Source organism: Cucumis melo, chromosome 12 (assembly GCF_025177605.1).
Source record: "Cucumis melo cultivar AY chromosome 12, USDA_Cmelo_AY_1.0, whole genome shotgun sequence".
NCBI lineage: Eukaryota > Viridiplantae > Streptophyta > Magnoliopsida > Cucurbitales > Cucurbitaceae > Cucumis > Cucumis melo.
Genome location: NC_066868.1, coordinates 15,632,111 through 15,693,058, shown reverse-complemented (window position 1 = coordinate 15,693,058; position 60,948 = coordinate 15,632,111). Strand labels below are relative to the sequence as shown.

The 60,948-nt window shown below is 32.3% G+C and overlaps 3 protein-coding genes and 2 long non-coding RNA genes across 9 annotated transcripts in view; 4 read left to right on the top strand and 1 right to left on the bottom strand.

Annotated features, from left to right (window-relative positions):
• The first annotated feature begins 9,126 nt into the window (after nt 1-9,126).
• On the top strand, nt 9,127-10,723 carry LOC103502204 (uncharacterized). 3 transcript variants are annotated; one of them, XR_540486.3, is made up of 4 exons: nt 9,158-9,378; nt 9,526-9,744; nt 9,854-10,132; nt 10,535-10,723. It is a non-coding gene; the product is annotated as an uncharacterized LOC103502204 (long non-coding RNA). The 3 variants fall into 3 exon arrangements; XR_540487.3 differs by lacking the exon at nt 10,535-10,723 and having other exon boundaries at nt 9,127-9,378; nt 9,896-10,303; XR_540485.3 differs by lacking the exon at nt 10,535-10,723 and having other exon boundaries at nt 9,854-10,303.
• Nucleotides 10,724-15,814: 5,091 nt separating this feature from the next.
• LOC127144230 (uncharacterized) lies at nt 15,815-16,676 on the top strand. Its single transcript, XM_051079914.1, has one exon. The coding sequence runs from the start codon at nt 15,878-15,880 to the stop codon at nt 16,589-16,591; it is 714 nt and encodes a 237-aa protein (XP_050935871.1). The 5' UTR covers nt 15,815-15,877; the 3' UTR covers nt 16,592-16,676.
• A 5,339-nt stretch (nt 16,677-22,015) lies between these two features.
• Nucleotides 22,016-39,821, top strand: LOC103502205 (two-pore potassium channel 1-like). 3 transcript variants are annotated; one of them, XR_007816036.1, is made up of 5 exons: nt 22,016-22,708; nt 22,794-24,374; nt 24,517-24,720; nt 25,595-25,687; nt 39,130-39,821. XR_007816036.1 is itself a non-coding variant. In XM_017047679.2 (3 exons), the coding sequence occupies exons 2-3, from the start codon at nt 23,497-23,499 to the stop codon at nt 24,656-24,658; spliced, it is 1,020 nt and encodes a 339-aa protein (XP_016903168.2). In that variant the 5' UTR covers nt 22,016-22,708; nt 23,049-23,496; the 3' UTR covers nt 24,659-24,818. The 3 variants fall into 3 exon arrangements, 2 of the variants coding, with proteins under 2 accessions (XP_016903168.2, XP_050936242.1); XM_017047679.2 differs by lacking the exons at nt 25,595-25,687; nt 39,130-39,821 and having other exon boundaries at nt 23,049-24,374; nt 24,517-24,818; XM_051080285.1 differs by lacking the exons at nt 25,595-25,687; nt 39,130-39,821 and having other exon boundaries at nt 24,517-24,818.
• Nucleotides 39,822-48,260: 8,439 nt separating this feature from the next.
• Nucleotides 48,261-50,692, bottom strand: LOC103502208 (pentatricopeptide repeat-containing protein At4g16390, chloroplastic). The gene has a single exon (XM_008466059.3). It carries the CDS (start codon nt 50,563-50,565, stop codon nt 48,451-48,453), a length of 2,115 nt encoding a protein of 704 aa, XP_008464281.1. The 5' UTR covers nt 50,566-50,692; the 3' UTR covers nt 48,261-48,450.
• A 6,461-nt stretch (nt 50,693-57,153) lies between these two features.
• The window catches only part of LOC103502207 (uncharacterized), a 6,625-nt gene continuing 2,830 nt past the window's right edge, over nt 57,154-60,948 (top strand). The window contains exon 1 of the long non-coding RNA XR_540488.2: nt 57,154-57,445. This is a non-coding gene — a long non-coding RNA (uncharacterized LOC103502207). The remainder of the gene's footprint in view (nt 57,446-60,948) is intronic.

The window sequence follows — 60,948 nt, the reverse complement described above, 5'->3', positions numbered from 1 at the left end:
CCACCCAGATAAAACAAACACGAAACACCATTTGTATCGCAAACACCAAGTACATTTGTGACAACTTCACCCTTCCGTATCTTATACCTTCAATGATCAGTTGCACTAACATTCACCTTAATGTATGTGTTATCTAACGTGCCAAGAAAATTCTAAGGTATAATAAAATTATCGTAGAATTGATATTTACCTCAAACCATTTCCATCTTGGGTCCGTGCACGAGTTTGTTACTGGCTGAGGTTTTTTCAACAACTCGTCGTGTAACCGCAAAATAGCTAACAAGACAAGGTTGAAATGTCTAGAAACAATCTCACCATACCGAACAAATTCCCTTTGTATTATTTGATTCTTCACGTCATGAGCTACTATATGCAGAAACATGGCAACCATCTCCTCTACATCTATAAATTTTGTTCCGACTAATCTAGCAGTCGTCCTTAGTAAATGGCATAAAATGGCAAAACACCTTCTATCCATTCACGTACTTTGATGCAACAAAGATCTGACTCATGGATTAGTCGAAAATACGCTAATTGTCTAATACAATGTCTACTATCAAATGATGTATGTTCTATCCTCTTACGATCATTCAGTAATAATTCTAGTATCAGAAGTAACTGACGTTGGGAAGTTGTAAATACTGTAAGTATCGTAACTAGTTCTTGTGGATCCATTATGTGATGACAATTGATGACCTGAACAATTCCCAACGTTTGTTTAGAGTTAAACACTGTAGGTTTTACTTAGAATTTAGTGAAAAATTTTATTACTAACCAGATAAATAAATAAAACATGAAGAAATAGAAAACGAAAATAAAGTTTAATTTAAAATGGGGTAAATTTTCCAACTAATTTATAACGTGATTGAATTATTAAATAAAAAATGTTTAAAAAAAGTGGTTTTTTTATGGTTTAATTTTAGGGATGGTTTTAATTCAACACAAATAATTTAAACCATTCTAAAATCAATACAAAATACAAACCAACAAAGTTTGTGTTTTAATTTTAAATTTTAAATTATTTGAAGTTTAACTTTGGGCTAAATCAATTGATATATAGTGACGTAATTAAAGAGAATTAACATCCATTCCCTTTTCTTACTCTCTTTGCAACATTTGAAAATTTTATGTCAAATGCACAACTCACCTAAATGTGTAATCATAGTTCTCAAACCAAACAGTTTTTAATCATGGATCACAATAAAATTTTATCCCATCTAAAACAGTCAATAAGCTTATACGGCTAACCTAATGAAATTATTGAAAAAGATGAACATTGAATTAGGAATAATAATGGGGCTGAAAAATAGATGACACACCAACGCCAAATCTAATTTTCAACCTTATTATTGGATAAAATTAAACCATAGAAAAACCATAAAAATCATATTCCTATCACCCTCCCTTTTTAGAACCTTCCACTTTTTTGGATTACCACAATACTTTTCCATATAGTTGAATTTGCAAAACATATTTAAGACATGGTAAAGTTGCATACAATTTATTAATATGTTTGCAAAACATGGACAATAATTAATATATTCGTGCATACACAATTTTATTTAATTAATACAATGCATAATGAATAAGTTTAATAATTAAAGTCAATAAATATCAAGATAAAATGAATATAAAGTTGAAAAGTAGCAGTCATAATGAATATGTTATGCTGTAATTACATGTCTTCCAACAAGATTGAGCCATCTCAAAAATTACTATTATAAGATGCTATTTACAAACCAATAATGGTGAAAAACTATTCCAACCATCTAAAATATTGGTGTACGAACCTTGACTAATGGACTCTTGCTCTTCACTAACCTGAAATAACATCACACAGACAAATGTTAGCCGTGAAATTCATTAAACAAATTGCAATACACATTAATGATATTACAAAAGTAAAAGGAAGGATGACATACCACTATTGGTTAACCCGACGTACAGTCGTATAAGATTAAAAAAGAAATAAAAGGGTAAGAAAAGTTTGAATAAATGTAGGACAACGGATATAAGGTAAAAAAAAAAATTAATTGGACAAGCCTGAGAGGTATGAAATTCATTATATATAGTTGAACTTGAATTTCTTGTATAATTGACATCATTTTGGATACGAATCACACGGAGAGCAAAGATAAGTGGAAAACAGAGAGGAATATATTTTGCATACAAAAAGAACAAATATAAAATATAGAACACAACTACAAAAGAATTTGTCTAGCCTTATTCAGTGCCAAGCAATAAAGAAATAAAGCCCAAATGCATAATAGAGAATGACAAAAAAATTCCTATGTAATTATGTTCATACTAAACAATCGGAGAGCAAACATAAGTGGAAAACAAAGAAGCCTACCAAGGAATGATCAGGAAACATATATGGGATGAGGTTGAAGAATGTTTCAGTTAAATTGACACCATTAATAGTGGTTGGGTGAAGAAGTCCATGATGTTGACCAAAAACTACGAAATAAAAAGTATAGAACAATATAAAATGTTGACACATGAAGTACATGGGTAGATGTTGAAATATTTTTTTAGTGCAATAGTGACTACGAAATATACCTTATATAACGAAGTAATGAAGTAGGAAGTACATAGGGAGGGTTGTCTTTATTTCATTTTTCAGAGAGTCAAAACAATATAAAAAAAAATTCATGAAAATAGGGGATATGTCTTAACCCAACCCTAACAATAGTGAAGATATGAATCCCAAAAAGCAAGGGATATGGCAATGATGTAAAAGCAACAGAAATCACATTAGTCACAAAAATACAGTGAGCAAAATTGATCGCAAAATACAGAGAGCAATACAAAAATCACATTTGAAAGATATTAATCACATTGGTCACAAAATACAGAGAGCAAAAGAAATCAACCTCAGCCTTAGATAGTCACATATTAGAAAAAAAAAACATAAATCAATCGGCTTCAACACATGAAGTACATGGAGTAAAAAATTTATAGTGGAAGGGCAAGAATCATAATGATAAAAAAAAAAAAAAACACACAAAGCAACATAAATCAGATCAAAATTCATATGGTAACAAATTACAAAAATTGAATCACACACCAACCAGGCAAGCAAACTCAAGAAATACAAAGAACAATATAAATATGTAAAACAAAGAAAGGGACCCATCATCAGCTTAAAAAAAATCACAAAATTTCATGAACAGATTAGGAAAAACAAAGTGACCTCATCATCGGCTTTTATAAAATAACAAAGAAGGGATACAAACCGTGAAGGGATGGAAAATCTTCATCCCTACCATGCGCATTTCGAATTCTAACCTTGCTTATATCCTTGCAAAACCCCTACCAAGCTCGAAAAAAAAATCCACAAACCTTAACAACCAAGTTCTGTTGGAACCGTGAATGACGGGCGACAAGGAAAAGAATGTGCGGCAAGGAGAAGAATGAGCGGCAAGGGGAATAATGACAGAACAATATCCCAGAAACGATTCGGAAGAAGGGAGACAAAGTTGATCGTGGAGAAGGGAGACGAAGTGGATCGTGAAAGAAGGCAGACGAAGTGAGGAGTTAAGAGGGAGTGAAGAACAGTATGTGTGAGGGAGAGGAGAATAGTGAAGGATTAGGGTTATTTTGAAATAACTGTAATCCATGGTTATTTTTCATATATTGTGAGTGAAACGTGGAGTGGGCTATTACTTCACCTCACTCAACGGGCCAAACAGACCCTTAATGTGTATTATATACGCATTAAATTTTAACCTATAGTTTTAATATGAATCTAATTCACATTAAGTTAATATTTGAACTCATTCAAATATTTCATTCTCTCATATATTAATTTTGAATCATATACAAAATTAAATTTATATAATAAAGTTTAATTAAAATATAAACTTTATATTATAATGTATCACCATACATTATATTAATTCCATAAGTAAATTTGAACATTTTAAATTACAATAAATATATATTAATCTCATTACTCTTTGTGAGCTAGGAAGGGGACCAATGGACCACATACCAGGAGCTACAACAATATGAGATTAATTAGCTAAACTCATTAACCACATTAATCAATATTCGTTAGCTTTGTGTACACTCAGCTAAAGGCTTATAACTGAACTCTTCTCACAGTATATATACTTTTGTGCCCATGAATATAGACTAATAACAGTAAGTTAGTCTTTCGTAAGTGTCTACAACATCTGTAGATCAAATTACTATTTTACCCTTGGGTTACTTCAAGTTCTTAAAGACCCATGCTTCTCTAATGAACAACCCTTTTAGGGTTTAGAAATTTTTTGTCATTTTAAAATTTTTTAGCTAGCTCTTCATGTGTGGACAAACTCTTGAGCATCTGAGCTCGGGTTTTGTGAAATATTTGAATCTTATAGTGAATACTTGTGATTTTTCGATTTTCTATTATTGAATGAATGTATGAAAGCATGATTGTATTGAATGGTTAATTGCATTCAAAAGAAAGAAAATGCATGGATGTTCTTTCTTGCTTGTTTGGTGCCCTTCTTTGATAGTGTATGATACACTCATCCTATCTTAAGCTTTTACTTGATTTTGAATAGGTAAAAGAGCATTCAAATAATTTTGAGGTCCTTTAAGAAAATTTTTCTCGTTATCTCATGCATTAATGAATTCTTCACTAAGTCACAATGAACATGATCCTTTAGAAAAGAGTATTTGTGCTTAAATTTGCTTGTTGTCACTCAGAAAGGTCGATCAATCCATCGAGTCTACCTAGATGAATCCTAGAATAGGAAAAGGCTCAGCCGTAGCAAAGCAAAACATGCTACAAGGAAGGGGAAAAAAAAGAAGTATCTAAAGAAAGAAAAGAGTGGAAAAGCTACGCAAATTTGATCGAGGATCGTGTCTATAAGGAGAAATCCTTTCCATATAAGAGTAGAGGGAAAGCAAGCTTAGGGTACGTTTAACTCTTTCAAAGCATACCTAGTGTGTCAAAGTAATAAGGCCTTGCATCCATTAAAATATGATTTAATTTGAATAAAAATCCTTTAAAAAGATCCCTAATTAATTATCTTGCTCTTTGGAATATTTGATTGATTTTAAGCCTAAGCATGGACAAATTGTTAAGACTTGAGTTTCAATCCTAGCATATCTTTTGAACATCACTAAATTATGCATGAATGATTGAACTTTAATTTTTGCAATAATGTGTGATTTTCTTGCATGTTGTATGACTGAACATTGGCATATTTTATTTTGCTTACTTGATATGATCAAAATTAAAGTTGAAGGTATTTTATTAGGTTTATATTTGACATGATCTTAGTATCTAACTCTCCCCCATCACTCTATATTCACTAAATTCTCCTTTTTGTAGAAGATAATAAACTAGACATCACAACGAGCCCAACGCAATGAAAATCTCTTAAAACTTTAGAGGCATTTTGGTAATTTTGTGGAAGAGGCACCACCCCAGCGCTGCAGAACTGCACTTGAAGGCAGATGTATTGAAATGCTTGAGCATCATGACGCTCAAGTCAAGCACTGTAGTGCTCGTGTAGAAAAAGGTCAAGCGCCATGATGCTCTGAGATTCTCTAAAGCGAATTAGGATCGTGGTTGTTAATTGCCATTAGTCCCTTTAAAACCTCCTTTTCTTTTCACTTCTTTAATCATATCATTGAATCACTTTTTTTGTTAGTAAGCAAGAATTCTCGCAAGTTAGTGTAAAGCTCTCTCAAATTTGCTTCAAGAATGTCTATCTTTCTCCATCAAATCTCTTTTGCATCTTCAACCTACATGATGAGCTAAGGTAATTCTTAGAAAAATTGAGTGATTTTACTTTAATTCTATGAGATCCTTTGTATAACTTTGCATTCATAATTGATCTTGGTGCTTTTTCCTTTCTTGCTTTTTAATAAAAGATTCTTTAAAAGTAGGCTTGATCACCCTATAATTTTAGAATTTAACTCTAATTCTTAGATGTGTTAAACTCATTGTTAAAGCATGAATGTTGATAATCTTGGATTGAATTTGTTAGCATCACTTAGCATCTTATTGAATTTACATTTGATTGTTAATTTGAAAATGTCCCAATGAATATATTTAATGATAGAGATGTCACGTCCCGCTCTGTCCATTTTTATGACATAGAATGGAGACAAGATCGCCTAAGAATTTTACCCGATGTTCTCCACAAAGTAACATGTTGAACACCTAGTGAGCGAGATTAAATTAGTGAAGAATCTTAAGATGGAAAATGAGACTTTATTGATAAATTCAACGATGAGTACTTTAAGTACCAATTACATCACTCACTACAACCCCTTAAACCTGACTCAAAACAATACAAAGACTTCTTCGCCTAACTATTACATGTTATGTGAACAGATAGTGACCACTACTGAAATGATACGATCAAGGAGCAAGTAGGCGATCAAGACCGCAAGTTCAACGCTGGATGTCCTTCCCTACCTAGGGGGAAGGAGGATAAAACAAAATGTTTGAAAGGTTAGACTAAAATTTCTAGTGAGTGGGGTCTTTACTAATACATTTTGAGAATTCAAATTCACACTAACATGACATATATATTTTGTCCAGCATGCAATACTTTCAACAAATTGTACATCGTGAGGAAAATCGTCTCTTTTATTCTTTCATTGTGGGTCTTATCGCGTTGTATGCCTCTAGCATACCACATCATCAACTTGCAGAATCATTTTGTACCCCTTCCTCAGCTCAAGCATTTACCACATTCTTTTGTCAAGTTATAGCCATGTGGAGTGGTCTGACCGCATTTAGTAAGCTCCATCAATTCTACTATGCATAACGCGCCTTCGAATGCCAGATCACACATAGCAAGCAAAAAGCATCCCACACCAGATCACACAACAAGCATTGGGCATCCTATTCAAGATCACACAACATGAGTAGGGCATTCTATCCAAGATCATACAGCAAGAATAGAGTATTCTATTCTAGATTACATAGTAGGAATAGAGCATCTCATTCCAGATCACACAGCAAAAATGAGGCATTATATCGCATAAGGTTCAAGGGTTATTTTATTCAATCATTATTAAGTTTTCACACCTTCCTTAAACACATCATTTCATCACCTCATTCTAATATACAGTAAATCCTATTCATTTGTAAATCATATGCATTTTAAGACTTGAAAAGTACAAGGAAAATCATAAAAGTTACAGTCTCAATAGATGTACAATTTAGAAGCTTTCGAAATTTGAAAAGTTTTTGTAAGAGAAACCACTCACATTCAAAGTCAACTAGCTCCCCAACCTAGCTTCCTTTGCGCTTCATCGAGCTTGGGCTCATTTGGGTCTCAAAAATCTCCAAAAATCTTTCTAATTGTCTTTTATAGTCCTCTCTGATGAGTTTTCCCATATTGGAATGATTACCTTTTCCTGCGACGAGAGGTGACCCAATCTGGAAACGCCACGTCTCTTTATCTGATATTATCCTGAATTTGGATTGGATGACAAGCTCTAATCTATCATTAACCTACTGACATCTGGATCACATCGTTATTTCTAGGTGCACCCCAAACTTACCTTATTGTCCGTCGTGCACTTTTCTGGCGTAGTTCTTTCGTGAAGCTCATTCTACTTATTAGTAATCTCTTCGCATAGTATTCTTTTCGCAAGACTCTTATCATCTTGGTGGTATGTGTTCGGGGCCTCACAACTACTACCTCCTCATGGAAATTTCATCCTTGAAATTCAACAAATCGCTACGAAGAATTGTGGATACTTAGCTTTCATCATTTCTTCATTCTCCCAAGTGGCCTTCTCAACGCCATGATTGTTTCACAGAACCTTGACCATGGGAATCACTTTTCTTCTCAGTACTTATTATTTCCTTTATAGGATGCATAGAGGTCCCCCTCCTCATAAGCCAAGTTCTTTAGTATCTCCAGGGGTTGGTCTTGGAGGATATGGGAGGAATCTACCAGATATTTTCTTAGCATCAAGACATGAAAAACATTGTGGATCCTAGACAGTTCCATACGCAACTTCAACTTATGGCCACAAGCCTTACACGTACTAGAATCTTATAAGGTCCTATGTATCCTGGGCTCAGTTTTTCTTTCCTTCCAAATCTTATTACCCCCTGCCATGGTGATAATTTTAGGAAAAATTTGATTGTTTTTATGTTTTTTGTCGTCGTTGGATTAGCGCCCTGCGACGATTGTTGACGTAACTTTTCTGCATAACGTGGGCAATCTTTAAATTTTCTTTGATTATTTTTATGTGTTTTGTCGTCGCTGGACTAGCTTTGGTGCATAGACTTTCCTTTCCCCCACTTCTTCCCAGCAAACTGGCTTCCTGCAATGCCTCCCGTATAGAGCCTCGAAGGGAGTCATCCCAATGTTGGAATGATAATTGTTGTTGTAAGCGAATTCAATCAGAGATAGGTGCTCTTCCCAACTTCCCTTGAATAAAGGAAAAGGAAGTGAGGAAGGATTTAGCAAGAAGGCTACATCTGGTTTTAACCAAGGATCACAGTGGAACAATGATCGGAGTCCTTATAAAAATGAAGGATTTCATAATTTAGACTTATAATATGGATCAACTGATGCAAGACATATATTATTCATCAAAACACTTAAGGTTTGAATCTTCTATTATGTATACCCCGAACTCAAAAAAAAAAAAAATGAAAACCCACTAACTAGTATTGTGATGTATGATTTATACATTCAAATGATTGAAAAATATTTAGGTACATCATATGTCACACTAACTTTTATGCATCTCACTCAATTATTCAATTACAATTTGCCATCCAATAAATTTACAACAACAACAATTTTAAAAGCAGTTGCAATAGAGTGATTGCAACAATTACTTCTAGTGTTTAAGAGTGTCACAAAAAAGTAATACAAATACCTTTATTTAGTAGTATAACGTTTTAAAAAATGTTTTATCACATATACCACTCATTAGTTGCAAATAATTTCTTTTATGTGTTAAACATATTTTAATTTATACTTTGTAATTTTATTTTTCTAATAAAAAGAAATTGATATTATATTGATTAAAGTAAAATCTGATTTTACCATTTTTTATATATAAAAAAATATTTACCATTTGAATTTTAAAAGAGCTATTATATTCAAATTTTGAATTTTCCATATACATATATTTTAACAAAATAGATAAATGGTAAATGCTCCCTCTCTCGCTCTTTATTTTTAGACTATTCCGCTATCCTGTTCGTGGTCAAATTTACTTTCTTGTTTGATCTCCGCAAATTCCATCTCTCTCCACCGAATTCCTCTCTGTTTTTGCATCCCTCACCCTCTCCTTCAACCCTCTGCCGCCCAATTTCCAGCTTCTCGCTGCCGATCTCCTTCCTTAGTCTACCAAATGCTTCCCGAATCGCACGACACCATCTTTGCTCCGGTATGCTTCAATCTCTTCTCTTCTTTTCTTTTCTTCTTCTTTTTTTTTTTTTTTTTTTTTTGTTTAATTTCCTTCGATTATTGAGTCAACCAAATTAGCTCTAATTTCCTGAAATCGAAACCAATTCAATTTTACTCTCGCTTTCAGGAAAAATCATCGGACGGTCCTGAATCAGCCGATGACACCATTGGCCAAGCCGCTAGTTCTTCAAGTAATCAAGGTTTTCTTCAGTTTCCCAATAAAGATATCATTAGACGAATTGCAATCATTTCTACTGTTTCGGAACTGGCACTTTTCTCCTCAAGTTGATTGGATTTTGGTGTTTCTTTGAATGACTTAGTTGCTGCGGCTTTGCCTTATGAAGAGGTTTGGAAATTTGGAATCTAATAGTTCTAGCAATCTCTTTGTTTTACCTGATTATGATTTCAAATTCAAGTAATTATAGCTGATGATGAAAATTCATATGATGATTCAGGCTCTTTCAAATTGAAAGCTCACTATGTGGAGTTCTATGCAGATTGGTGTGAAGTTTGTATGGAATTGGCTCCAGATGCATACAAAGTTGAGCAACAGTTTGTGGAAATGTTTGTTCACAAGAATCTTTTATTGTTTGAACTCGAGGAAGGTAAATAAATCTTTGTTCTTCCAGGGACCATGTGAATTTTGTAATGCTTAATGTTGATAATACAAAGTGGGAGCAGGAGCTTGATGAGTTTGGTGTTGAGGGTATTCCACATTTTGCTTTTTTATTTAGGTAATAAAAAATCACGGCCCTACAACTTTTTATTTTATATTTGAATAGTTGGATCCTTGAATTTTTTTTGAGTTTTTAGTTTTTTAGGGACTTGGACTACTTCTTTCCTCACAAAGGATTGTAGAACATTTAATTGAATTCTAGTATTGAGCTACGTTTCCTTTATCCTTATTTTTCCTTTTTTTTTTTTTTATAACTTTATATAGAGTATAATATATTGTTATCATACAAAACACTGTAATATCTTCCTTTTCTCCTTTGGTTTGAGTTGTAAGTGTATTTGAGGTAAATTGAGACTTATAATCGTTCCTCAATTGGTTATCAAATTTAGTTAAAGTGATATTGTTAGTTTTTATATTTATAATGTAATAATAATGTTTTGTTTTATTCATTTGTTAATAGGGCAAAGAAACAATCATCAAGATATAAGATGTTAAAGTTCGGATGAGTTACTTGAACCTATTTTAAACTTTAAGACTTGTTGATGTTTAAGTAATTTTGATTACAAATTTCTTTTCATTCTCTTAATGATAGTTGGACAAATTTTGTATAAGTTATTGATATATTTTTATTTTATTAAATGATATATTATTTGTGATTGTTGATATTTTGTAATTTTAAGTTTGATTGTAGGTTGCATATATGGGAGGGTCATAATGACCCATATTTTTTTTACTTTTCAAAATTGTTACCGTTGATGGTTAAAAATGTAACGACTAAACTCTTTATACTAAACTGAGGTCATTACTAAAAAGAAACAATAACGATAGACACTTTCTTGAAACGAGGGAACACTAAATTTTTATTAAAAATGGAATATTAAAACACTAAAATATAGACGCGGAACCAAAATTTAGTCCCCATATGGCATGTCACGGATCCTTCTCTGTTGCTCGCCAGCTTTCCTCTACCTTTACCTTCGCCTGAAATATTAAACATAGAAAGAGTGAGTACTCAGTAAGGGACCCACTACTAGTCCCGCTAGGTGTCTGTTAACTTCTTATTAGAATCCTGTAAAGAAGTATCCCTGAACGGGCATGTTCCTGAACACGTGCAATCTGTGATCCCGTAGGAACAAATCTGGTCTTCGGTGAACCCAAAGGAACACCTAGGACAATCTGGTCTTTAGTGTACCCGAAGGAAACACTAAAACAATCGGGTTGCGAGTGATCTCATCGAATCACTTGAATCATGTCTATGTCAATGTCAGACTGGTGGTCCGTCAGACTACGCAGTCCTAAAAAGATGGTAATCTCGAAGGACACCCATGTGGGTATGACTCTAATAGACAAAGTTAACAGAACACCCTATCCATAGCATGTATCATATCATAGACATCATAACATGACATGAATATTAATCATAACGTCTTTAATCATGTGATTAATATATCATGCATCACCATAAACATCAACAATCGTCAACAACATACTGTCAGTCATTAACATAACCTCAGTCATCATCATCAATCAATATAATGACAGTCATTATCAATAGCATCAAGTTACGCATTTTAGCTACCATCAATGCATAATCATAATTACATGCTGTCTCTTAAATTTAGTTTGAAGGTGTAGTAGGAGAATCTCTTAGCCGGAGATTTTAGCCAAACAAGGTACTCCCTATCTAACAGTAAGAATTCTCCAATTAACTTGATCCTAATCATAAAAGAAAAACTTAGTATCTTAATTAATAATTAATGAAATTAGCAATTGGCTAACATCCAAAATTCTCCCAAATTAATTAACTTTCGAAAAAATTGGGGTTGAAACCAATTCAACCTGAAAAATCCAAAATTTAAATCTTAAAAAAATTAGCCAATTGAACCTTTAAAGAAACCTCAAATAGATCTAAAATTAAATTAATAAAATATTAATTTAATTTCATTACCAAGGTTACTCAGATGTAGGTTGAAAAATTCTCTTGTCCTTGATGGGAAAAAGTTCATCACTTTAAATCCTCAAGCTTCCAAAGAGACCAATCTTAATTATAACTGGTGAGGCGGCGACAGCAGATGGTAATCTTAATTATAACCGGTGGAATTGGATTTAATTAAGTATATATCCATATATATATACTCAATTAAATCCAATTCCACCAAAATTAACTTTTTCCTCCAAAATCTCAAATTAACTTAATTCCTCAATTAATTTAATCAATCAAATCTTTTCCAATAAATCATTTATAACTTCTAACATAAATTATGTTAACCCAACCATAACAACTCCACCCCATAATCAAAATTTATCTGTGTGCAGAATAATTAATTATCTTTCATAATAATTAATTATTATTTATCTTTATCTAAAATAATTGATTATCTTCCACAATAATTAATTATTATTTATCTTTCTCCAAAATAATTAATTATCTTGGAAGATAATATTTATCTTTCTCCAAAATAATTAATTATCTTCCACAATAATTAATTATTATTTATCTTTCTCCAAAATAATTATCCTTTTACAAATAATTATATTTTCCCAAAATATAATTATTTTACTTTTTCTTTCTTAATAAATATCCTTTCTCCAAAATACAATTATCGTTTCCTTAAATAATTATATTTCAACAAATATAATTATCTTTTCCTTTAACATAATAATTATATATATATTTCCACATATACATATAATTATTAAATCTCCAACAAACTTTCTACTCTACAATTTAATTAAATAACATCCATAATTATTTAATTAAATTCAACTCCAACAACACTAAAAAATCCACAACTTTACTTAATTCTCTTAATCTACCATTTAATCAAAAACTCAATAAACATCACATGTCAAAACCATTAATTAATTAAATATTCATCCAACAAATATTTAATTAATTTCAATTCCCACATAAATCAAATACTCATTAAATAAATTCAAAATAATGCCCAATAAATTAAATCTAATTAAACAAAATTAAGATAATTAACTCCAAAATTATCTTAATTTTAATTATATCTTAATTTTTGGGGCGTTACAAAAAACCATCAACAAAAGAGTTTGGTTGACAGTAAAAAAAAATGGTTAATGTAAGAATAATACTTGATAGGCAAAACAGGTCAATGAAAAAAATGGTTTTTCCATATTCTCGATAGGCAAAAGACAATAAAGTCTCCTTGACCATCAAGAAAGGGTTTGTGATGACTTGGTCTGGCAAGTTTTCTTGATGAGCTTTTTATTATACTTGATGGGCAAAAAACATCAAATTTATCTTTCTTTGATGGACAATACCATCAAAAAAATGGTTTTTTACGACATGTTATGGCCATCAAGAAAAATGGTTTTTTAGACGGGCTTTCTTGATGTCTGGGCAAAGATCATCAAGTTAGACATTTTTTGACATGCTTTGCACATCAAAAAAGGTCAAATTTGTAGTAGTGAACATACCATTTTTAGAGATACATAAGTGAGATGTATATCAATTACCGACGTATAGAAATGGTCTATCAACGATAATGAACACAAAAATGATGCGTAGCAACGATAGACATAAATAATAGTTTATCAATAAGAAAATCTTATCAATAATATGCAAATTAATGCTCTATCAATAAGATACGTGAAATATTTCTTTAGCAATTTACACAAAAAAAAATGTGGCTAATACATGCTAGGCATACTTAGGTGGTAAACCGTAATGAATGGTATATCAATGATAAATGGAAAAAAATGTTTAAGTGATAAAGGTTTATATAAAAGGAAAATTTTCATAAATATAACAAATTAAACGAGTAAAATATTTAGGACTCCTGTAACAAAATGAAAAAGCTCAAAGGCGGCCATTTTTAAAAAAATATTTCAAGTTTAATCTTAACTTTTCATCGTCTTTCTTCTCTTCTGCCTCTATTTTTTTTTCTTTCCAAACTGTTATTTGGTTTAAAAATCGTATATCAAATATAAATGATCTATTTTTTTTATTTTTTTCAAACTGTTATTTGGTTGTTCAAGATCGTGTACTAAATACAAAAAATCTTTAAAAAATGTCGTGTAACAAAGAATCTTACAAAAATTATTAGCCAAATCTAAACAATTATGTAAAAAAAATAAACGATCGTGTAACCAAAACTAAATGATCATGTACCAAAAAAATCTTGAAAAAAATTGTTTAGCCAAATCTAAAAAGATCGTATAACTAAATCCAAATGATCGTGTAGCAAACAATCGTGAAAAAAAAAATCGTTTAGATTTAGCTATCAAAATTCAAACCATCAAATCAAAATGATCGTATACCAAACAATGGCCAAATTTAAATCAACAATAGCTAAATTTAAATAATCGTGTACCAAATATATTACGCGTGTTGTTAATGTGCATGGTTGACGGAACATTTTTTGTATTTTCCATTGTGGGTCTGTGGACTTTTTCCATTTTTGAAATTGTTCAATACTGTGTAAATATTTTACCGCTTTGTTATATTTTTAAAACTATTTATCGTGATAGAAGCCTATCATTAGCAAATTATTAAATGGTTATTCTTTGATGATAGATAAAGAAATTTTTCAAAATTTCATGAGAACAAATTTAGCAGAGGCCAAAACAATTAAAAAGGGGTTGTTTTGAAATATAACAAAAAGAAATCAAAATATTTACCAATATAACAAAATGTCATTGTTGTTGTTTTTTTTTTTTTTTTGGTGATATAGTTTATAAATGGTAATATTTTGGTATATGTGGTAAACATTTTTAATCGTATTAAATAATATAAGAAAAAAAATAAGTAAAGGAGAATCGGATAACGCAAGGGGGGAGGGGGTGAAATAAAGCAAATGGTTGATTTTGGCAATGAAATAAAGCAACGATTGGGACGCTTAGAGCGATGAGAGCAATTATGCAACAATTCTTTTGTGTTGGTTCCCTTTTTTCATGGGATCCGACCAAAAGAAAATTTTCTAACAAACCAAACGAGCTCAAACGAAAATAAATCAAATAAAACTCTATTTATGTTAATTTTCATAATTATAATAAAATACCAAAATCTTCTGTTCTTTTTCTTTCTTTGTTTCTCCATCTTTTTTTTTTCCTTATAGTTTCTCTTCTAGAATATTGAGTTTGTTTATATGTTCTAAATGATCGTTTAAATTTGAAGCATTTTTTCCGTCATGAAAAAGAACTACACAATCATATATCATTTACTTCACGATTGTGTATCATGATCGTTTAGAAAAAGAATTACAAGTACGCGTGTGGTCGATTAATGACGTGTTGATTGGGTTTTTTTTTTTTGTATTTCTCATCATGAACTTATGAGTTTTTTTTTTCTCAAAATTATTTTATATAATATAAATATTTTGGGGGTTTGTTATAGTTTTTAAAAAAACTAAATTTATAACCTCTAAAAACCCTAATTTGAGTATTTCAAATAATAATAATAAAAACCCTAACTTGAATTTATTTACAAATCCACGTGTCCCCTTCACCTTTTTCCCCCAACACTTAATTTCATAGGGAAAACCCAGAAGCTTCGAGCCCTCGTCTCTCTCTCTCTCTTTTTGTCTCCATTTTCTCATAATTTTCTGGTTGCCCAAAATACCATTTTCCCTCTATTGTGTCCCGACATGTCCCATATGTCATTTTAGTAATTTCAAGTCATGAAATGAACTCCTCAAAACATGGGCATGGGAAGTGCTTTAATAAGGACCACTATATAAGGAACAGAATATGTGTAGCTAGCTCTACAAAATTAAAACCATACCCCCACCCAAAAACCTCTCATTTTCGTTTTTGTGATTAATTCCATTTCTATATGGAACAACTCTCAATTGAAAGCAGCTTGAATCTTAATAATCATGATGATATATTTACAACATCATCATCATCAAAGAATTGCAGCAGCAAAGTTGAATGGTTGAAAAGGATGGTGAAGCTGATTGTGTTTTGTTTTGTTTTAGGGTTGTTTTTTTCTGTCTTCTCTTTATTTCCCCATTCCTTTAGTGTCTACTTTTCAACTTTCCTCTTCTCCATTCTAAACCATGCCATGGAAAGAAAATACATGTTCTTAATTTGTAATATTGGAATTCTGTTTCTTCTTGCCACTTCCTCTGTTTCTTCTTCTTCCTCTTCTTTTGGGAATTATTGTTCATTTCCCCATTCCCATCATAATCATCATGACAACTTATTTGAACATGATGTTATGGCCGCTGCTGCCATTGATGAAGAATCTGATTCTGACCAGGCTCAAGAAGAGGAGGAAGAAGAAGAAGAAGAAGAAGAAGAAGAAGAAGAAAAGGAAGAAGGAATAATTTGTAGAGGTGAATTATTAGTGGAAGAATTAGAAGAAGATGAAGAAGGGTGTTTTACAGATGAGGCTGAAGAAGAAGATCAAAAAGAAGGAAAAAGGAGAGAATTAGAGATAGTGGTGAGTACAGAAGAATTGAACAAGAAAATTGAAGACTTTATTAGAAAAATGAAGGAGGAAATGAGGATTGAAGCAGCTCAAACTCACCTCATTGCTGTGTAATTTGATCAAGTTAAATATTGCCTAATTATATCAATATTAATTATGTCAATATATTTGTGCTCTAATAAACTTTTTCTTTTATATATACAGTTTTTTTAATTCTCTTCCCAGTTAAACTGTGTTTAAATATGAAATCAAAACTCTCTCATTATTATTCAACTATACATATATTTAGATTGATATTTTTACTCATAAAAACAAACAATTTGATCTTATAACTTTAAATTTTAATGTAATAGTAATGATCCTTTTATCATCACATAATTAATACCATATCAAGTTATGTCATGCTCTTCTTCACGTTGGTTAAATTATAAAAATATCTACAATTTTAAAATTAATTCTTAAATTACCAAATGATTCAAAAGTTTAGCGTAGGAAAATAATTTTATATCGTTTAACATTAATTGATTTTTAAATTTATCAATAAGAGTTTGGTTCAACTTACATTTGATAATAACAATAAGATTTGTGTTTGAAATATCACTTATTGTAATTATATATTATATAAAAAGAAAAATTAATCTTAAAAAGTTGAAGTTTGTTTTAAAATAATTATTGCAGAGGTTTACAGTTCAATTTTCAAGCAAAAGGTTATTGTGCCTATTTACAAATAACTTTCACATGATATTTAATTTGTTTGAATCAACCTGTTTTCTTCATTTTAATTTGACTCCTCCAAACTTCTTTTTTCCCTTTCCTTTGTGATCTTTTCCTTTAATTCTCAGTCCTCAAAGTTATTTTTCGTGTGTATATAAATTTGTTCTTATAAGAAAACATATATATGCTGTCACAAAAATTTCATCCATAAACATAATCATAAAGATCTCAATGGAAATGTTTTGAGACAAACTTCAACTTCAAAGGTGTTAACAAACCCTAAACCTTGAGGGGTCGTTTGGGGGAAGGGTTGGGTTATGGGGGTTAGGGTTATGATAAACCTAGGATTATAATAAGATGTGTTTGGGGGAAGGGTTATGAAGGAAGTGTTATGATAAGATGTGTTTGGGGGAAGTGTTATGAAGGAAGTGTTATGATACTGTTGTGAAGAAGGATTAAGAAAACGTTGAAAAAGGATTAAGAAGTGTTGAAGAAGGGTTGAGGAAGGGTTAAGGAGTTAAAACTAGGATTACATAATCCTTCCCCCAAACGGGGGTTGGATTACATAACCCTAACCCTAACCCCATAATCCAACCATTCCCCCAAACGCCCCTGAGGGTTATGAAGGTATAACCACTCCAAGAAAAAGTTCGATCTTTTCTCCTAATAATCCACAATAGAGTCGAGAAAAAGATTATATATCTGAAAAATATACATGTCGATGATCTATATATACATCTTTGGGAGATTTAAATATTGTTTACCCGACATTATAAACAACGTATTAAAGAGAGAAATAATACTTCTGATGCTTGCAAACATTTTTTAGAATGCATGTGATTTTCTGAAGCCACTTTTACGTTCTTGTCGATAATCTGGTCTAATCTTTTTTTTTTTTTAACTATATATTTTTTGTCAAAAGATACAGTCGTTTCCAAAATCGATGGATAGAAAACATTGAGAATAAACGTTTTAAAAACCGACCTTCCTGAATTATTATTATTTGAACCACATGAGTCATGGAAGAAGCTTAGTTGGATTACTATTTACATTTACATATATAAATGTTCATCTATTTGATTAATTATTTTTTTAAGACAAAATTAACAACCCTTGTGAATTAGTTGAAAGAAACCAAGGAAAGGAATCGAAGAAAAGCAAATTTACCATAATGGAGAGAGAAGAGAGAATTTTTATTATTATTTGAAAACTATAATCAAAGTGTTATCATTTCGTGGGTTGACAAACATCCCCCAACAATACAACAATTTTAATTATATCTAATTTCTTTCATTTTAAAAAAATACACCACTTTGGAAATTAAACTATCAAATGAATTTTTCTTTTTCTTTTCTTTTCTTTTCTTTTCTTTTCTTTTCTTTTCTTTAAAAAAAACAGATTATGGTGCGATGAAAATTAAGGACAAGAAATGAGTTCATAAACTTAAAAGAAACATGCATTTTTGTAATTATGTACATGAGGTCTTTTATAAATATTACGAATCGGCAAAATAAGTATACTACATAGAACAATTTTGAAAATAGGAAAAATCTACAAACCCATGATGTAAAATACCAAAATTACCCTAGTTAATACTTGATCAATCAATCACACGCGCGATATATGATTGTGTAGATTTTAATACACGATCTTGGGTATACCATGTCCCAAGATTTCCCTGGAATGAAAGAATTTATTTCTTTAATTCATTCGATGTCAGACATATAATGCACTAAGATGGTCTAAGATGAAAAACAGAAGTGTAGGTCTACACGATCTTATACTTCATTTTAAACTATGGCTTTCAAATTTAAACGATAATGTAGATCATGGACACACGATCGCAAGCCTTAGTTGCACCGAGATGCCCCTCAGATGAAAGAATCCTGCCTTTAATTCATTCGATATCGAGTATACAATGCCCCAAGATGCCCCGAGATGAAAGAATTCTTCCTTTAGTTATTGGATCTCAGGCCTTAATTAGTGGGGCATCGAGATGAGAATTTTGCCTCTATTTTATTCGATCTCGAGCGTACATTACCTCGAGATGTCCTAAGATGAAAGACTTCTATCTTTAGTTATTCCATATCGGACCTTAATTGCATCAAGATGACCTGTGATTAATAAATCGTAAAAAAGACATAAATTACAATGGCATATATGAAATTTTATGAAAATTAAAAAAGGATCGTGCATTATGGATTTTTTTTATTTTGTTATGCGGGTCGTAAATATTTTTTTGATTTTGTTACATTTACGTAAATTACTCTATGTTTATTATAATAATAAATTATATAACTTTTTTTTGAAGAATAAATTAATAATATTTCGAAGTACCAATGTTACAAAACCTATTACAATTTGGTGCGAAATCAATTTAAAAACATTGATTAAGCCTAAACATTCGATTGATTACCTACCACAAATTTTATTCTATAAATATATTACACATAAATATATTACACAATACGTAGGAACAGAGTTGACTAGAGTTGACTGAAATTATGTACATAAAACGAACATTTTCAAATACAGTAAAATAAATTAAAATATTTACAAAATAATTTTATCAATTATATTATTTATCGAATCTGAAATTTTACAAGTATTTTGTTAATTTTTTTTATTTTGACATATGTTAGTCGAATTATCGATCCAATTGTGAATTAATAATTAATGTTTTAACTAATAAAATAAAATTTATGGGTCTTTTCAATAATATAACAAAGCGACAAATTATTTACACTCTATAGAACAATTTCAGAAAACGAAAAAGCCTACAGGTTCACAATGCGAAATACAAAAATACTCCAATAAACGTGTGATTAATCGTCCGTACGTGCCCGATTAATGTTAATAAATAATTATTAGACGTCATCGTGTAGAATAATATATAATTGATACACGATCTTGTAAATTAACAAATATATAAATGATCAAAAAATAAATGCTAAAGAATAACGAAAGACTTTAGATATAAACGATCGTGTAGATTATCTTTAACGATTATCTCATATGTGCTTCTGATCATGAAGGTATAAATTGAAAACGATCACATATACGATCTTGTACATAACCATATATATAAACAATAAAGTAATAAACAGAAAAAGATGGCGAAAAAGTTTAGACATAGACGATTATGTAGAGTAGCTTCAACAATCGTATATGTAAGTATAAACGATCATTTAGAGAAACTAGCTTCAATAACTCATAATTACAAAAATATCATCAAAATCAATGGGCTATAAAAAGGTGAATGAACTTGCTCTGACTTTTTATCTTCTTTACAATCTTTTATCTTCTTCACTACTTTTTCGTCCATCATCTTCCTCGTCAATCGTTTATATCCTCGTAACTAATTTAACAGAACTATCTCGATTTATCACGATCTGTCTCGCATACAAAAAGGTCTGAATCTATATTCATTTCGATCTATCTATATCTATCACAATCTATCCCGCATACAAAGACATTTGTTTCTATACTCATTGTATATATTTCATTGAATAATTTATATTAATTTTTTTTATAAATAGATGGTGAGCAAGAAGCAACAAACATCATGTAGCAAATTAATAAAGTCTAGAATAAAGACAAAATAAAGAAAAATAAAGAAAGAAAAAGAAATGTACTAAACATTTAATGGTGAAAGGAAGGATTAGTTAGATAACTATCACATAATAAGAAAATAAAATGAACTAAACAATAAAAATAAACACAATGCAAAAAATAAATAAACGATCGTACAAAAAAGATAATAAATACTAAACGATCATTTAGCAACAATAGACGATCGTATAAAATAAATTAAATCATCGTATATAATAAACTAAACAATCTTTTAAAGACGCTGATCGTTTAAACCATTTTATTGACTTAGATACACGATCATTTAACGACGCTGATCATACAAAAAATTGAAAATTTTCGTGTTCATAAAGATAAACGATTGTATTCATATAGCAAAACAATCGTCTCTATATTGATAAACGATGATGTCGATAGAGGTAAACGATTAAGTAATTCAATGAAAATTATCGTGAAAAACTTCAAACTATCAATCTTTGTAATGAAATACACAATTCTTACGGTGATTCTTAAAAGTTCTAAACGAAAAAAAACTTTAAATTCTTACGTACAACAAAAAACAAAAACAACATTTATACTGAAATATAAATTCTTAGTTCAACGCAAACAATCATCAAAATCTTCAATGATATTCGTAAAGAAACTAATACCTACATATTCTAAACATTCTATTTTTGACGCCGAAATATATAATTCTGAACGAAATTTTATAATCAACTAAATAGTTCAAACAAAAAACAATATTTATAATATCACCGAAATCAAAATCACTGAGACGATATTAACAGAGCAATATAGACGATCTTGATTGTCCAAGATGACAAGAAGAGAAATGATGTTATCGAAGATGATGAATATGAAAGTGAATGTTGTCGAAAATTACAAAAAAGGCAAAGAATGGTTGAGAGGAAAGGATATATAAAAGATGAGATGAATAACCCGGAAACGACGATCGTGAAAAAATCGGGAAGAAGAAGAAATATCATATTTGAAAGATCTTATAAAATAATACGAGCAAATAAGAAATTCTAAAAAAATAATTTACCGGACCATAAATAATTTAGGATTTTGTTTTATGGACGAGAATTCTCAGGTCAATAAACACATATATTCCAAAGAGAATATATATTGAAATGTGAAAAAATACTAAATACAAACAAGGTCATCTGACGCCTTATAAGTCGAGGAAAAAGCACAAACCAAATAACTTCTTTTAACCCTTACTCGATGAAGAGACAATACACACAAAAGTTAGATCTCTACTGTTAGAAAAAAGTGAGCAACCTTACTGCAAGCTGCTATTTGATAGCGGTCACAAATTGAAGTTACAAGAAAAACAACTTTAATCACCAGAAAAAAGCTAACCACAATCTTTTCCATTACTTTAAGAATTGTACTTAAGGATTGTACTTTTAACAGAGAATCGATAAAAGGGGGAAAAAGCAGTAGTAAACCCCTAAGCCAAGGAGTGGAATTTTGTTTTTGTTGAATCTTTTGCTTCTGCTTCGACAATTACAACTCAAATTACTATGATTTTCTTTTCCCTCCATCTCCATTATTCATCCGACAATTTCTTTTCCCAATTTGTCTTCTTCTACTTCGTTCAATCCCCAAAACCCTAAAATCGACCTCTCAAACCCCATCCTGTGGCTCCAAATCCGCCCCTTTCTTTTTCATTCTTTTCTTACCTGTTTTTGTGGATCCAAATCATGTGCACTCTCTTCATCTTTCTCTTTAATGGGACCCCTTTTACCATTTCCGATCATTATCGACTAATTTCTTACTCTCACCTCTAGCGACAAATTTGAATTCTATACCAGAATTCTGTAACGACCCCATGTAATGCAATCATGGGTTTTGGTTGAAGATTAGTGTTCTTGGCTTTCATCCTTTCGAAGTGATTGTTCATGCAGCGGATTGATTCGTGTAAGTTTCTGATGCTTTGTGCAAGTAGGAATACTTTGTTGTGGTATAGGGGCTTGGCTTTATTATTACCACATGTCGTTTTCAGGTAATGGGTTACGGGAAAAATGGTAGCTTGTTAATGGCGAGTGGTAAGGATTTTGGCAGGTGGAAGTCAGAGATTGAATGTTGGATTCCATGGCAATTTCTCATACATCCCTTTTCTTGACTCTTAATTTGTTCTGTTCTATATAAAGAAAGACAACTTTCTGGTCTAAATTGTAGCTGTACTTATGCCTTATGATGGACTTTGTTATTTAAGAATCACTCTTAAACTCTTCTCTTATCTCTATTTATTGAACAGGTTGAACAATGAACTTTCTCTAATTGCCTGGGGAAAATCATTAAGCTAAATAGGGAATTACTGTTAATGCTAAACAAAATCCTCAGGCCTTTCAATTATTCTCTCTCTTATTCCAGCATTTGATGATAAAATGTGAGTATGGCTGTTGCTTGCATAGTATTGGTTTTGGCTTCATGGTATTTCCAAAAACACTAATTCTTTAACGGTAATACTAATGATATTGGAGAGCTCTTGAAATTGATTTGGAGGTAATAATTTCGACCTTTCAATTGATAATTAGGCTTTGAAAATTGAAGGCATTGTCCTACGTAATTTTCCTGAGGAAGGGTATGTTGACAAATTGGTATCTATGTTAACGACCTCATAGCGGTTGCATGCCAAAAATTAATATCTTCTCAGTTAAAAATCGACGTTTGAACCTGGTTAGAAGAGCTTTATTGATTTTCTGATGGACTCTGGTGATGTCGAGCAATCCTTGCTTCTTAAGTTGTTTGATTCTGATAAGAGGAATTCTCTCCTGAGAAGGAAATCTAATCGACATGGTAGTTTTTCACATTCAGTAGAAAATAATAAACCACAAAATTATGATGTAGCTCATCAACGTGTTGCTGTTTCACAAATTAGTTTTAGGAAAGTATTTGTTCTTCTAGCGACTTATTTAGGAGGAGGCACATTTTGTTTTTTCCTTGTTCGGGATCAGATCACTGGAAAGAAAACAAATGGGGTTGTCGATTCCATTTACTTTTGTGTTGTGACAATGACCACCGTTGGGTATGGTGATCTTGTTCCTAATAGCATGGTTGCAAAACTACTTGCATGTGTTTATGTTTTCACTGGAATGACTCTTGGTGGGATGATTCTTAGCAAGGCAGCGGATTACATTGTCGAAAAGCAGGAAATTCTTCTGGTTAAGGCCATGCGCATGAGGAAAAAGATCAGCTCCAGTGAGATCCTTCAGGAATCTGAGGAAAACAAATTGAAATACAAATTCATTATGACTGGAATCCTCCTTTGGGCTCTTATCGTTGTTGGAACCCTTTTCTTGACTGTGGTTGAGAACCTAGAGTTCACAGATGCCTTTTATTGTGTTTGTTCCACAATCACGACTCTCGGCTATGGGGATCAGAGCTTCTCTACTACAGCCGGTCGTGTTTTTGCTGTCATTTGGATAATGAGCGGTACCATCTGCTTAGCACAGTTTTTTCTGTACCTTGCAGAATTACACACAGAAAGGAGACAAGACTCACTGATTAATTGGGTTCTCAACCGAAGCCTCACATATTCGGATCTTGAAGAAGCAGACCTTGATCATGATAAAGTAGTAAGGTCAGCCGGATTTACCTTCATATTTCTTTCATCCTTGTGTTCCACTTGGTTTATTTACCATTACCCAAGTCTTAACAAGGATTTCTATTTGGATTCCGTTCTTGCATGTATCATGGGACTTATTGGCAATCTACTGTATCAGTGCTGCAGAATTTGTAATATATAAACTAAAGGAAATGGGGAAGATCAATCAGGAAGACGTTTCTCCCATACTTGACACTTTTAAGAAGCTTGACATTGATCAATCAGGATGTCTAACAGAAGCTGATATAGTAATCTCATAGTCATTGGCTTAATAACGCCCAACTCTTATCTGGCCCATAACTCTTGTCGAGCATTGGATGAGGTGATGATCCTTGCTCCTTATTTTGTCCACTCACGTAGTAGATTGAAACTCATTGTTATAAATGCAGATTAGTAATATGATAATACCATTATTTCTTAGATTGTTATTAAATATTTGACAACACTTCATTAAATTGAAGTTGTTTGCATAGGAATCGAATGGTTTCTGTCGGTTTGATTGATTCTTAGCTTATCTATTCATCCCTTATAAACCATCAGTTCAACAAGTTTGAATGGATGACTTAAATATGTGCAGAGTTAAATTGTTTTTTTTTTTTTATATTAAATATATGACCTTTTACAAATAAGGAAAGAATAAAAGCAATAAAAGATAAATATCTGAAAAATAATAAGTATATACAAATATAGAAATTCCAACACTTCCTCTCAAGCTCGTTTGAGGTGTCCTCCCTAAATGTCAATCAATCTATCAAATTGTTTCTTCGGAAGTCCTTCGGTTAAGATATCAATAATTTGCTTTGAGGTATGTAGATAAGGAATACATATTGTTCCTACTTCAATTTCTCTTTAATAAAATGCTTACCAACCTCGATATGTTTTGTTCTATCATGTAAAATTGGATTATTGGGCAATAGAAATAGCAGCTTTTTTGTCACAATAAATCCATATAGTATCTCTTTTATCCATATTCCCTCACAAACTTCATGAGCCTAAGACTCTTATAAATTTTGCTTCAGCACTACTTTTACCTACAGCATTTTGGTTTTTACTTTTCCAAGTAATCAAATTTCCTCCGACAAAGGAACAATAACAAGACACGAATCTTCCATCATTTCTTGCCTAATCTGTATCAGTGTAGACTTCTACTTGGACATAATTATTCTTCTTTTAATAGAATGCCTTGACCCTTTCAGATTCCTCAAAATTCTATAAGCAGCTTCAAAATGAGTTGGTCCAGAGGCATGCATAAACTGACTAACCATGCTTACTGCATACTCAATATCAAGGTATGTATGAGATAGATAGATCAATTTACCAACAAGTCTCTGGTATCATTCTTTGTCTTTTATTTCTTCGGCTATTGTTTCATATTAGGTTCAATAGAAGTTTTTGCAACCCTGCAACCAAGAAGGCTTGTTTCTTCAATTAAGTCAAGGACAACTTTCTTTGATTAACAAAATCCCCTTCTTTGATCTTGCAACTTCCATTATTTCAACACTCCCAAATCCTTAATTTGAAACTAACGAGCTAGTTTTTTCTTGAGATCAACAAAACTTGTAACTTGCTTCATCATCACCATTGAGAATAATATCGTCTATATAAACGGGTATATTTGGGGTGGGTTTTAGGGGGGAAAGGGTTAGAAAATTGGGTCAAATGTACAATGTTTGGCCCAAGGGTTATGATAAATGGGATTAGGGTTATCCTAATCCCCAAATAATCCTATTTCTCCTCTCTACTCCTTTCTTACAACCCTACATTAATCCTACCCAAATAACCCAATCTAAATTCTACTATTACTTTTTAGATTACAACAATCATAACCCTTCCCCCAAACACATATTATTATAACACTACTTTCATAATCCCTTTCCAGACACATACTATCATAATACTACCATTCATATTCCTTCCCCCAAACATATATTACCTTAACACTACCAACAATAACCTTTCTCCCAAACACATATTATCATAACACTAGGATTATCATAATCCTATGATTATTATAATTCTTTTCACCCATAACTCTTTCTCTCCTCCAAATGCACCCTTAATATTGAGATCTTATTGTTCTTTGAGTGTTTATAAAATAAAGTATGATCTGCTTGACTTTAAAGAAATCCATAATTGAACAAAACTTTTACAAAATGTTCAACCAAGGTCTTCGGGATTGCTAAGGTCATAAAAAGATTTCTTCAACTTGCAAATTTTACTACACTGAAGCTCCTTTCCAAAATCTAGCAGCAAGCTCATAAAGACATCTTCCTCGAGATCACAATTCAAAACAAAAGAACTCTAAAAGAGTTTAATTTCAATACAGGAGCAAATGTTTCTTGATAATCAATTCTATATGTCTGAGTGAATCCCTTAGCTACTAGTCTAGCCTTGTATCTCTCGGCACTACCATCAGAATTATATTTTATGGTAAACACCAATTTATAACCCACTGGTTTTTTATTTTTATGCAACTCCAATAATCCCAAGTTCCTTTTGTTTTCGAACATTCATCTCTTCCATAACTGCTAATTTCCAATTTGAATCATCTAAAGCCTCATGTACGGTCTTTGGAATGGGTAAGCCATCTATCCTGAATGTGAAAGCTCTAAGCTAGTTGACAATTTTTTATGCAACATAAAGTTTGCAGTAGGGTATTTAGTAATACTTCGAAAACCTTTTCCTGAGGGCAATGAGAACATCGAGGTCAGACATAACATGCAAAGTACTTTGGATAGTTGAAGGGAGTAGGAATGGAAGAAGGATTACCAATTTCTTTTGTCAAAGTCTCAAATTGGCTATTTGAAGAACCAACTATTCAGTCTTGGCTCATTTGATTGAATTTTCTTCTCGTATAAAACTTAAGAAACTTGATCAATATTATCATTTTGTAGTATTTCTCCTCTTGATTAAGAAGTTCCTGTGTTTGGCATCATAGTAACTTCCAAATTTGGTTTCTCCCTCTAAAGAGAATTTTGGGAAAAATAGGGTGCCTTTTCTTGAAAAGGCACATCCATACTCACAAAAGATCATTTTTGTTTGGAGAACAAAACATTTATAACCTTTCCCATTTGAAGACCCAAGAAAATGCATTTAATAGCCCTATTATCAAGTTTAGATCGAAAATGACTAGGTATATGAACATAGGTAGTACAACCCAAAATTTTTTTCCAGGTAATTTAAAAGATATGTGAGATGTTGGAAAACAAGTTTTAAAACAGTTGATGGGAGTTTTAAAATTGAAGATCTTACCAAACATTCTATTTATTAGATAGGTAGCTGTGAGAATTGTTTCCCCCTATAAATATTTAGGAGCATGCATGGAAAACACTATAGCATGTGTCACTTCAAGTAAATGTCTATTTTTTCTTTAAGCAACCCATTTTGTTGAGGAGTATTCTGACATGTAGACCGATGAATACTTCTATTGTCTTTCAAAAATTCACCAAAAGAGTTATTAAAGTACCCATTTCAATTATCAGAATGTAAAATTCAAATTTTGGTTTGAAATTGGGCTTTAATCATGTTTAGAAATTTCTCACCTCATATATATGCGTATTTGCATTAAATAAGCCCAAGATAAACAAGTTTGATTATCAATAAAAATAACAAACCATCTTTTTTAATTGTGAGCTGCAATTTCAAAAGAACCCCAAACATTGCTATGAATTAAATAAAAAGGTTTTGAAGCTTTGTAAGATTTTGGAACATAGGGATGTTTAAAAAAATCCATAACCCGATCAACCTAAATTACCTAACCCAAACCATAAAGATTAGGTTGGGTTAAAATTTTTTGGTTGGATTGGATTGGGTTAGAAATTTGAAAAAAAATTAGCCGAGATATCGAGTTAGGCAAGTAAGCCCGGTTATCTATAAAACCATAAATCTTAGACATTCAATACCTCCCACGTTCAACAGTTCACTGCTTCCCAGTCCCATCCCAAGTTCTTCGTATGAGGCTGCCTCTTCAACCTTCAACCTTCCGTCCGACACTTTGCAGCCTCTTCTGGCGATTCTCTTCAACGTTCAGCGATAGCCTCCCACACCCTTGAAGACTTCACCGATTCGTAAAGTCAATCGTCGAAATTCCGCTACCCCTTAGTTGAGTCCAAGCCCAATCGCCTTACGCCACACCTTTACTGCCGACCTTAAGTTCAACTTCCTCCCGGCTGCCCCCTTTGCCGAAATCTTCTTCAATTTAATTTGGTGAAAGGGTAGGGAGAAAAAGCTTTATAAGTTACTCTTGCATAAGTGGTTGAAAGAGAGGAAGAGTCTTGTGAAGAAGTTGCCAAAGGGAGAAGAAGCTCTCTCTGAAAAAGTAGGAAATTTACTATGGAAGTTGAAAAAGAAGGAGCCACTTGATACTTTTTCGAAATTAAAAGCATCATCCTTTGTTTTGCTTGCACTTTAGTCGGTTAAATATTTTGAATTTATTGAATCTGTTTAATTTGTTGAATTTGTGGTGTTAAAATTATTTCTGTTCAATATCAAATTTGATTTTGTTGAATTTGTGGTGTTGAAATTGTTTTTGTTCAATACCAAATTTGATTTTCTAATTATGTTGAGATTATGGATAGATGAAAAAAAAGACCAATCTGCCAACCCAACTCGAATTTTTTGGATTGAGTTGGGTTGGGTTGACCTTTGGATTTTGAAGGGGTAGGTTAATTGTAACCACTCGAATTTTTAAATTAGGTTAAGGTCATTACCAAAAAGATAAACATCAAAAGACACTTTTTTTTAAAAGAAGATAACTAAAATCTTTATAAAATTAATATCAAAACGTTTACGAAAAACATAAAATTTTCAAAATTAACAAAAATAATTTGAAAACGTGACCCGTGGGTTCTAACAATTTTAAAGAACTAAAAACAAATAAATAGAATAAAATCTTTAAGTAAAATGGTTAAAATTTTAAAATATAAGTAAAATGGTTAAAATTTTAAAATACTGAAAGACTGCGGAAGCTGAACTGTGTCCCCATATGGCATGTCACGGATCCCTTGTTGTCGCTCGTCAGCTTCTTAAGTTCTTTACCTTAGCCTGAAATATTAAACATAGGAAAGAGTAAGTATATAAATATACTCAGTAAGGAAAGTATATAAATATACTCAGTAAGGGACCCACTACTAATCCCGCTAAGTGATCTGTTAACTTTCCGTTAGAAACATAATCATAACGTTGTGTGTCCAAGGGAGAACACCTGAGTGAGTGAGACCTTACGAACACCCCTAAATCGTGCAAGTGATCCCGAAGGAACACTCCTACTCGTGCGAGTGATCGCAGGTACACACTTCATAAACATATAATATGTAGGTATACCCCTAATCGTGCGAGTGGTCCCGTCGGAACACCCCTAGTCGTGTGAGTGGCTCCGTATACACTCCATAAACATATATGTAATACATAGGTACACTTCTAATCGTGCGAGTGGTCCCGTCGGAACACCCCTAGTCGTGCGAGTAGCCCCGCATATACAATATAACTGTCCCCTTACCGTGCATGTGATCCCGTAGGAACACCTCTAGTCATGCGAGTGACTCTATAGATAGGACCACAATACAGGTGGGGTAAAAAACTTAAGAGATACACTACAATCCAAAGCATGTAACATCATCATAAACATCATAACATGACATGAATATTAATCATATCGTCCTTATTCATGTGATTAATATATCATGTATCATAAACATAAAAGTCATCATCGTCAATCATAGTATCAGTCATCGTCATCAATTATAATATCAATCATCATCAACACAATATCAATCATCATCTATAGCATCGCATTTTGCATCTTAGCTACCATCGTAAATACATGCAGTATCTTAAATTCAGTTCGAAGGTCCAGTAGTAGAATCTCTTACCTTAAGATTGTCTAAAAATATTTCTTTGTTGACATTAATTTTCCAATTAAAGCAAATCCTACCGGTAAGGGAAATTCAATAACTTAATTAATAAAATTTTCCAATTTAACTTATCCAAAATTTAAGTTGAAACCAATTCAACCTTTAATTGGGAAAAATCCAAGATTTGAATCTTAAAAATTAGCCAATTGAACCTTTAAAGAAACTCCAATTAGATCCAAAATTAAATTAATAAATTATTAATTTAATTACCTTGGTTTACTAAACTTGACCAAATGGAGCTTGAAAAATTGTCTAAACCTTGATGAGAAAATTCATCAATTCTTCAAGGTTTGCCAAAAGGGACCAATCATAACTAAAATTGGTGAAGCGACGGCGGTAGAAGGTTATCTTAGTGAAAAAGATGAACCTTTCTCTTTTTTTTTTTTTTTCTTTACTTTCTAACTTAAGCATTCCAATGCTATTTATAAACCCAAATAATAACAATAATATTTATTATTATTATTTTCTTTTAGGATATATATATATAATACCAATTATATACATATTTCTTTATTTCCATATCTTCCTAAATAAATGCTTTAAATGCACACAATCTGAGACATTTATAACCATTAATAATAATAATAATAATACTCCTTTATTATTATTATTTTTCTCTCACCAAAATCTACGATAAACATATATATTTATTTAAATCATTATTCTCTTTTTTAAATAAATATATATCTTTTTTATCCAATCAAATCAACCATCTCTCTACTAATGCATTATCTTCTTTTCCGAACAAATATAATTATATTTCATCATATAATTAACTTAACTTTTCCAAATTATTAATTAAATATATATATATATATATATATCCATATATATCTACTCAATTAAATTCAATTCCACCAAAACCAACTTTTCCCCCAAAATAATTAATTATCTTCCACAATAATTAATTATTATTTATCTTCCTCCAAAATAATTAATTATTATTTATCTTTCTCGAAAATAAATCTCTTTTTATAAATAATTATATTTACCCAAAATATAATTATTTTCTTTTTTTTTCTCCTTAAAAATATATTTTCTCTAAAATCAAATTATATTTTCCTTAAATAATTATATTTCAACAAATATAATTATCTTTTTCTTCAACATAATAATTATATATATATATTTCCATATATACATATAATTATCAAATCTCCAACAAACACTCTACAATTTAATTAAATAACATCTATTATTATTTAATTAAATTCAACTTCAACAACAATTTTACTTAATCCTCTGAACCTACCATTTAATCAAAATCTCAACGCTAAAACCTCTAAATTAATTAAATATTCATCCAACAAATATTTAATTAATTTCAATTCCCACAAAATCAAATACTTCTTATTAAATGAATTCAAAATAACGCCTAATAAATTAAATCTAATTAAACAAAACTAAGATAATTAACTCCAAAATTATCTTATTTTTTTGGGCGACACATTAATTTTTTGTTGACCCGATACTTTGGGTTGGTCGTATTTTTCCTTCAACTCGTTCGAACCCGACTCATGTACACCTCTATTGAAACATATATGGACCGATGGGTTTTTGCAAAAATACAACTTTCAGGTTTTATAAGCAAATAATCCAACCCCTTTAAATAAATTTGAAAACAAGTGTTTGAGATAAGGAAAATTGGGATATCCTCATCTATGATACCAAAGGGTAATTTGTTGTTTTACAGAGAGATGACTAATGTTAGAAGATAGGGTCGATCAGAATTATTGCTGTGCCGTGACGAACCACTGCCCTGAAAGCAATTTCGGCTGACCGTGGTGCTAATCGTTATGTCGTTTGCTCCCCAAGGTTAACACAGCTTCCCTGGTACGAACGTGCACTCGTAAGTACGGGGAATAGAAACAAAGGCTTAAAGTGCTCAGAACACAGGACGGATGAGAGGAAGAGAGGAAGAGAAGATCGAAGTAAATTGTGATTTTTGATGGATGATTGCTCTCCAATTTATAGAGGGGTGAGGGAGGAAGTGTATGGAGGAGAGTCTTTTACGGGAAGAAGGGGACGAGAGTGAACTTCGCAAAGTCTGGCAGAACGTTTCACGTACGTTTGAACCGCCTAAGAGTACGCCACGTACGTGAATGCCTTGACTGTCTAAAAAGATTACACGTGTCCCTTAGCTGCCAAGAAATAAAAAATAAAATTATATTCCCATCTTTCGCGCAAGCGCGGTTGCCCAAGCCCGAGCCTGCCCGTCCGACCGGACGGACGGCGGCGGCGGCGCGCGTGTGTGACAGGGTTATGCTATCACCACCAAACTTGGTTTGTAGTCCTCTTGAAAGATAATAGTTTATATTTCCTCATCCTACTTCAAGATTTATCCATGTGGGACAAGCAAGATGGTTTTGCTATTTGGGCCAAGCCCAATAAGTCATTTCCAATAATCCCCCACAAATGACTGTTATAGCAAAAGTTTTCGGGTAAGTGAAAAGAATGAGATGTGTTCTGAGCATAGGGGAGATATTAAGCTTAGGCACCAATATCCGAAGATTTGAATTGATGCGTAGTGAAGTAAGGCAACAACCTTGGTTAGAGGGAGTGAATTATATCTTGAACTCCTTGTAACCCTTGGCTGAGACCCTTACGACACGCTTTATCTCTAGGGAAAAGCCTTTGTTTCTGCAATCATAAACTTGTGCCTTTTGGCCATGCACATAGACCGGACCTCGGGTCGTCGTGAGAGCTCTAGAAAGAGACCTTTAAACTCTTTCATAGAAGGCGGCCCCACCTTCACTGTCACGTTATATGCTCCATCAAGTTTGTCAAGTCAAACCACTCAAAAGAGCTATGGAGACTTCATTGTCCATACTGATTATGAACTCACAGGTTTTGGATTATCCATCAAGTCCATTTAAGGACTGTCCACACCATGGGCTATGGACCATCAAGTCTATCGCAACAGACTACCCAATAAGGGGCTATGGACCATCAAGTCTATCGCAATAGACCACCCATTTATCAAGTGCTATGGATCTCCGAAGGGCTTTAGGCCCATGTTCACAGAGGAATCTAATACCATTTTCCTTGTTAGTCCTTTGGTTAAAGGATCAGCCAAGTTCTTTTCAGATCGAACAAATTCCAAGGAGATGTTCCTTCCTTTAGCAGTTGTTTTACTACTGCATGCCTGAGACGTACGTGTCTACTTTTACCATTATAAACACTGTTCTTGGCAGTACATATCGCGGCTTGCGAATCACACTGTATGGACACCGGTACAGATGTCCCCCACAATGGTACATCTCCTAGTAGGTTTTTGATCCACTCAGCCTCCTGTCCTGCCAACTCTAGTGCTATGAACTCGGATTCCATCGTGGATCTGGCTATACAAGTCTGTTTTGTAGACTTCCAAGATATAGCTCCACCTCCGAGTAAAAATACATACCCACTAGTGGAGTTAACCTCATCATTGTCTGTGACCCAGTTTGCATCACAATATCCTTCTAGCACGGCAGGGAATTTCTTGAAGTGTAGACAGTAATCTATCGTTCCTTTAAGATATCTCAACAGATGGTGCAAGGCATCCCAGTGGTATCTATTAGGATTGTGTGTATATCTACTCAATCTACTGACAGCATATGCAATATCTGGTCTAGTGTAGTTCATTAAATACATCACACTGCCGATGATCTTTGCATATTCTGGTTGAGACACACTATCTCCTTTATTCTTCTTAAGATGTTTACTAGCATCAAAGGGAGTTCTCACAGGAGAAACATCAAAGGAGTCAAACTTCTTTAGTATTTTCTCTACGTAATGGGATTGACACAGAGACAAACTGGTTTTGTTTTTCCTGATTTTAACACCTAGAATTACGTCTGCTTCTCCCAGGTCTTTCATTTCAAAGTGTGACGAGAGGAAATATTTAGTGTCAGTTATTAGCTCCATGTTTGTTCCAAAGATTAACATGTCGTCAACGTATAGACATATTAATATGCAATCAGCTCCAACCATCTTTGAATAAACACACGTGTCAGAGGAATTTATTTTAAATCCATTGGTTATCAACGTGTTGTTAAATTTTTCGTACCACTGTTTGGGAGCTTGTTTGAGACCGTATAGGGACTTTCTCAATTTACACACTTTGTTTTCTTGCCCAGAGATTTTAAAGCCTTCTGGTTGTGTCATATAAATTTCTTCTTCTAAGTTGCCATTTAAAAAGGCTGTTTTTACGTCCATTTGATGAATAAGAAGATTATGTATTGCGGCCAAAGCAATCAAGGCCCTAATTGTGGTTATCTTAGTTACAGGGGAATAGGTGTCGAAATAGTCAACACCTTGTTTTTGGGTATATCCTACTACCACTAATCTAGCCTTGTATCTTTCTATTAATCCATTTGGTTTTGTTTTCCTTTTAAAGATCCACTTACATCTAATTGGCTTGTTTCCCATGGGAAGATCCACCAGTTCCCATGTATGATTCATGGCCAGTGAGTCCAATTCACTTTTAATGGCCTCTTTCCACATCCTTGAATCTACAGAGTTTAGCGCTTCTTGGTAAGTTTTAGGATCCTCATCTATTAAGAACAAGTTTGTGAAGTTACAGTCAATTTCATCACGCCTTTCCACTATGAAGGTGCTTAGGAAATCTGGACCGAAACTTTTCTCAGTTCTTTGTCTTTTACTTCTCCTAGGTTCTAATTCACAACTTAGGTTTGGTGTATCAACAGTTTCAGAAACAGGTATTTCACTAATGATTTCAGGATCATGCATTCTGTTAGAAAGGCTAGGAGCATACAATGATTGTTTTAACGGAAAAACATGCTCAAAGAATTTTGCATCTCTAGATTCATTTATAGTTTTGTCATTTAAACACATAAACCTATATGCAGCACTATTTTGAGCATACCCGATAAAAATGCAGTCAAAGGTTTTAGGTCCTACCGTAGTTTTCTTCAATGCAGGAAGTGGTACCTTAGCCAAGCATCCCCAGACCTTGAGGTAGGAAAGATTTGGTGCATGTCCTTTCCAGAGTTCGTATGGAGTTTTGTCTAGCCTTTTGTGGGGAATCCTGTTAAGAATAAAACATGCAGACAACACGGCTTCCCCCCACATATTATCAGATAGACCAGAGCTTAATAACATGGCATTCATCATTTCTTTAAGAGTTCTATTTTTTCGTTCTGCTATGCCATTTTGTTGTGGTGAGTAGGGTGCAGTAAATTCATGGATGATACCATTTGATTCACAAAATTCTTTAAGAGTTTTATCGGAATACTCACCACCTCTATCTGATCTTAATCTTTTTATCCTTTTTCCTAACTGATTCTCAGATTCTGCCTTGAATTTTATAAACATACTGGCAGCTTCATTTTTTGTTCTTATCAGGTATATCTTAGTGAATCTAGAGTAATCATCAACAAAGGATACATAGTAGTTTTTACCACCTCTACTGGCAGTGGTTCTAAAGTCGGCTAGATCTGAGTGAATTAATTCTAACAGCTCAGTAGTTCTATATTCAACTGGTTTGAAGGGCTTCTTATGGAATTTACTTTCTATGCAAATAGAACATTTACCAGTTTCATGCGTCTCAGAGGTATTAATGAGTCTCATGTCTTTAAGTTTTCTAATTGATGCAAAGTTCACATGTCCTAGTCTACCATGCCATAAGTTTGCAGATTCAATCAAGTAAGCAGAACTGGAAGCATTTGCATTCATAGAAATCGTGTTTAGCACAAACAGGCCATTAGACAGATACCCCTTACCGACAAAATCTCCATTTTTCGTGAGGACAACTTTGTCACCTTCTAGCACAATTTTAAGCCCGGCCCGATTCAACAGACTCCCAGACACCAGGTTCCTACGTAGGGAAGGGACATATAGAACATTACTTAAAGATAAAGTTTTGCCAGAAGTTAACTTTAAAATAACCTTCCCTTTCCCGATTACTCCTGCAGTGGCTGAGTTTCCCATGAACACGCATTCTCCATCAGCAGTGTCTTCGTAGTCATGGAGTAGTTCACGATTGGTGCAGAAGTGTCTCGAGGCTCCAGTGTCGAGAATCCAGTCCGTCTTGTTTTCTATCAGATTGGCTTCTACTATGGCTGCTATGATCTCACTGTCTTGCTCTGCTAGATTGGCTTGAGGTGTTGGTTTCTGACTTGGCCTCCCTTTCCTCTGGTTGCACTGGTATGATTTGTGCCCTTCCTTTCCGCACACGTAGCAGACCAGCTTTTTCTTCTTTATTTGTCCCCCAGTGGTCTTGAATTGTCTCTTTTCTGAGTTTTTCCCTTTATGTCCTTTTTCCTGCTTCGTTCTATCTCTGTTCACAAAGGATGATTCGACTAAGTTAGCATTAACTGAATTTAAATTTTGGGAGGCTAACTTATCTTTCAGTCTGTTGGCTTCTTCCGTGCGCATATGACTGATGAGTTCTGGGAGCCTTAGATCCTTCTTCTTGTGCTTGAGATGATTACGGTAGTCATTCCAGGATGGAGGAAATTTTTCCAACAGGACATTTGCTTGAAGTATTTCGCACATCTTCATGCCTTCAGACAGGACGTTTGCCACCAAGTTCTCGTACTCATGAATTTGTTCCACGACTGGTTTGTCGTCAGTCATCTGGAATTGTAGCCATTTTCCAACCACATATTTTTTCCGTCCAGCATCATCTCCTCCATACCGTGATTCCAGGGTGCTCCAGATGTCCTTGGCAGATTTTTGGACTACGAAGAGATCAAACATCGGATCAGACATATGGTTTAACAGGTGTCCTCGAAAGGTCTTGTTATCCTTTGCATATTTTTCAGGATCAATCACTTGGTCCTTCTTTACTTGATCAGTGACAGCAACAGCTGTAAGAGGTCCCGTAGATGATTCTGGATCAGAGGATGTTGACGTGGTAGTTGGGGGGTCAGATGTCGGGAGATCTGTGGTGAGGACATAATCGACTTCTAGTTGCTCAAAGAAGATTAGCAACTTTTGGGACCAACGGCGGTAGTTTGTTCCGTCGAGTGGCTCAAGTTTAGACAGGTCCGGTAGGATTTTGTTGGAAGTCTTGATCGACATAGTTGCTTTCAGATTGTTAGAAGATAGGGTCGATCAGAATTATTGCTGTGCCGTGACGAACCACTGCCCTGAAAGCAATTTCGGCTGACCGTGGTGCTAATCGTTATGCCGTTTGCTCCCCAAGGTTAACACAGCTTCCCTGGTACGAACGTGCACTCGTAAGTACAGGGAATAGAAACAAAGGCTTAAAGTGCTCAGAACACAGGACGGATGAGAGGAAGAGAGGAAGAGAAGATCGAAGTAAATTGTGATTTTTGATGGATGATTGCTCTCCAATTTATAGAGGGGTGAGGGAGGAAGTGTATGGAGGAGAGTCTTTTACGGGAAGAAGGGGACGAGAGTGAACTTCGCAAAGTCTGGCAGAACGTTTCACGTACGTTTGAACCGCCTAAGAGTACGCCACGTACGTGAATGCCTTGACTGTCTAAAAAGATTACACGTGTCCCTTAGCTGCCAAGAAATAAAAAATAAAATTATATTCCCATCTTTCGCGCAAGCGCGGTTGCCCAAGCCCGAGCCTGCCCGACCGGACGGACGGCGGCGGCGGCGCGCGTGTGTGACAGGGTTATGCTATCACCACCAAACTTGGTTTGTAGTCCTCTTGAAAGATAATAGTTTATATTTCCTCATCCTACTTCAAGATTTATCCATGTGGGACAAGCAAGATGGTTTTGCTATTTGGGCCAAGCCCAATAAGTCATTTTCAATAACTAATACTACTTTAAACCTTGAGTTATTTTATTGCCTAAAAGAAGAGAGACCATCAAGCATTCTAGCACCCCAATTATCTTCTCCGAATCCTGATTTTAAAAAATACATTGTGTTTTCCAAGAATATAACACGACAATCAAAATTTTTTATTTTTAGAGAATTTAGAAACAAATAAAAGATTACAGACTAATTTTGGAACAGGAAGAGCAGATTGTAAAGAGATGTTAGTTAATTTAATGGTTCCTTCCCCTGCAATAGAAGAAAAACTTCCGTATGCAATTCTAATTTTCTCATTGCAATATGATGGAGAATATGACTTTGTCATGTGATTTGAAGTTCCAGAATGTAAAACTTTAGGATAATTACCGAGTCAGAGAAACACAAGAATTATTAGATGACAAATTGGTGGGTACGGATTTAAGGATTCGATGAATTTAGTCTTGTGACATAATGGACTGAAGATTATCCAAGTGAGACCAAAAGTAGTCCAGATAAGTAGACTAAACCAACCGAACAACTTTGAACTGGGCGAGCAGTTGATGGCTTTCATTGCTGAAGTCAACACAACTCTAACCAAAAGTAAGATTGCACCGATGAATTCGGTGACTAAGGATCCGGTGGCTGTAGAAAATGTTGGCGTGGTTAGGTTTAGGGTTCAAAAATATTTGAACAATAATAATAAGTTATATACATATAGAAATTCCAATGGGATACGACTCTTTTTTGTATTTGTAATTGTGTATAGATCCTAATCCAAGTTAAGTTGATATCGGTACAAAACTCCAAGTTTATCGGAGTGGGGTAGACTATAAATTTCATTTTCATGGTTACCTTTTAAGTCACCATTGATTCTTCCAAATATCCTAACCAACTAACTTTTACCTATTAGGATTCAGAGAAAATGTAAAGAATACAAACCATTTTTTGCATTGAGCATCCATGTGGTTATTTCACTGAACTAACTCATTGGTAGTTTAAATATACAAAATGAACAGACAGAAATTTTGAATATATGTTGTTTAAATTTGATTGTGACAAATAATCTCTTTATTGGTACTTATAGTGGTTTTCGCCATTTTCAGGTCGTCCTGCAACATAATCTAGAATTCCTTCACCAGCTCTCATACCATGAATCTCGCTTCCGACTTGGAAACCACCTCCAAAGGCGGTCATTACCACCAAGAGCACAGCTGTGGAGGCAAAGAGAGGCCAAAAGAAAGCTAGAATACTTAGAAACCGAGGGGCTACATATACAAACAATGACAGAACAACTGAAACTGCTGCTACAACAGTTATTTGGTCTTTGTGTTGGAGAAGCTTTGCTTGGATGTCCATGGAGAAAGAGAATGAGAGAAATATAGAGAAAAAAAGGAGGTTGCTATGGGTGACGATGGTTTCTCTGAGTCTCCCCTTTGGTATTTATAAGGAGAAAAAAATATTATTGCAATGCGCTGATGAGATTCAAAAGTTCTAAAACTTTGCTTGATTGATCAGCTTCTTATTTTCATTATTTTGGAAAGTACGGGAATACCCTGGGCTTGTACAGATGGTGGGGGGAGTGGGAGTGGGAGTGGAAGGAGGGATGGGGGTTAATGAGTCATTTAAAGACAGGAAGCAAATGGAAACTTGGGGACAAGGGATGCCTGTTCAGATTGTTGTCCGTTTGCTTGATTGGTCGGTTACTTTGTCCCTTTACATTTGTGATCACTTTTTATTTTATTTGTGTTATGGATTATATTGCACATTGGAGGGTATTAATTCTTTTCTTTTTCTTTTTCTAATCCTTTTTCTCAATCAAAGAACAATTTTTAGAATGATTATATTCTGCTTTTGAATTATGAAAGCTTATGTCAAAAAGGTTTGGTATTAATAATGGGATTATTTCTGTTGATGCTATGTATTGTGATCACTTTTCTTGTGGGTGGAGGAATTATATATATTATAGAATGTTTTAGTTAGAGGAGTTTGAGGAATATTTATTGTTTAAGGAGATGTACGTTGCAGTGCTGCAGGGAGGTTATAAAGGAATATTCAAGAAAGATTATTCCAATGCAATGTCATTTAAATTGATTTTGAAATATCTAAGTTTTCAATTTTATAAAAACAAGCCCTTGAATTATCCATTCCTTCCATTCCATTTCTCCAAAACTTTCTGTATATATTTTTTCTTAATTTTATTACGACAAGTTTACTAACATATACCGGATTTGGGTTTTATCAAACAATTGAAATTTCTGGACCTTATTAGAGATAATGTTTTAATTTTATTTAGTCCACTAATATATTAATTAATATAAGCCAAACATTTTTGTTTATCTAGAGTTGATTTTTACATGTTATAAACTTTAGTTTTAAATTATGTTTTAGCTTCGAAAATTTCAATTAAAGGATTTAAAAGAAACGAGTTAAATCTAGGAGGATGCCTACTTACCTAATTAATATTAACTAATATCTAATATTATGCATGCGAGTTTGTGAGTTTTCTTGTGTTCTAAGGTTTGATTTACAATAACTTAATTCATGTGTATTCTCAAATAACATTGGTTCAGGAACTTTTCATGTTACAATTTGGTTTAAGCTGCAAAAAAATTCATCAAAATCTATTCTTGATTTTCATTATTTAACATCTACACCTTGTATCTTATATATATTTAGTTCCTAATTAGTTTATTGATCTAGGCTAGGTAAGAAATTCCATTAAATCTCAATAAGAATTTCACTACAAGGATTAAACCGTTACATATTTTTTAGTACAAACTTTTATATTGTTACTTCATAAAACTTTAGTGATTTTTAACCTAAAGTTTGATTTGGTTTTAGTGAAAAACATTTTTCATCCCAAGCTTTTATGGAAACAACAATTTAGTCTATGAAATATTGATTTGTAATGATTTAGTTCTCATATTTTCAATTTGTAATAATTAATTTAGTTAATAACCTAAAAAAGTCAGTGTCAATTTTTATTATTTTATGATATAGACTATAATTTTATAAAAGTATCGAGTATGTAGCTAGTTCATAAATTTATTAATGCAAGAAATTTCATTTAATATATAATAATTTCTACCGTATAGACTAAATCATTATAAATCTTAAGGTATATATACTAAATTGTTAGAAAATTGATAATATAGGAACTTAATAGTTACAAACCAAAATTCAAGGGTTAGGTTATTGTTGAAAGTTTAATGACTAAAATGATTTTTTTTTTATTTTCATATCCGTAGCTCAAGGAAACAAAGCATGTATTAAGGTTAAATCATATTTTAATCTTTAAACTTTATATCTTTATCTATTTTAGTCTATGTTTTTTATTACTCCATTGTTGTTAGAACTATATTAATTTTTTAACAAATGATGAGGCAGCTCAATAAAATAATTACGTGTTAAGAAATAAACATGTTAAAGTTAATTAATTTGTTACAAAAGTCATAACAAAAAAATATATAAATTACTAGAAAAATAATATAATTACTAAACCAATTTATAAAATGCTTATTCGCATCCTCAACTACTAGATTTATTATTTTGTGAACTTTATGTTCAATCTTAAAAACATATAAGTTTTAATGAGTCAATTTTGATATTTCTAAAGGAGTGCGATACGAGAACATCTCAAGTGATGACCCGACTTACTACTAGCTAGTATGATTGGTCTTAATAATCTCGATGAATCAGTTCATGGAATAGATCTTTTATTAAAATAAAATAATGTGATTTGGAAAAACTTATTAGGTAAATAATGATGTATGAAAACTAATTAAAAAAAATAATGCATTTTTCTAAAAAGGGAAAGGTTTAAAGAAAGAGGGGGGGAGTCTGCGCTTCCACTAAAATCAAATCAAAGGAAAACAACATTTCCTTACAATGGTCGAGAGATTTTATTATTATTATTATTATCATCCATTCATTATATTTAGGTCTATTTATATTTTTGTATTGCTTTGTTATAATTTTATTTTATTTGTTGTGATTTATGTCATTTTATTTATATGTTATTTTTGTGATTTATGTATTCTTATATTTTTGTGATGATATATTACGGGGGTTCATCTAGTTAAAATGGTATATTCAGTGTACTGGGTTACGTTAGTTCAATGATGATGATGTTAGCATTTGGAACGAAATATTATGATTCAATCAATCATCAACCTACTGAACAATATTACAATTCGGAGGTAAGTCCATCATCGTCAAACTTTGTGCAAGATACTATGATTCTGATCCCATAAATTGAAATATTAACATAAAAATATATTAGAAAATAAAAAAAAAGGTTGAAAAAAATTTATCTATTTGAAAATACAAAGAACACACTTTTTAAATAAGTTTCAATAACAATAAAATTGAACCAATTTTTTCATAAGAAAGTGTGAATGATGGTAGGTTTTTTTCATGAGAAAGAGAAATAAATTAGTATTAAATTTTAAAAATAAGAATTTGAATTTTACCTATAATAAAAATAAAAAAGAAAAATAACATTCAAATGAAATAAAAAAGGGTAATTTACATAAATATAACAAAATAAAAAAATATTTACAGTCCATATAACAATAAAAAAAAGTTGACCATTTTTTCCAAATATTTCAGGTTTGTCCTTGCCACTTTTGAATTTTCCATGGCTCTGATTTCTTCCTTCTTCCTTTCCATCTTCTTCACACAGCACCAGTAACCAGCGATGTTCTCCTTCTCTTCTTCTCTACAATTTTTCTTTTATATTTTTTTGGAATCATGATCATTGTTCAACAATTACTATTACTCTTTTTCGTTATACTTCTACTATAATTATCTTTGTTTTCAATCAATCATCAATCTTGTATTTTTTTTTTCTAATGTGTCGTGGACAGAGATGAGCTACTTGATCATTTACAATAGGGCTTTTCAAAACCATCGTTTATCGTGAACTACATGCATTATATCATGAACTACATGAACGTGTGTATCAAGAACTACATGGTCAAGTATCATGATCTACACGATCGATAAATTATTGTATTAGATATCCTACTTTATATTTAATTATTTTTTAATCACAAGCAATTACTAAAAATTTACGGCTTTCAATTAATATAAAATGAATGGATTACAACGGTAAATATCCATAAGAAATGACGTTAATATAAATCGAACAATTACTAACATAAAATTGCACACTCAATAAAATTTTGACTAATGGTTGGTCGTTACAAATCTATTATGTCATGGAACAAGTTTAAAAATAAATAGAAAATTAATGTAAACATAAATTGGAAAAAAAAGTTGAAAGAAATTTCATTAATTTAAAAGTACAAATAATACACTTTTTAAATAAGTTCCAATAACAATAAAATTAAACCAATTTTTTTATTAAAAAAAGATTTTTTCGTTTAAGAGAGAAAAATAAGAATTTTAATTTTACCTATAAGAAAGAAAAATAAAATTCAAATATAATAAAGAAATTGAAATTTATATAAGAAATGGACGAGTCTCGAACACTCGCCGAAAGAGGTAGAAAAAAAGGGCATGGCCCCAAAGAGAGAACGTAGACTACATCATTATGAATAGCGATTTTAAAGTTGTCATTCTAAAAAACAGCAAAATCGTTTTTTTTAGAAATGGCAAATGAAAAAAAAATACAATAAATAAGAATTTGCAAAAATCCAAAATACCTCTATACACATACGGTGTAAGTTATTTTCTTAAGCTAAAATAAAATAAATACATTTTAATAAATGTTGAAACATAATTACAATTACTTGTCCGATCAAAATTAGAATCCTTCACCTTTATTTTCTAGACCTGTTGCAATGATTTCATTTTCCATTTTTGTCTTTCAATTCTCCATCTTCCTTCGTCTCCATTTTTCATTTTTCTTCAAACAGACAAACCCTAATCTTTCCACTTGAAGCGAGCAAACTCCAATCTCCACCCTCCCTTTTGCAAGTTATCATTCTATTTGAAGTTTCAGTTTCATCTTCAACTTCATCATGCATTTTCAAGAAGAATAATATAAACATTTGAAGCACGTAAATACTATCTTCATTTTCAATCTTTCATCTTTGATTTTCAATTCTACAACCCTTGAGGTGGAAGATCAAAAATTTTCCCTCGTAAGAACAAAGATACAAAAGTTGATCTTCTTTGTCCAGAATTTTAGCTAATTTTTAAAAAAATTATTTATATTATTTAATTAATAAAATGTAGATGAAATTTGAGAGATTTTATCTAAAAACACGGTATCTTAGCCTATTTTTTTGGAAAAAATAAAATTTTAAAAATAAATTAAGATCTTAATATGAAAACTAATTTTAATTTTTAAATTAAAAATTTAAATTTAAAAAATAAATTATTATCTAATACGAAAACTAATTTTATTTTCCAAATTATTAAGGATTGAAAGATTTAAAGTTATTTTGAAATAAAAAATATTAGATTTAGCCAATAAAAATTAATCATATGATTATTTTGAAATAAAAAAAATGAATAAAGTTGTTAAAAACTTCAACAAAATTGTTAAATCCTGAGATATTAGGAAGGGATTATGATAGGAGTTGTAAACGTTATTAACATGTTTAAATTAATTATAGACTCATAAATAAATTTCACAAATTAGTTACACTTGAAAGACTTTTGTTAATCGCATAACACTGAAATGTGGGTGTTTTGGTATTGTATAAAATACCATGCACATGTTACACTCTTGAAATTATGTTAGTTGGTACGTTATTTCTTCAATCACATAAACATCTCATTATAGACGTCAAACCAATATTGATAGAAATTATAATTTAATTAATGTTATTCAGCCAAATGAATATGTATTGGTTTAAAAGTCTTTCTAAACATAACTAATGTAATGATTTTTTAGTTTTAATTCATTTCTACCATTGTATGAATTAATAGTACAGAACCAATTATATATATATAATATTGTACTTTTAGAATAAGTTAATTTGAATTTAATAAGAAACATTAAGAAACAAACTAGCAAATTCAGACTTAAACAAAAAGGTATGAAAAAGGAAAATTGATAAAAGAAATAATAATATGATTATTTTGAAATTTAATTAAGAATATTTTGAAATAAAATCGATGGTTAAGATTCTCCCAAATTCAAAATAATAATTTTGCTATTTTGAGATTAATCTAATTAATGTTATTTTCAAATAAAAATCTGTTATTGGAATTCTCCAATTTTGAAAAATAATAATTTTTTTTAATGCATGACAAAATGAGTTAGAATAAATTTTAAAGGAGAAATAAAGAAGCAAAAAGGAAAAAAAAAAAAAAGAAAGGAAAAGGGTGGTCGAGACTCGATCATGGTGAGAGGAAAAAAATAGAAAAAAGTAAGGTGAGAAAGTTTAAAACATCACTACTTAAATAAATAGATTTCAAATGACATTGTTTTTCTAAATAGTTTTTAGAGAAATTGCATCAGATAACAAAAAAATTTAGAAAAGAAAAACAGTCAATAACAACTTGTTATACATATTGCGAATATGACAAATATGATAAGTAATTAATAGTACTAGATAGCTAACAGAGGGTTAATGGAGGACTATAAAAGGATTATTTGCTATTTTTGCAATTTAAAAAATGTAATGATATAGTTCCTATTATCGTAATTTCTTTTGCTATTTTTGCAAGCATCTCATTTTAAAATAACATTATTAATATAAGGAAAATATGAACCTTCCCTAGTCCTCTCCCCATACCAATCTCCAACAAAATATGACTTCTTATGTAGGTACAATTTTTCATACAATTGCAATTTTACAGTTAAAATCCAAAATAAATGCTCACAATTTAAGTACATTCCTCAAGACTCTATACATTTAACAAATTCACAAGTTTTTGCATTATCAATAGAAGAGTGAAAGGCATCGTTTTAATATAGCCGGATTATAGATAGACTATAAAAAAAAAAAAAAAAAATCCTGAATTAACAGATTTGATGAAGAATTAAAACTTTCTAACACAATCAAATACAAATTATAGAGCTTCCATATAACTTTTAAGAGTGATAAACCCCACCTCATTCTTTCATTAAAGATTTAACAACAGGAATCAAAGTAGGTGCATTTTAGAGTTCAAAAATTAAAATAGACACTTTTTTAAGTTGGAAACCAAAATAAAATAAATATAAAGTTTATGATACAAAATAGGATTTTAACCTAATATTAACTCGAATGAGAACGACCTTAAAATATCTCTAATTTTGAACGAATTCAAATTGGTTACAAGTCCGAGGTGAAGATTTAAATCTCTCTCCTATTAGTTTTGAATAGTATATCCTAAAAGATAATTTCGTTAGAGGGAAAGTAAAAGCAAAAACTCCCTGAAAAAAAAAACAAAATGGAGTTTTCCAACCTAACAAAGAGAGTTTTGTATTAGTACTTATTTCTCTTTATTGTTTTCTTGTTGTGCTTGTAGTTGCCTTTTGTAGGATCATTCATTGGGAGACTCCCCATAAACCAAGCTGGTATAAATTCAGCATCCATAGGTATGAAGCACAGACACTTGAATTTTGTACTTCATCTCCATCATCTCTGTAACCTATACAGTTATTCAAAAATCTTCTTCCTCCAAGATTGCAGACAACGTCGGCCGCCAATTTTTACACCCCTTACGGGGGCCTGTGTAGCTCAACAATCTATATCGAGATTGCAACTTCTTTGCATTTGCCAACAGCAACTTAAACTGTTCCCTAGTTACCACAATCTTCACCTTCTTTGCTCCCGCGCCATCCGAGTAGACTATCTTCGAAGAAGCTAGAAGATTCTCGAGCTCTTTCAAGCACGGAACAACATTTCGAACCTCCCCAACTTGGAGGCTAGTTTTGGTTGAAGAGTTACAGTACTTCAGAAGAGGGTCATTACCACATTCGCTAGCAGAATAGACAATAGGTGTAGCTAAACCCGTGGTTTTTTTAAGCCCTTGAAGCTTTTTCTGCGGGGACCGAACAGAAGGCAGGACAATGCAGTTTCCCATTGGTTAACGAATGGTTAAGAAATGAATATCTCATGAACATATATAGCTTGTGAGTTTGAGATGATCTACCATTGTAAAGCATCAAAACGTGCCAAGCATTACACTGCTTCTCCATGACCTGTTGGAATATCTATACACAGCCAACGACTGGGGATTAAAGACAAGAAATTAAAATATAGTACCATGTTATGTACATTACCAAAGAGTTCATACTGGAAAATTAATATACTAAAGGATCAAAGTCAATGACTTTGACATTTTGTTTTAGGACTGCTGAATACATCCTTGGCATTAACAAAGTCGGCAAAAATAAAAGAAAAACAGAAGAGGTTAGCCGTCTCTTAAGGCTTAGAAGGAATAACTCACAGAGGTCAAGTTCGTTGTATTGACTTACCATTTCTTTTTTCCTAAAAAGAAAGTGATATTCCTGAGTTCTTTGAAGACTTTTATAAAAATATTTGACAATATAGAAGTCAATCCATTGCTCCTCTGAAACTAAGACCATACAATTTATTAGGAAGGAGCCAGAGTCTGAATGAACCATTTTAGTTCCAACATAGGTTCCTCGTAGTCTCCATGAGTTTACCATCCAATTTATTTCTCATATGGTGCCGGCAACATTACTCCAGTTAAAGGGGAGACAGACCAAATAAGGCAACTTAAAGAAAACTAAGAAATTAGAAAATCTTTGGATTTGTTACCTTAATAGCAGGTTTTTGAGAGTCGATCTCTGCAGCCATAACTACCTAGTCCCATGGACAGATGTATTACGCACCTTCCAGCTTGGTCCCTAGAACAACAGAACTCTTGCTGACACTTGTGAGTTAGTCTTCTCCGCCTCTTCTGCCTTTCATCCAGCCTGTCTTCTACATCTTCTTTCATCTTGACATGTCCAAGACCAAACCCAACATCAAGTAGGACTCTGAGAGCCTAATTCATCAATGTTTTCAACTCTGCAAGAGGCCAGGATTCTTCTAATTCTAAAGAGTATCTAAGTCACACTCTGGTAGTTTTTCTCTCCTCTCAAGAAACAAAATTTTATCATCCTAGCATGTTTGAACATGATCGTTCACCTTAGGTTCTCTATCACCTCCCTTTAGCAGCATAATAATGAAACTCCAGTATGCTTGAATCTACTAATATACAAAACTAATCTTGCACATATTCGAAAGGGTGTTTGTTGAGAGAGTTAACCAAGTGCAAAAATATACCATAAAGAAATTAGCAGTAAGCAAGAAAACAGTGTTTGAAGATCGATATGACATTCCAATGAATTATAATACAACGAAAGAACAAAGATAGCAAAACTCTTCATTGCATCCTTTACCGTAAAGCTGTCTTCCAAGAAATATATGGCCGTTGAAAAGAAAGGGGAGAAAAGGGTTTAGATGAAAGATATCACAACAGATATTATTGGACCTTTCAGGTACAACCTATGCTGCAACCAATTCAGGTGAACTTCTAGACTCCAACCATGATTTTGCTGCCACTTTAGTCGTCAAAAACCATCCGACCTTTTCTGGTGCCTCGTGGAAAGGTGCATTTAATTCCTTTAAATGTGATTCAAAGACGCTTGCCAAACCCTTATCTGAATACTTGTGTTTTCCATGTCCAGTATTTATTCCAAGTAATGGTGGAAGTTCCTCCCCGGATTCAAGTACCTTTGTTAAGTCATTTATCCAAACGTGTAATGCAGTGAGAGCAGCCCCAAGAGAAAGACCCTTAAGATAAAGAGACCACTGAGTTGGAGACCTGGACTGCAAATCTTTATATATCTGAAGTGTAAGCCCCAAATTCAGTAGTTCACATGCCTTATCCAAAAGATCTAAATTTACACAGAGATCAATTAAGCAATTGCAGTAGGCTTTTCTCACATCAGCACTGACAACACTAAAGAGTTCTGAGGCTTCAGTTCTGAAATTTCCTTCCTTGTCTTGCTCTCCTAGCAAGAGTTCAACCACAAATCCAAGTTTTGGATTAGCTCTCACAACACAATCAATCAGCTTACTAATTTCCTCTTTTGGTGTCTGGGTAATCACATTGAGAAGGCAGCCACAGAATCGATCGTCTGGAGTTAATCCTAACTCTATCAATTGATTGAATGTCCTCACTACATCATCAACACGTTTGGCTTTCCCGTAGCACTGGATTAGTGATGTTAAGACAAAGATATTAGGGTCAAAACCAGCTTCCACCATATCATTCAACATTTCTTCAGCCTCAGATACTTTTCCACTACAGGAATATATGGTGATCATGGAAGAAAATGTCCAACTGTCAGGTGAGCAAGTCCCAGAATTCTTCATATCTTGAAAAATTTCAACAGCCTCATTAACGTAGCCAACATCAGCACACATAGCTAAAAGCGTATTGTAGAGAATTACGTTTAACTGCAGTCCCTTTTCCTTCATCTCCTTGTAAACAATGAGAGCATCTTCACCATACCTGGCTCTTCCATAGGCACGTAAAAGAGAAGCATAAGTTGCCCAACTTGGTGAAAATCCACTTTTAATCATCTCTTTGTAAATGGTCTTGATCTGCCAAGGTCTTTTAGCCCTACCCATAGCATCCAACAAGCTGTTATATATAACCAAGTTTGGCTTGATGCCTATAGCCTTCATTTCTTCATAAACATTCAAGCACCCATCATAGTTCCCAGCCACTCCATGAATTTTGATCATTGTTGAGAATGTCGCAGGATCAATACGCCAGTTTTCTGTTCTTGCACGGTCATACAAACTGAAAGCCATGTCAACATTACCAGCACGTCCATAGGCATCAATCATAGTAGAGTAAGTAACATCATCAGGATTACAGTCAAAACTTGGCATCTTCTCAAACCACTCAACAGCCTTACTTGGTAAAGAACACAACCTAGCACAACTAATAATGGTAGAAAATGTCACATTATCAGGCTTAACTCCTCTGTTAAGCATTTCTTCGAACAGTTCCTCTGCACCCTCCATATCTCTGCACTTCCTAAACACCTTCAGTGTCACATTATAAAAAATCGTCTGTTTACTTGATTTCAGCATATCCTGGAAGTAGCGAAGAGCAAGCAACGCAGTCTGGGAATTTGACATGTTATTCAGCACTACAACAGCGTCCTGTTCTAAAATGTTATTACCTATCACCTTCAAGACATCAGCAACATCTACCTCACATGGATTACAAGAGTCTAAAGACTCCGATATTCTAACAAGAGAAGCATACCTTGCTTCGTACGACTGCTTCCGAAGTTTGGAAGCTCTGGGGCTTCTTGGATTGACCCAAACGGAGCTTTTGGAGGAGGAACCGGATTTCGCATCTGAGTATTTGGAGATTTCATCGTCAGAGGGAATTGTATTATGGGTTTCTTGAGGAGAGTGTTCCTGTAGCGAGATATTGGTAATTTGGAGGAATGGTGTTGAGTGACGAGGAATGGGATTGAGCTTGAAAAGAGGAGAGGAGTTGGAGAGAGTTGTTTTACGTTGAGGAGTGAGAGAATTGGAAAGGGAATGGTGGTAAGTGAAGAAGGTGGGCGGCGAATGGCAGAGCTGGAACGCCATTCCGGTGACTGTGTGACCCTTTCCGGTTTGCTCTTCTGGGCTTCCGGTTGAATGGCTCGTCCCCGCCTTATCGGCTGAAGGCCTTTACATTAAAATATCCCATTTCAAATTTAATCGTCTTTCTGTCCGGAAAATATAAGTTTTTCTCTCGGAAATTTTCGTAAATATAACCCCATCACTAAAATATTTATTAACCGTCCGTCATTTTTTAAATATTACAGTTTTGTTCCTATGTCTCTCCTTTTCTTTTGATTGTCATTTTTTTTCTATCGTTCTTTTTTTTCTTTTTTCTAAACAATCGTATACGAAAGAATTTTGAAAAAATAAACGATTGTGTAAACAAATCTAAAATGTACCAAAAGAATATTGAAAAAATTCCTTTAGCCAAATTTAAACGATAGTATACCAAATTTTGAAAAAAAAATCGTCCAAATCCAAACGATCTTGTAACCAAATCTAACCGATTGTGTAATAAAATTAAACGATATAATTGAAAAAATAAATCGCCTATATTTGGTTATATAAATCTAAATGACCAAATCTAAACGATTTTGTACAAACTATAGCCAAATCCAAGGTGTATCAAATATATTACACGCGTCGTTGACAGGACATTATTGTATTTTTTATTGTAGGTGTGTGAGTTATTTCCGTTTTCGAAATTGTTCTATTACTTTGGCTTTGTCGCTTGTTATATTTTATAAAAGACTCCTTTTGTTTTGGCATTTTAAAAAATAACAAAGTGTTAAAATTATTTACAAAATATAATATAAAGTGGTCTTTCAAAAATATAAAAAAGAGGCAAAATATTTACATTGTATAGAATAATTCCGAAAATAGAAAAAGCTCAGAGGCCCAACGTGTAAAATACCAAAAATACTCCGTCAACAATGCGCGCGTAATATATTTGGTAACGCGATTTGGTACACGACCGTTTAGATTCGTGGTACACAATCGTTTAGATTTATTTTTCCAATTCTATCGTTTAATTTGTTACATGATCGTTTAATTAATTGGGTTACAATATCGTTTAGATTTGGCTACCCAAAACTAAAAGATTTTTTTTTTCTTCAAAATTTGGTATTCGATCATTTAGATTTTGCTAGGATCATTTACTACCCCAAATCTAAACGATTTTTTTTTTCAAAATTTGGTATAAACGATTTTTTCAATATTCTTTAATCTTTTTGTTTTGGTTATCCTAATTTAAATGTCTAACCAATTTTTTCAAGATTCTTATACATCATCAGATTTGGAGAAGAAAGACGATACGATGCATGCAGTGAATGAAAAAGAAAATGATAGAAAGAAATAGATTTGGTTACCCAAATCTAAAAATGAAAAAAAAATGGAAGAAATCGCAGCTAAAAAATACGAGTACAGAGGAAGACGAAAAATGGCAGAGGAGAAAAAGATGGATGGACAAACCTGTAATATTTAAAAAATGGCTAACTTTAAGGGTTTTGTTACACGGTAAATATTTATTTTTACTACTTATTCATAACAATTCTCCTCTTTTCTCAAAAGTCAAAATATTTAAAAATATAGCCATAAAAGATAGACACTAATTGGAAGAATAGCTAGATTTATAAAACAATTGATTATGAATTATTATGTTTGCTCGAGAGGTGATTTTAAAATTTTAAAACTATATTTTATATTTGAAAATTATTTAACGAATTAATTATAATAAATATATTTCTTATTAATTTATTTTTACATTTGTTTTTATTAAAAAGTTGGCCACCAATAGTTGCTAAAAAATTGTCGTTGGAAACGGTGGTCGGTGGTGGTCACTGAAAAATGGGATAATGAGCTAAGTGCCGATTTCTCTCTTTATCCGTGAAAGGCTAGGCTTTTTGCCTTGGCCCCTATCATAACAAGAAGGCTCCGTAGTGAACCTACGATGACCCGCTTTCAAATACTCACACAAGAAAGAATGCCCAGGAGCTCATTCAAACTCCCATCGTTGAGCTTCTTTCCGAGACGATACTTGATCTCTCACTTCTTTTCTACGTTTACTTACTCGCCAAAAGAGAGAGATGAGTCAGGGGTTGGGATCGGTATCGGGTCTTGAGCTGCTGCGCCCCGAGCTTTGTTCTTCGTATGCGTCTCTGTCTTTCTCGCAAATCAAGTGGAAACTAAATAATCCTTGGATTGTCACCATTGTCTTTCGACCAAAGTCATTTCTGGTTTACACGACTTCAGGCAGATAAAGCAGCTATCAAAGCTATGCCTGTCAATCAAGTAGGTGATTTTGGATTAGCTCCTGGGATTTCGGGTCGTTTTACTCTCTTTCAAACAGTAGACTTTTCCACCATTTTTGCTCGTGCTAGTGCCCCCAGAAATTCTTGGATTTCTTGCAATATGAGATTGAATGCCATAACTCTGATTTGTATTTTACTTCTTATTGGTGCTGTTGGTAAATCCGCACAGATAGGATCGCATACTTGGTCACACGTAAGAGGCCAAAGGGGAAGAAGAGGATCGAAAAAAAGGATGGCTGCGGCTGCTCTTCTTCTTTCAGTAGCCTGATTCCATTCTTCTTATCATGCTTTAGGGAGATCGAAGAAGGCCGTCGGCCTAACCTTTTTCTCTATTTCATGGATTATGATAAGAAATGGGGGACGAGAGAGGGGAAGGTATGAGACAACTACCCAACGAAATAGGGTCAAAGGGGTATAAGCAAGTAAGGGGCGCTCTAGCTTACCTACCTCTTTTTTCTCAGTCTTCCAGGATCAGTTTCAGCATTCTTGAAGAAGATATAGTAGCTTTCAGCAGTTCTTGCGCTTCTTCGATCGATCGATCGAATCTCGCTGCTATGATCAATAAGGCAACTGCAATATCAATATAAAGGCTTTTGACTCTCAATCCTGGGATTGTCATCCGAATTCTATGTTCATACCCTTGATTGAAAATATTCCTCTTGGTTCTTACAAGTAATGTGTCCGCATAAGTAAGAAAAAGTAACTCGTCCAAAGATTCATGTAGGAGTTGAACCAAAAAGCAAAAGGGTAGCTTTACAGAGTTTTAGAGTATGAATGAGGCCGGTGTAGCAGCTTTGTTTTCACCGCGGAGTGGGAAAGAGACTTCTACCCATTCTTTTCGTACTCTTTATCTTGGGAGAGCTGATTTATGGTGATTAGAGGTTGGCAACAATGGTTCTTGAAGTTGGTCAATGATGGCCACTGAAACACATTCGTCGACAACGAGAAACAATTATCAGGAATATGCATGGTCACTCGAAGTTCTAATAAATATCTAACTTATTAATTTATTTAAAATAAATATCTAATTTATTGGAAGTTGTTCGATGCCAGTTGCTGATATGCGTTCATTAAAAATTAATCTGTTGTGATGTTGGAAAAACATTGATTTGAGGTTGGCGGTAATGGTTACATGAAGTTGCTCGACAACTATCATAAAAAAAGTTGTTGAAAATTGATCGATGATGATTCTGAAAAGTGGTCATCAGAGGTTGGTTGGTAGCAGTTGCGAGAAAATGATCTTCAACAGTCACTGAGAAACAGTCGACGGAGACGTGTAAAAGGTTGACTAGTGACATTGTCAAAAAATTATTATCGGGAGTTTGTCAACTACAACCATTGAAAAATGATCGTCCGAAGTTTGCCAATGATAAGTGTCGGAAAGCAGCAGTTATATAAAAAAAAAAAGGTAATCGAAGTTGGCTGACAAGAGTTGTCTTAAATTTTTAATAAATATCTAACTTTTAATAATTTTTAAAATGTAGGAGGTGATTCTCTTATAATCACCCAATTAAAGAAGAATCACTTGATTAGTGATACTTTAAAAATCAATTTAAAGTGATTATTTATTTTTTTAAAATCAATTTAAAGTGTATTTATTTTTTAAAAATCAATTTTATTTCATGGTTAAACATGATTATTTTAGATAAGTGATTTTCACAATAGCAAAAGTGATTTTAACCATGTTAAAATCACTCCTAAACACATCCTAATACTACTATCACTAGGGTGTAAGAATAACCTGAACAACCCGATAACCCGGACTATTCAACCCATATTATATGGGTTAGGTTGAGTTAGTTTAAAATGTGGGTTGGGTTGGGTCTTGGATTGGGGGTTGAAAAATTCGGGTCAACCTAACCCAACCGAAATTAATAATTTATATATATATATATATATATATATATATATATATATATATATTTATTTATTTATTTATATTTATATTATAGATATTTTATTATTTATTTAATATTTATGGATAATGTTTAGAATGTTGAACTTTTATGATATTTGAAACTTTGAATTTATAGATGTTTGAAATTTTGGATATGAGTGTTTATCGACATCGTATAACAATTTTAAACCGTACAAAGATCAAGAATGAAAAAAATAATAATACAACCCGATGACCCAACCCAACCCAACCCATATTTTAAGGGTTGGGTTGGAAATATAATATGGGTTATTCGGGTTGTCAACCCAACCAACCCAAAAATATGGGTTGGGTTGAAAATGTCCCTCAACCCAACCCGTTTACATAGTCTATCACATATGATAGACATTTATAAACCATACTGTTCCCAAGAGGTTTGCGAAGAAACGTCTTTTGTGGAGTTAAACTTGTTTTTATATTGTGTTTGTGTTGATTTGAAACAATGTGGTTTGATCTTTAATACTTGATCCTCTAATTTTTTTTTTGTTGAATGTGCACGTCTGACACTACTGTATTCAATAATACATACACAATTTTTTCTCATGTTTGTAATTTTTTCTTACTCGATTTATATACCACTGCATACACATATTATGTAACAAAACATTATTTTTTTTAGTACTACATATATACATTTATATAATATTATATATATATATCATATACTATGCAATATTTCGGTCATGTTCTTAAAATTATTTTTGTTTCATTATGGCATATTCCTATCATCTTGTACCAAAATATTTACACGTAAACGTTCCGTTTTGTGAACAATATATACTATTATATACCACCATATTTAAAACAATTTTGTGTTGTGACCTATATATACACCTAATATTTAAAATAATACGTAACACATATAGTTTTATTATTTCTTGTCAGGTATGACCAAAATTGCTGAATATTATGATGGTCATCTCCTTCAACTAATTGTTTCATGTTATTAATTTTCTTTCTTAATTTATGTAATGTAGTATACAATATATAATGAACTTATTTTTAAAATTTTTAAACTTTGGACCAATTATTCCTTTTCAGAATCATTTGTCCACCCTGCATATGTACAATATAAAAAATATCATATAGTTTACAGTATATATCATATATCATATATCATTAAGCATTAAGCATCAAGCATCAAGCATCACACACATAATATATAATTAAGTAGCAGACACATAATATTTCATATATGTTACAATATATATTAAATATCATTAAACATTAAACATTAAGCACTACACAGAGAATATATCTTTAAGCAGCATACACATAATATGTCATATATTATACAGTATATATAGAATATCATTAGCAATACCTTTTCCTAATTATATTAATATAAAATTTGTTACAAAATTAAAATAAAATATAAAATATGCACACATACATTGTTATCTAATATCATGTTAAATATACAAGGTATATAATGATCTATTTAAATAAAAAACAGTTTCAGTTATGGTATGATTTTACAAATTAACTTTTATTATAAGAAAATCAATGCAAATTTGATGAAATATAATAAGTATATATTATAAATTATTAAACTACATAGAATATATGAAAAACAATGCAAAATGACTAGAGAGAAAGGTTGGAAAGTGAGAGAGAGATCGGGAGGGATTTTTGAATAAAATCATACAAAAAAAACTAAGTGGTAATTTTGATTATAATATTACCATAATAAAATTAATCACATACCATATTTACATAAGATATCTAATAAATGCAAATCTTAATCTTAATCCGCTTTCCTTATTTCATTTTTCGATTTTTTTAATATATTATCAATAATAAAGATGGGTAAATTGGTCATTTGGACCCTATTATTTGTGTAAAACATAATCTTATTTAGGACATTTTTAGAAAATTTGAGAAGTTTGAGTCCATCTTGTAATATGGTATACCATTTTAGGTCTTAGTAGTTAAAACCTCTTTTTTCTTTAACATAATTGAACTTTAGTCCAAATAATAATATTTAGATAAACAAAAAAATTAATTTGATTGAATGGTCATATTGAAAAATACTTGGGTTCATAAGAATTTGTCAAATTTATGTTTTGAATTTAAAATTGGGACACATGTCAACTTTAAATTAATCCCAAATTTAAATATTTTGAGTTTCGTCATTAGTTTGAGAAAATGACGTAATCATTTGTGATTGGTCCAAATTTTTTTATTAAAAATGTCTATTCTCTAAATTTGTGTACGCATAAAGATGGATGAATAAAAAAAAGTTGAAGTCTAACATATAAACAATTTTTGTAGAGATAATATAAACAATTTTTGTAGAGATAATATTAGTTATTCATTAAATCTTTCATTTTAGAGAGAATAAAAATGTAGAGGGGCCAACGAGTCCAAGGTAACAAGAATCACTAAATTGGAGGCTGAAAAGAGCGAAAAGGGTAAAACAAGCAAAATGGCATTTTTGTAGATTTTTCTGAAATCTGGCACCGCCTCTAGTTCGGCGACAATGAAGCAAGGGGCAGAAAGGCAGTAGCTAACCTAAGCAAGCAGTGTCCCCTCGCCCATCTAAGTGCTGTGGCACCCGTATCAGCAAGCCCAACGTTGCAGTGCTGCAAACTTTTAAGCCCGTCAGAGGCGCGTACACGCGTTTTCCCCGTTCCAATCGACGACTTAAGTGGCTTTTTTAAGCCATTTTCTTCTGGTAATTTGATAAATCTCTCTTTTGTTTGCATTTCTTCTTCTTAAAGGCTACTTTTTCAACAAGGTAATGTAGTTCTAGCATGTATTTAATTGCCTTTTCAGTTCAATCTCTAGTTTAATTTCCTCTCATGCTTTTCTAATGAATTCTTATTTTGATTGCCTTGATCATCATCCATGATTCCATGAATTTACTTTAATTTTAATTGGTGCTAAGAATAAATTTTGATGAAAGATTGACTAAAAGTTGTTGATTTGATCTCAAGCATATCTTTCTTTTGATATATATATATTTTTAATTTAATTTCAATTAGAAATTCAACTAATTAACCATTCTTAGAGATAAAAGGCATTCCTTGCTCTTGTATGTCACAACATTGAAGCACAAAACTTATTGCAAATTCTATGGATTTCATGAGAACCTCTAAGATGAAAATGATTTCTTTTGAATTTTGTATGAATTAGACTTGTTTCTTGTTCATTATCAAAGGATAATTAATTTCTTGAACTCATTAGTTGTGGTTTGAATTAAACTGAAATGCATCTCTTTATTCTGCGATGGAAAAATGGCTAGAATGAACCATTCCACTTTTAAATCTTGGTGAGAGATTTCTTATTTTTCTTGTGCTAGACTTTACTTGCTCAAAAATTTGCATGATCTGAAATTCTTGAATTTTAATTTCAAGGTTTGTCGTTCCTTAACAATTGAAGTTAGAGATCTTTAACCCAATTAATTGCATACCTTTTTCTTGAAACATCTCTTGAATCGTTGGCATATTTATTTCCTATCATTTTAACAATATCTCCAATTTTCAAGCACGTTAGAGTGTTTGAGTCTAAGATCTAAAGATCTTGCTCGTTCGACAATGTTGTTAGGTCCAAAGCCTCAAGGGTTACTTAACATTTGGTATTAGAGCTTTGGCTCTAGATTTTGATATATGTTCCCATTGTCGTTTTGCTGTCTTTTTTCTCATCGCATTCTATCCATTACATAAAAAATAAAAAAATCTGTTGGTCTTTGTCTCCATTTTATATTTTTTTTTCTTCTTCAAAGATTTAGATCTAGGTCTTGTTTACAAGTTTATCTTCTTCAAGATCTTTTAATTCGGTTTCCATCAACATCAAATGTTCTCTTTTTTAAAATCGACCAGAAAAACATTTGTGTATATCACGAAAACATTTTGTGTTGAATTTTGTTCTCCATGGATTCAAGCATAAGAAAATGACTACATTCAACATTCAAAAGAGATCTTTTAAAGTGATGACAAATCTTCTTGAAGAAGGAGAGACTGTTATGAACAAGGAAATCTTATTTATATCGTATTAACTTAAAGATGATATGGACCATGATCATAAAGTTATCATGAATAAACTTGTGTTTTCATTCAATAAAGATGATTGAAGATGTCAAAGATGGATGCTACACATTAATGGAATTGACGATCTTTAAAACCATGGATTGGACAAAGTTAGAAACTCCTATCAATCAAGGATCTTTGAATCACTACACAAGCAAAATCGATGTTGGAATGCAAAGAGACTGAAAGACCGTGTGAAGTCAATAGACATGTCCTCCTCTAACGATACCTACTGACCCTACTTAAACCTTAACTTGATAAACATATAGTTTTTATATAAAAGACACATAACATACAAACACAACACAATAGAAACTTGATGCTATTTAAAATAATCATACAATGGAGCCCAAACTAAAAATCATCAAGATCTACAAAACTTGCTAAAGACATTTACAAAGAAAGTATAACAATTTACAAAATTACACTAATTACCCACACTCTACTTAGTGTTTACAAAATCCAAACTTATTATATTTGGCTATATAGACATAGTGTACAGCTCCACTCATTGTGTATCACCGAGAGATCGATCTCTACCTGGAAGGTGAAAAAATATTTTGAAAGGGTGAGCTATAAAGTCCAGTGAGTGATTGGTTTATAAAACTAGTATTCTTATAAATTAGCACGTGATAAAATTTTCAAACATATAGATAAAACTATAAAACAAGGAAAATTTATGATTTTAATGTAAATAGTTTTTTCAAATACTTGGCAAGTACGTTTAGGAATCTCTAGCAAGACATTTCATGTTTATAAATCTGTATAACTAACATGACATCACTACGTTGTGTAGTGCTCGTTCAATACAACTAATGTTTACTAGCTCTAGGATGTAGTGAGACCCGTCAAGCATTCCAATCGTCTTTGTCATAGTGAGGCCCGTCCAACACTCACTACAACATCATTATCATGGAGTACACTAAATGTCAACAACGGAATATAACCTGTGTGCACACGATATCTTCTATCCTCAGGCTCAATATCTCTTTCATGTAGTTAATGGAAACTTAGAAATCACATGTAAACATTTCAAAAATGCCAGCTTATACCTTTCTTGCTTAAAATATACACATATTCAACTTGTTTGTGAAAAACTGTAAATCTTAACTCAATACTTGGTAAATACAAATCAGTATTGTCTCAAATACTTTTCAGAAATTAAACAGTCATATGTTAATATAAATCTCGTCACGAAATATATATTTAAAATTCATGTTTGAAAACTATTTGTAGAAATCGTGTTCGTTTGTAAACTTATAATCAAACTTATAAAACATTTAGACATAAATAACAGATTTAGAATTTTTTTTTCTTTTCGAAAGTCGTTTTGTCACTTATCGTCTTGGTTAGATCCTTGGTTTGAGACTTAGTCTATTTCTTCTTGACTTGCCAAACAAACCATAACCAATATAAGAACCCTAGGTTTTGTAATCCTTCTATGACGTATGTCGCCACTTTCTCGAGACGATATGGAGCGACCATCATCCTTAAAAGGGTTAGTTTTAAATCAAAATTGGAGTATCCAACAATCCTTTTTACGGTGCAATTTGACATCGAAATAAAGTAAAATTTTTTAAATGAATCATAAAAAAGATATGGTCTATGAAAAAAAGTTTAGTTCGGGAGTCATTTGTGTATGAGAAAGGTGTTAGCATCTTACAACACCCGTTTAAAAAACGGTGGCGAAATTTCAAATCTTGAATTGAAAATATTCTTTAATTTCTTCTACAAATAATGTCTTATTCTACCCCCTCATTACTCCAGTATTTGAAGTAATGATCTCATATAACAAGTGGAGAGCATTCCATAGATCAGACTATATTGAAGAAAATTTTCTCACCTCAAGAAAGTGAGAAATTAGTATAATTTCTCAAAATCCGTCATAGGAATAGCCTTCTAACAAAGAGATTTTTTTTAATATAGTAGTTAAAATAATTTTTTCTTGGGATCAAATCTTGGACTACCAAAGATGTGATCCATCACCTCAAGAATTCTAGAAAACCAGACTTCTAAATTTTTTAGATTATGTTGTAGGATTTTGTATAAGGAAAATGGTATAAGTTATTTGAAAAAAATTGATTAAAAAACCTTATGAAATCATTGTAAGCTCTCACTCCGCTCTCTTTTATTTTATTTAATTATTTAA

Excerpts from the sequence above, each read along its gene's own strand:
- LOC103502208 (XM_008466059.3), bottom strand. The coding sequence starts at position 50,565 with ATGGCGTTCCAGCTCTGCCATTCGCCGCCCACCTTCTTCACTTACCAC.
- LOC103502205 (XM_017047679.2), top strand. The coding sequence starts at position 23,497 with ATGGACTCTGGTGATGTCGAGCAATCCTTGCTTCTTAAGTTGTTTGAT. Across the intron at positions 24,375-24,516 it reads GATCATGATAAAGTAGTAAG|TGCTGCAGAATTTGTAATAT; the intron begins GTCAGCCGGATT and ends CTACTGTATCAG.
- LOC127144230 (XM_051079914.1), top strand. The coding sequence starts at position 15,878 with ATGGAACAACTCTCAATTGAAAGCAGCTTGAATCTTAATAATCATGAT.